The 72089-nt window shown below is 41.7% G+C and overlaps 1 protein-coding gene across 1 annotated transcript; it reads left to right on the top strand.

Moving 5' to 3' along the window:
- Positions 1-16000: 16000 nt before the first annotated feature.
- LOC126213389 (uncharacterized) lies at positions 16001-66707 on the top strand. Its single transcript, XM_049941093.1, has 6 exons — positions 16001-16066; positions 26862-26991; positions 27114-27161; positions 36780-37029; positions 44548-44646; positions 66171-66707. The coding sequence occupies exons 2-6, from the start codon at positions 26904-26906 to the stop codon at positions 66649-66651; spliced, it is 966 nt and encodes a 321-aa protein (XP_049797050.1). The 5' UTR covers positions 16001-16066; positions 26862-26903; the 3' UTR covers positions 66652-66707.
- Positions 66708-72089: the final 5382 nt, after the last annotated feature.

Raw genomic sequence — 72089 nt, 5'->3', positions numbered from 1 at the left:
CACTATTGGTTTTGTGCATGGGTAGGCTCTTAACTAAACAGGACATGGGAGATAAGAGATATTGTGAGGTCCCTGTTAATATTTAATGTCTTTTAACAAGATTTTGGCATGCATGATTTATACTCACTCCTCTTAGAATTCCGATTGCCCCTTTCGGAGTGACAAATACTTTATTTGCCATTAGTTGATTTTTCCAAAACTTTATACCATATGACAACAATGAATAAAAATAGCCAAGATAAGCACCCGTTGCAGCGTCTGTATTTTTCATCGCCGCTATAGAGCATAAGCCCTGAATTAAATCTTTTTCTCAAGTCCAGAATGTGGCATAAGCAATTTATTTTATTGTGGGAGGCCTAAAAATTTAGAACAATATACTTGATGTATATCTTGATCATTACAGCATAGGTGTATGCCCTCCTGCACTTTCTGAGACCCAAGGAAATGATTGTACTGTTTTCTTTCTTTATTTTATTTAAAGTCAGGCCATTGCAGGAGAACCATTTACAGAGATCAACACGAAGTTGACAGTTGATACAATGTCTCTGTCAGAAATTTTTTCAGCTAAAAGAGCTGTATCATTTCCAAAGAGAGTATAACGATCAAAAGGACCCTACGATGCCGTGTGACAACAGATGAGACAGTAACATAATGACGCCTTGGCTGTTTGAACATGCCTCTGACCACACTTTGATTGAAATTACTTAATTTCTCGGTGTATCCGCGTGGGCTGTCCAATGTGTCAACAAGGAATAGTACGAGGGTGGTTTGAGAAGTTCTCGGAATCACCTCCAGAGGTCAGTGCTAGCGCCATGAGTTGTTCACGTGACACTTACCGGGCTGTTGCCCGTAAACACGTGCCACGTCAGTGCTCTCGGAAGAGAGCTGTGGCGGTGACGTGGCTCTGTTGTTTGCAAAGATGGAAAAAATGGAGATTCGAGCAGTGATTAGGTACTTCGTAAAGAAAGGTATGAGAGCAAAGGGCATTCATGGTGATTAGCAGAATACACTGGGGGACTCTGCTCCTTCATATTCAACTATTGCCAAGTGGGCAAATGAATTTAAATTTGGTCGGGAGAGCTTACACGAAGATCCGCGACGTTGTCAGCCAAAACATGTCACTACTTCATAAATCATTTCAAAAGTGCACCAAATGGTAACGGGGGATCGCCGATTGAAAGTGCTTGTAATTGCTCACACTTACCATATGTCATCTGAAAGGTTATATCACATTTCAACTGAAGAGTTAGAAATGAAAAAAATTATCTGCAAGATGGGTGTCGCGACTCTTGACGCTGGATGAAATACGCATGAGAATGGAAATATCAGAACAAAGTTTTGCCCGTTTGACGAGAAACGATTTTTTGCGTCGGTCTGTGACCACAGATGAAACTTGGTTGCACTGCTATACCCCAGAGACGAAACAACAGTCAAAGTGGTGGAAACATCCTGATTCCCTGCACGAAAGAAAGCAAAGACAATTTCTTCGGCGAGAGAGGATTCTAAGAGGATTCTAAGGGGATTCTGTTTGTAGGTTATCTTCCGACGGCTAAAACAATTAATGGAGAATACTATGCTAACCTCCTGGGCAAATTGCAACAAAAGATACGCGAAGAGAGGCCAAGTTCAGCGAGGAAGAAAGTCAACTTCCATCAAGGTGACGCATATCCGTCGCCATGGCCAAATTATACGAACTAAAGAATGAATTGTTGCCACACCCGCCTTATTCACCTGATATGGCTCCGACAGACTTGCATCTGTTCCCAAAACAAAATTTTTCTTGGTGGACGATGATTCACTTTAAACGAAGTTTTAATAGTCGGAGTGGACAACTACGAGTATTTTGCAGCCCTGGAGGGAACTCAATTTCGGGATGGGATCAAGGCACTCTAACATCGATGGAGCAAGTGCTTTAATTTACAACCAGAGTACATTGAAAAATTAAAAAAGTTTCAATGATGTGAGTACTTTTTTTCTATTCCGTTCCGAGAACTTTTCATACCACCGTTGTGTACCACCGGCAGGCATATAAGGTGACGTAAGACCAGTGGTTTTTAAACGAGCCTCACTACAGGGACTGAAGACGAGAACCATACCTTGCCAATGACAGTCGATTTCCAACCAAATATGAATTTCTCCTGTCGGAGAATACAGAGCAGTAAGTTTCCGAGAGAATATATCGGGTACCTCGTGAAAGGACATTTCTCACAGGAAGACCTAAACCTGCGGATCTTCAGCCCGCCAAACAACACAGAAAGTGTAGAACAACAGGCAGGAAGCTGTATGCGTGCCACGGTTTCACCTTTTATCAAATGATGCGAGGCGCCTAGTGCAGCGACCAACTCGTCAAGTATGGAGCAAGTAGCACAGGGCCGAGGTGTTTCTGTGATATTTCGCTTATGTTTTTTCGTACTATTATTATAGCCTTTTCATTCAGGTTAAAGTTGACATGCACCAAGATGTTGCCCAGGAATTTCTCATTCTTTTGAATATTCGTGATGAGTATGTTGTGGACACTCGGTCTTCCAAGATGACAGCCGTGTTCGCAGTGCTGCGTGGAACGTCCCTTGTTTGATGCACACTCGGATATCCAATTCTACATCGACTGGCCCGCTAAATCGACAGATCTTAGTCCCATAATCTTTGGGATAATTTATGACAGTAAAAATGTAGCAATTAGGAAACCTTCAATTTTGTAGGTATTCAAATATACACTCAGGTGACGGAAGTCGTGACATACCTCCTACTATCGTGTAGGACCTTCTGTTGCCGGCATAGTGCGGCTACTCGACGTGGTATGGGCCCAACAAATCAATGGACATCTCCTGCAGCAATATTAAGCCATGCTGTCTCTACAGCAATCCATGGTTCCGAAAGTGTTGCCAGTGTAAGATTTTGTGCATCAATTGACATCCGCATTACAGGACATAATTTTTCAATGGTATTCATGTCGGGAGATATGGAGGGCCAAATAATTCGCTTGAATTGTGCAGAATGTTATTCAAACCAGTGACATGACGCATTGTCACCCATAAAAATTCCATTTTTGTTTGGTGACAGGAAGCCGTGAATGGCTGCAAATGGTCTTCAGATTTCTTTCTTGAGTCATCAGTCTTCTGCCTGTTTGTATGCAGCCAGCCACGAATTCATCTGGATTTTGCCCTCTACAGCTCACCCTAGCTCCCTGATGTCTTAACAAATGTCCTGTCACCCTGCCCGTTTTCCACATATTTGTTTTCTCTCCGGTTGTGCGCAGAACCTCCTCATTCCTTATCTTACCAATCCACCTAATTTTCAACGTTCATCTGTAGTACCACATTTCAAATGCTTCGATTCTCTTGTGTTCCGGTTTTTCCACAGTCCATGTTTCACTTCTGTACAATACTGTGCTCCAAACGCACATTCTCAGAAATTTCTTCCTCAAATTAAGGCCTATGTTTGATACTAGTAGAATTTCCTTCTCGTTCTTCTCATTTCTGCTACTTCTCACTACTTCCGCCTTTCTTCTATTTACTCTCAATCCATATTCTGTACTAATTGTTCATTCCATTCAACACATCATCTAAGTCTTCCTCGCTTTCACTCACGATAGCAATGTCATCAGCGAACCGTATCACTGATATCCATTCACCTTGAATTTTAATTCCACTCCTGAACCTTTCTTATATTTCCATCATTGCTTCTTCGATGTAGAGATTGAAATATAGGGGCGAAAGACTACATCCATGTCTTACACCCATTTACATCCGAGCACTTCGTTCTCGGTCGTCCACTTATTATTCCCTCTTGGCTCTTGGACATATTGTGTATTACCCGTCTCTCCCTATAGATGGCCGTATTTTTTTCGGAATATCGGACATCTTGCACCATTTTACATTGTCGAACACTTTTTCCAGGACGAGAAATCCTATTAACGCGTCCTGATTTGTCTTTAGTCTATCTTCCATCATCTAACACATCTTCAATTTTCTTTTCTATTTTTCTATTTATTATTATTTACAGCAACTTGGATGCATGAGGTCCTAGCTGACTGTGCGATAATTCTCGTACTTGTTATCTGTTGCAGTCTTCGGAATTGTGTGGATGATATTTTTCCGAAAGTCAGATGGTTTGTCGCCAGACTTATACATTATACACACAACGTGAATAGCCGTATGGTTGCCACGTCCACCAACGATTTTAGAAATACAGAGGGAGTATTATCTATCCCTTCTCCCTTATTTGATCTTAGGTCCTCGAAAGCTCTCTTAAGTTGTAATTCTAATACTGGATCCACTATCTCTTCTAAATGAACTCCGGTTACTTCTTCTATCACATCAGTCAAATCTTTCCCCCAGTAGAGGCCTTCACTGTACTCTTTCCACCTATACGCTTTCTCGCCTGCATTTAAGAAATTGCCGTGACACTCAAAATGTTACCACCCTTGCTGTTAGTTTCATCTAAGGCTACTTTCATTTTCCTATATTTCAAGTCAGTCCTTCCGATAGTAGTTTCTTTATCGATTTCTGCACGTTTTTCATGCAGCCATTTCGTCTTACCTTCCTTGGACCTCATCTTTACTTCATTCCTCAGCCACTTGTATTTCTATACTCCTGAATATCTCTGAACATTTTTGTACTTTCTTCTTTCATCGATCAACTGAAGTATTTCTTCCGTTACCCATGGTTTCTTCGCATTTACTTTCTTTGTATCAATGCTTTTCTTCTTAACTTTTGTGATTGCCATTTTTAGAGATGCCCTTTCTTCTTCAGCTGTAGTGCCTACTGAGCTACTCCTTATTGCTGTATCTGTAGCCTTAGAGATCATCAAGCAGATCCCATTATTTCTTAGTATTTCTGTATTGCACTTCTTTCCGTACTGATTCTTCCTGACTAATCTCTTAAACTTCAGCCTACTCTTCATCACTACTACATTATCTCAGTGTATATCTATTCCTGGATACGCCTTACAACCCAGAATCTGATTTCGGCATCTCTGTCTGACCATGATGTACTCTAACGGAAATCCTCCTGTATCACCCGACCTTTTCCAATTATACCTCCACGTCTTGTGAGTCTTGAACAGAGTATTTGCTGTTGCTAGCTGAAATTTATTACAGACCTGAATTAGTCTTTCTCCTCTCTCATTCCTTGTCTCAAGCCCATATTCTCCTATAATATTTTCTTCTACTCCTTCCCCTACAACTGCGTTCCAGTCCCTTATGACTACTAGATTTTCATCTCCCCTTACGTACCATATTACCCTTTCAATATACGCATACTTTCTCCATCTCTTCATCTTCGGCTATCGACGTCGGCACGTAAACCTGAATTATCGTTGTTGGTGTTCGTTTACTCTCCATTCTGATAAGAACAACCCTGTCTCTGAACTGTTTACATTGGCACACTCTCTGTCCTGCCTTCCTATTCATGACTAATCCTAGTCCCATTCTACCATTTTCTGCTACTGTTGATATTATCCTATTCTCACCTTACCAGAAATCCTTATCGCCTTTTTATTTCGCTTCATCGAGCCCTACTTTATGTAGATTCAGCGTTTATATTTCCCTTTTCAGATTTTCTTGCATCCCTACCACGTTCAAGCTTCTGAGATTAGACGCCGCAACTCGTAGAAGATTATTTAGTTGGTTATTGAATCTTTTTCTCATGGTCACCTCCCCTTTGGCAGTCGCCTCTTGGAGAGCCAAATGAGGAACTATTACGGAATCGTTTAGCGATAGAGAGATCATCATGACACTTTTTCAGTTATAAGCTACATGTATTGTGGATACCCATTATGTGTCTCTAATGGAGTAGTTTCCATTGTCTTCTGCGTCTTCATGCCGTTGATAATTGCTGATTCTTCCACCTGCAGGGGCAGTTTCCGACCCCAAGAGCAAGAGGGTGCCCAGAACGTCTGTCTGCTGCTCCGCTCTCTTTGACAAGGTCGTTGGCAGAATGAGGGTTACTTCCTATTCCAGAAGTTTACGGCCGCCAATGCTGATTATTGACCAAAATTTGAACAGTGAAGTGTTTAGAACCAGAGATCAAACCCGTTTTGATTACTGATCAAAGGAGCTACCCCTACAACGGCCTTCAGGTAGCTGAACATAGCGATGATCGGTTCAGTTGGACTAGAGAACCCAGTCCGTTCCGTGTAAACATAGATCACATGGTAATGGAGCCACCACCAACTTGCACAGCGCCTTGTTGACAATTTGTGTCCATGGTTTCGTGGGGTCTGCGCCACACACAAACGCTACCATCAGCTGTTATCAGTTGAGTCCGGAATTCATCCGACCAGACCACGGTTTTCCAGTCATCTAGGATCACGAGCCGAGGAGAGCCGCTGTAGGCGATGTCACGCTGTTACCAAAGGCACTCACGTCCGACGTCTGATGCCATAGCCCATTAACTACTGACTTCACCCCACTGTCCTAGTGGAAACGTTCGTTGTACGCCCCACATTGATTTATGCGGTTATTTCGTGAAGTGTTGCTTGTCTGGTGGCACTGACAACTCTACTCCAACACTGATGTTCTTGGTCGTTAAGTGAAGGCCGTCGGCTACTGCCTTGCCAGTGGTGAAAGGGAATGTCTGAACTGTGGTATTCTCAGCAGACTCTTGAGACTGTGGACTTTGGAATATTGGATTCCCTAACGATTTCCAAAAAGGAATGTCCCGTGCGCCTGTCTCCAACTTCCATTCCTAATTCAATGTCTGTTGACTCCCGTTCTCCGACTATAACCTCGTCGGGAAGTTTTTCGTATGAATCGCCAGAGTACAATGACTGCTGCGCAAATGCACTACCGTTTTATACCTTGTGTACGTAAAAGTACTGCCATCTGTACATAGTCGTATCCCCAGTCCACGACTTTTGTCATGTCTCGTGTAATCGTGAGTTACCGGTTGACAATTATTGAACAATAGCAAAAAATCGTATATTAGTTAGAAACAACGGTCTGCAATCACTATATTCAACATGTAAACGTCACCATAGATATTCGAATTTACCTTATGACATGCTCTTTATGCTGCGAGAATTTGCGATGATGTGGCGTAGACAAATAGCTAAATTCTGCATGACCCGCTGAAGTGTCGGAACATCGATGCTGTCGATCACCTACTGTATGGCTCTTTTCAGCTCAGCAATGCTTTTGGGGTTATTGGTGTACAGCTTGGCTTTAGTCCTTCAGTAGGATGCGGTGTTTCTCGCAACGAGGTCGGCGCCGTGTATCAAATTGACCATATCGCTCATTCACGTGGTTAATTATTGAATTTAACTAACAAAACACACAATAAATTAAAAAATCTTCAAAGAAAGACGAAGAAGACATAAGAGCATAACAGCAATATAAATATTATTAATTAAGATTTTTTTTCGTCAGTTTTGGATTGTGGCACCAAATGATAACATTCCCTTTTTTTCACTTGCTTCTTTATTACAATTCACTAGTTAAACTCATTATAAATGACAACTATGTCTACAGAAAGGCAAAGATGACGTTATAGCACAATGAGAATGGTAACATTACTTATTCAGTTGTATCATCGTAACTTTTGGACTGCGGTAGCACAAGAGGAATTTTACCAGTCAGAACGAAAAGGTTCAATGTGCATCAAGCAGATTGGCTTTTGACGCATTTTGCAACGCTATTTTGTCGTGTTTACTTCACTGCGCAGGAATTACACCTTTTCCTCTTGGTTGCAGTGGTTTTATTCTCCTTTTCTGCTTCCGTCTTCTGCTTCCCCTTCACACGTTGGCCTAAATGTTGTAGCCTCAGTTGCAGATCCCTGTGGTGTCCAGACTTCTTCGAGCCAAGTGAGGTAGAACTAATGCATGAGACTGTTGTTTCGGGAATCCTTTTCTTATGATACAATTCTCATTGCTGCCATAGTAGATTACTTTTGCATTGATTCCATTCACATTGATCACTGAAAAAAATATAACCATCGGCCAGCGGCGCATGTTTCTTGCAACACTGTACGAAGTGGTCAGCTTATCAATAGTGTCAACTCCACCTTTGGCGCCATTAATGAATGTTACAATCGATGCCTTTAGTTTATCTCCAGTGTCAGCACTTACTGATTTATCGTTATGCAAACTTGATCCTAGGATCAGATATTTCCCTTTTCTAGGAACGTAGGAAACTAGAGTACATCCATTCTGGAAGCCAAAACGTGAACTGTTGGCAACCGTTTGTTTACTAGTAGCAAACGGCGGAGGAATCTCACGCTTGTTTTCCTTCATAGTTCCAACAAAAGAAACAGTTTTCCTCCATAACTCTTCTGTCAAGCAAATACTAGTAAGTCAGTTTTCTGAGGTCACATTTCGACCTGACTGATAAATAGGTTCACATAGTCGCAGAACATCATCGGAATGTTTATTGCTTACGTGATATAATCCTTATGGTCGTAACCCAGAGTATATTTCCAAATTATACAGGTAAAATACTTGGGAATCCACAAAATGATATATCTTATTCCCATATTTATTTGGTTTGCTAGATATCACAGAATCCTTCCAGTTTCTCATGTACTGTAACATTTTCTCCGATAGGATCACTGTCAGTTCGATACAAATATAGAAAATATTTCCCAAATCGTTGCTATCTTGTCTAATCGTCTCCCTTCATCGAGAGTTGCACGATTGTCAAATCTAAGACACCGCATAAAGAATTTGAAATGTTTTATGTTCATTACGAGGCAAAATTTCTCAGTGACATCCCCATTACTTCTCCACAGATTTTCTAAACTTTCTCTGTTGCTTTTGTTTACTCCAGCTAGAAACAAGAGACCGATGAAGGCTTTCAATTCAATTATGTCTATTTTTTTAGGTCTCTTTCACGCTGAAATGAAGCTTTGACGCTCCCAATATACTGATTTGTACACAAAAATATAAGAGACAAAATTTTGTCATCTATAAGGCAATTCGAGAATTCCAAAGGTGTTCTCGCTGCATTTGCTACACCTATATGTCCAGTAATTTCCGAATAATATTGAGAGCCCTGCGATGGTGGAGCTTCATTCCATTTTGTCTCCTTGTCCCTTCCAATATAGTAATGGCCGTTTTCCTCAAGTACTTCCTCATCTTCTTCACTGTCGTCTCCTTCTGTTTCTGAATCTTCCAGCCAGACTTCTATTACGTCATCACCATCTGTGTCCACTTCAAAATCCTCTTGAAATTCGTTAATATCCTCTTCGAATAGCATCTATTGGATTTGTGCAACATGATTTAGGTCCAGGAGTTTATATGTCTTACTGTAGCCTGAACTCACGAAACATATCCCACCTAAAATCATAACGTTCTATAAAAAACGCAATCGGGAGGGTCTTATCAACTTGAAACGTGATTATCAGACAACTTAAAATACGACTAAACGCTCCAAAAAGAATATAAGTGCATTTTACATTCTCAATTAGCTTTCTACTACTTACCTAGTTAGGTTGATAATCAAAGAAACTACCTGTTGAAATGTAATGGGAATGGGCGTGGTGTATCAAATTAAGCAATGAGCAAATATCTCGACAACACAGCAGTCACGTTGATACTGAAGCGTACAACAACGGATAACGTCTGGGGAAGGGAAGCCACTAGCGAGAAGGTGCCGGTGCTGCCAAATGCTGACAAATAATTTACAGAAACTATCGACGTGTATCAATTTTAACGGCCCGCCCGACGGAAGGTTAATGTAGCCACACGAAAAGAAGATGCATGTGTTCACACCCGGAGAATATGGCGGTCAGTCGATGACCATGCCAGTGGTCTCCAGGTACCCCAGAACCAAAATGCGGTCCCCAAAGTGCTCCTCCAGGACATCACGCTCCTGCTTCCATGACGCCGAGATGGGTCTTACACGAACCACGTCTTGTCGAAATTAGGGTCACTTTGAACAATGGCGATGGAATCATCTTCGAGAACCTTCACTACCGTTCGTTACTAACGATACCAGCAAGCAGTATCGCCTCGATCATTCCGTGACTGGACATTGCACACCACACAGCCACCCGTTTAGGGTGAAGAGACTTCTCGATCGCGAAACGCGGATTCTCAATCCCTCAAATGCGCCAATTTTGCTTATTGACGAACTCTTCCAAATGAAAGTGGGCTTCGTCGCTAAACGAAACCAAAATGCGCATACTAATTCCCATCATGCCCTGCGGCTAACCGTGCATATTAAACGTCCTAACACAAACCGTTCAGAAGTTATGAAGATTTTTATCTCACACAGTGCAATGATTGCCACCCTGCATATGGCTAATGTGAAGGACGTTGTTGTCTGTATGTTCCACGGAACAGAAGCCACGGACACGGGCAGAGACAGTGTCGACATTATAATGACCCTCCCTGGGCCACTAGAAAAATGAGCAAAAAGAACAGACAGTCAGGCAGCCTCGAAACTTTCCGCTGCGAAATTGATTGCTCTCGCTATTCCCTACTCTTACCGGGTCATCTTTCCTTCCTAGTATTAAATGATTCAATTAAATCAGTCCTTCGGTGTTACTTTTGAATATGAAAATTGAAACTGGTTTTTTCAAGAAAAATAATATGTTTAGTGCTGTGGATCTTCATTACTGTCTTCTTGGCTGGAAAAGAGTGCAATGAAGTAAACTCAAGATTAAAGTTCTTCCTAACAGCTAGCGTAAGAAACAGTTTGTCAAGATCTGCGTCGTGATATAGGTCTGAAAATTTCTTGACGCTGTTATTGAAGAGCAAGTTAGACGGATACGATTCTGAACAACTGTGACAGTCTGTGTCGTTAGGGCAAGTTCCACGAATTTTCGCTTTTCATTATAGTGAATCTGTTCATTCCAAAAGATCGTGTTATTAAACAGGAATCGCACAGTAGTACCAAGCACTGAAAATCCTAAGTCTTCTGCTTGCATGCACTTTGTATCGTAATTACTATGAGAGGAAAGAGAGCATAGTATTCGGTTCGGAAAAGAGAAAAATTTATCTTTTAAGATAATAATTATTATTTAATACACTACTGGCCATTAAAATTGCTACACCAAGAAGAAATGCAGATGATAAACGGGTATCACTGGAAAAATATATTATACTAGAACTGACATGTGATTACATTTTCACGGAATTTGGGTGCATAGATCCTGAGAAATCAGTACCCAGAACAACCACATCTGGCCGTAATAACGGCCTTGATACGCCGGGGCATTGAGTCAAACAGTGCTTGGATGGCGTGTAGAGCTGCCGATGCAGCTTCAACACAATACCACAGCTCATCAAGAGTAGTGACTGGCGTATTGTTACGAGTCAGTTGCTCGGCAACCATTGACCAGACGTTTTCAATTGGTGAGAGATCTAGAGAATGTGCTGGCCAGGGCAGCAATCGAACATTTTATGTATCCAGAAAGGCCTGTCCAGGACCTGCATTATCCTGCTGAAATGTAGGGTTTCGCAGGGATCGAATGAAGGGTAGAGCCACGGGTCCTAACACATCTGAAATGTAACGTCCACTGTTCAAAGTGCCGTCAATGCGAACAAGAAGTGACCGAGACGTGTAACCAATGGCACCCCATACCATCACGCCGGGTGATACGCCAGTATGGCGATGACGAATACACGCTTCCAATGTTCGTTCACCGCGATGTCGCCAAACACGGATGTGACCATCATCATGCTGTAAACAGAACCTGGATTCATCCGAAAAAATTACGTTTTGCTATTCGTGCATCCAGGTTCGTCGTTGAGTACACCATCGCAGGCGCATCTGTCTGTGATGCAGCGTCAAGGGTAACCGCAGCCACGGTCTCCGAGTTGATAGTCCATTCTGCTGCAAACGTCGTCGAACTGTTCGTGCAGATGGTTGTTGTCTTGCAAACGTCCCCATCTGTTGACTCAGGGACCGAGACGTGGCTGCACGATCCGTTACACCAGTGTGGATAACATGCCTGTCATCTCGACTGCTAGTAATACGAGGCTGTTGGGATGCAGCACAGCGTTCCGAATTACCCTCCTGAACCCACCAATTCCATATTCTGCGAACAGTCATTGGATCTCGACCAACGCGAGCAGGAATGTCGCGATACGATAAACCACAGTTGCGATAGGCTACAATCCGACCTTTATCAAAGTCGGAAACGGTACGCGTTTCTCCTCCTTACACGAGGCATCACAACAACCTTTCACCAGGCAACGCCGGTCAACTGCTATTTGTGTATGAGAAATCGTTTGGAAACCTTCGTCAAGTCAGCAAGTTGTAGGTGTCGCCACCGGCGCCAACCTTGTGTGAATGCTCTGAAAAGCTAATCATTTGCATATCACAGCATCTTCTTCCTGTCGGTTATATGTCGCGTCTGTAGCACGTCCTCTTCATGGTGTAACAGTTTTAATGGCCAGTAGTGTAGGAACGTTCTTCTCAGTGCTCAACTATTACAATATATATTCAGCTTCTTACAAGAGCGTATATTGACAAAAATTAATATTTTCTGATATCTCGCATCAATGGTGGCTGTCGTTTCTTTTTCTAACAGTAGAGGTACACCTGATTTGAAAATACGTCCTTCGTTGTCAATCCCACTATCAGGAAACAAAAATTGTTAGTTAAGTCACGCAGTCCACAAATTTGTTTAAAGTCACAGAACGCTAACAAGCCAACGATTTTATTTACAATCTGCGCTCTCGCAGGTGAAAGCGATAATACTGGTTATTTATAACTAGCGCAGAAAAATGTTGTTCTGTGAAATAGGTTCCTACAGTGTTGCCATTGTAATAATAAGTATAATAAAATTCATTTCTGTTCAGCAACGTCTAATATTTCGAAATGTTAACTCGCAGTCAAATTATTACCACATGCAGAATGGCAACTCAATAACAATTCGGTGGCGGTATCTCAGACATTATTACATATTAAACAATGTACAACAGGACTGATATTGAGTTACCGCGTGAGTAGATTGTTTCATGACCTCTAGTTCTCGCAGTCAAATTATTACCACATGCAGAATGGCAACCCAATAACAATTCGGTGGCGGTATCTCAGACATTATTACATTTTAAACAATGTACAACAGGACTGATATTGAGTTACCGCGTGAGTAGATTGTTTCATGACCTCTAGTTCACCTGAGTTTTAATGTATTTTCAGTGATTATAAATTGGTGAAACTTATGTTGTGATGGATTACATAATGGATTTACCACAGAAGAAGAAGAAGCAGTACGCTCAAAAATATCGGTATGCATGGGAAGCAGAACCTGAATTCGTTGGAGACTTATCCAAGGCAAGGTGTCAAGTATGTGCAACAGAGTTTTATGCTAAATTGTGTTGTATTAGAAAGCATTCGAAAACTATTAAGCATAAACCAAAAATTGATTTAAAAAAAAACATAAACCACCTTACCTGTGAAAATTGTTCCGAAAACTACAGTTAGAATAGCAAGCAGAGCGGAAGACGCCCTTTATTTATTGCTGAACATTGTTCTATTTTAGCTGTAGATCATTTAGGAATACTGTGCAAGAAAGTGTTTTCCGGTGATGAGGGCGCTAAAAACACGCAATTACATCGTACAAAGTGCACTAACATTATAACTGAAGTTTTGGCTCCATATTTTACACAATCATTGGTTGAAGATCTAGGTAACCAAAAATACAGTGTACTAATAGATGAATCCACAGACGTATCAATTTCTAAAATGCTAGATATCATTATACGGTAGTATAGTGTAAACAACCAAACCATTAGATCAGCATTTCTCAAACTCACTGTAGTAGAAGCCGCAGATGCAAGAAATCGGGCTGCTGTTCTTGTGAATTCTATGAAAGATCTCCAACTTCCAATCGCTAATATGGTAGGAATTGGCAAAGATAATGCTTCTGCAATGGTTGGAATAAATAAAGGGCTTTTGCTAATATGGTAGGAATTGGCACAGATAATGCTTCTGCAATGGTTGGAATAAACAATGGGCTTTTCGAACAACTCAAGAGAGAATATGGTTTGAAGCATTTGGTATTGATCCGTTGCATTTGTCACTCTCTTCAGCTTGCAGTTTCGCACGCCTCAGTGAATACCATACCTAGAAACGTAGAGTTCCTTGTACGGGAAACCTACAATTGTTTCTCCATTTCACCCAAAAGACAAGAGGAATAAAAAAAGGTTTATAAGATAGTAAATTGTGGAAAACAGACACTAAAAATTTTGAAGGTTTGTGCAACACGTTGGCTTTCAATTGAACCAGCAATACGAAGAATTCTGGAGCAGTGGAAAGAACTAAAGCTACATTTTTCACTTGCCGTGGTTCAAGACAATTGTTACACTGCCGATCTTTTGTACAAGATGTATCCTGACGACTCAAATCATCTTTACATGTTTTAGCTTAAACATGCTTTAAAAGACGTACAAATTGCAATAAAAGCTTTTGAAGGAGAATACAATGACCCAACTAAATTACTAGATACACTTGTATTTCTCATGCAGTCAGTCGGACAAAACAGAGTTTTTCCAACTGTTGATTTGTTGACAACACCAGTTCCAAGCGAATGTATGTACACAAATGCGAACCTTGGCTTTATGTTTGAACAGAAATTGTCTGGCTGAAGTTTGTCTGAAGAAAATAAAATGTAGTTGAAGAAGAGATGCATTCAGTTTAGTCTGAAACTCATAAAAGAAATTCAACAAAGACTGCCAAGTAACGTTAGGATCCTGAAAAAAATGTCAATGCTGAATGTTGATGAAACACTAAAAGTGAATGAAAATAATGCTGTAACGGATGCAGCCAAAGAATTGGGTTTTAGTGGCGATTTCATAGACGGTATTCTGCAAGAATGGCATAATATCAACTTCATTAGGTGGAATAACACTACTAACACTGTTCGATTTTGGAGTGAGGTTTTGCAGTATAAAAATGCCGCAGGGGAGAATCCTTTTTCTTTGATTTCACAGCTAGCAATGACTGCTCTATGCCTACCACATTCAAATGCATAAATGGAAAGAATATTCAGTTCTATGAACATTATAAAAACTAAACAACGTAGCAGATTATCGTTAAAGACAATTAACGCTTAGATCATATTGAGAGACCAGCTGAAGAAACAAAATAAATATTGTGCATCTTTTGACATACCGTCAGACGTATTGGAGCTTATTGGAACGAACAAAAGTTACTCTTTTGCGACAAAACCAGTCGAACTGCATCATCTTTTGAGCGACGTTCAACCCTCTACATCAACTACACTTATGTCAGAGCATGAAACAGAAGAGCTGTAACCTAATTTGAGTTCTTGCTTTATTTGTTACAACTATAGTTGTATATTTCTAGTATATTTGACTACTGTGATTGAAGCAACAATTTATGTGTTGCGTCAATTATGATAACATGTTTAATTAAACGTTAGCGTATTTTATATGTATGTTGTTGCAAGCGATGCGTCATTTAATTAAGACAATATAGCAATTACATGTGAGAATTTTTATTAATATTTTATTACCCTGTCCCCTCCCCACTGGCTTGATGCACCGTTCACAGCACGAAATTTTCAGTACACCCCTAGTGAAATCAGTTTTAGCGACTTTCTACCGACTTTTGATATTGAATCTAGCGACTTGGGATTTTTAGAGTTGGCAACACTGGGTTCCTATACGATTTGGTAAATGTGTATCTAGCTGTCTTACCTCTGAGCAAATTTACATTCATATCGCAGTTTGCTTTACACCGTATGAAGTGATACTGTAACTTTATGTACATGACTTCTCCTATGAGTATTCCTCAGCCTGGCGTATGTATTTCAGAAGAGAGGACTGAAATGCACTAAAAATAAGTTGGTGGTGGCAAGTCTGTGGCCGCCACGGAGTCGCATCGGCAGAGCCCGCCGGTTCACAATGCGGAGGAGAGCAATTGTAGTAATCATCAGCATGGCCTTGGCGGCTGTGGTGTGAGGTGTTGCTCAAACGCCCGATGATGGAGTGGTTGCAGTGGTGGTGGGGGGGGGGGGGGGGGGGCGACGGCTGGAGCAGGGGGCAGGCAGCGGACGAAGGAGGCGGGGGGCGGCCCAGCCAGGGTACGGGGACAAAAGGCGGGAGTCGTGACCGACCGCCACTGCGCTGGTTGCTGCATCGCGGGACGTGTCTGGTGAGTGGCCACGTACTTCTCTCACCACCGTGCGCTGTGACCGGCTCTCACTTTACTCGACTTAGTAGCCTCCTGTTTCCTGTTCTCTGTGTTACACACACTTAAAAGCGGTGACAGTGGAACTGAGGGAATCCAAAGAAAGAATGGAGATTTTTTTTCTGTTTTTCTTAACTTCTCTCCACGACCTGTAGCACTACAGCACTTGTGATTGATCCCTGTATCCTTTCACTTCTGGTCGTGCACTTTTAAAGCACAGTTTAAGTAATAGCACCATTAGCAATATTCACGTGTCGCATGTTTTTCGAACAGGTTTCTAGGAGAATGTTATTTTTGATGTAAGATTGTGAGATATGTAACGCTCTTGCGATGGCTAAATGTACCAGTCACGAACCTTGCTGCTCTTCTTTCGACCTTCTCAATCTCTTGAATCAGACACAACTGGTAAGGGTCCCATACAGACGAACAATAAGACCGGACGAACTAACGTATTGTATGCTATTTCCTTTATTGAAATACTGCATCGCTTCAGGATTCTACCAATAAACCGCAATCTAGTGTTCGCGTTGCCAGTTACTTGTGTAATCTGATCATTTCATTTAAGATCATTTCGAATAGTCACACCCAGATACTTGATGGATGTCACCGCTTCCAAAGACTGGACATTTATTTTGTACATTAATGAGGAATTTCGCCTTGTTATACACAGTAGGTTACACTTACTAATATTGAGAGATAACTGCCAGTCATTAAACCAAGCATTTATTTTCTGCAAATCCTCATTGGTTTGTTCACAACTTTCGTATGACACTATTTTTCTGTAGATTAAAGCAACATCGGCAAACAGTCTAATTCCGCTGTCAATACCATCAACCAGATCCTTTATGTAAAGCGTAAAAAGCAGCGGACCTATTACGCTGCCCTGGGGCACACCTGATGTTATACATGTTTCTGTTGAGGTCACCCGTTCAGGACGACATACTGCTACCAATCCGTTAGAAAACTATCTATCCAACCGTATATGTCATCGGATAGGCCGTAAGCGCTCACTTTTTGGAGCAAGCGACAGTGCGGAACTGAGTCGAACGCCTTTCGAAAGTCGAGAAATACGGTATCAACCTGAGAGCCGACATCTAGAGCCTGTTGTATATCATGCACAAAGAGTGCCAGCTGTGTCTCGCATGACCGCTGTTTCCTAAAACCGTGCTGGTTTCTGCAGATGAGCTTCTCAGAGTCTAGAAAGTACATTATGTCTGAACGCAAAATATGTTCATGATGCTACAACAAATCGATGTCAGTGAAATTGGTCGGTAATTATGTGTATCCGGTTTTCTACCCTTTTTATTGATTGCTATACCTGGGCCTTCTTTCAGTCCTGTGGAATGTTCCTCTGTTTCAATTATCTCTGATAGATGATGGATAAGAATGGTACTACTTTTGTAGTATAGTCAACATATAATCTTACTTGGGTACCGTCTGGGCCAGATGCCTTCCTCGTATCTAAGGATCTTAACTGTTTTACAATCCCAGATACACTAAACTCTATGTCAGCCATCCTTACGTTTGTTCGAGTATTGAAAGGGGCAATGGTGCTGCAGTCCTCTGCTGTAAATGAGTTTTTGAAAGCTAGGTTTATAATTTCGGCCTTCCGTTTATCATCATCAGTTACACTACCCGCACTGTCAGCAAGACAAGGTATTGAATTATTTGTAGCGCTCATAGATTTTACGCACGACCTAAATTTTTAGTTTTTTTTTAGAATTTCCAGTTAAAATATTGCTTTCAAATTCGTTAAAAGAATCCCTCATTGACCTTTAGACAGCTGCTTTCATTTCGCATAATTTCTGTTTTTCAGCAGGGCAGTGACTACGTTTAAAACGACTGTGCAAAATTCTCTTCTTTCTCAGCAACTTCCTAACTTGTTTGTTGTACCGAGGTGGTTCCCAGTCAATGGATGCCAGATTAAAGTCTCCACCTATAACTAATGGATACTTTGGATATTTCTTTCCTATGAACTCAAGACAACCAACTCAAAATTTATAGTACAATATTTATAGTAAATATTCCTTCATCATTCATTAAATATCCATGATTACTATGTTCACAAATACAAAGTTTCAAACCATTTAATAATCGGACCCTACTTGTTGCTGTATATAACAGACCATACATAAAAATTGCTTGTCTTAATAAACTCCCAACTACTTCGATTGCTTGTCCTTGTAATTTATTAACAGTAATATCAAATGCAGGAATAATTCAGAATCATGTTCTTTGAAAAGGTGAAATAGTACCTGAATAGCCATAGATACACGTGGATCAAAATTTGTTTATTTTCTGTGATTCCAAATAAAACTTGTCAGTCAATAGCATTATTATACATATAAACATTTGGCAAGCATTTTTCATCCCTCAATTACTCATTATTTTGTATTTAGTTCAAATGAGAAGAGCAATGTACTTAACTTTAACTGTAATTTGCGTCATAGCAAACCACTTAAAGAGGGAAAATTCAAAAACTGTACTGGTTAGTAGTTATTAATTTTGTATTCATTATCAGAAATCTTTATCATAGATGTGATAAATCTTTGCTTCACCTAGCATAGCACTGAGTATATCGTTATTTACTATGGGACAGTATTAATTTTTTGTGGTAGAATTACTGTATTTAAGATGGATTGCAATATTGCCATAAACATCATCAATGAAATTATATTTATCACCGACTAATGACTGTGGTATACCAGTAATATTGTCATATAACTCTGGAAATTTCCTTACTTGGTCCTTATTAGTTTGTTTCAAAAAGTCCAGAAACTGTAGATGTAGCATAGCCCTGATTACAGGTAAACCATCTGGAACACCTGGAAAAATTTATCGAAAATCACCACGTAAGACACAGTTCAATCCCGCATCCGGCCATCCAGATTTAGGTTTTCCTTGATTTCCCTAAATCGCTCCAGGCAAATGCTGGGATGGTTCCTTTGAAAGGGCATGGCCGACTTCCTTCCCCGTCCGTCCCTAATCCGATGATACCAATGACCTTGCTGTTTGGTCTCTTCCCCCAAACTACCCAACCCAACGACATAAGACAATTGTTTTACCTCCAAAAGCTGTATGCTTATTACATACATCTGTACCACATCTCTAAACAATGCATTATAAGGTTCAATACTTGAAGTCAACACATGGAAACTTTACAATAAACATGAATTAATGTGTTGTCACAGTTACTGTTTGATATTGGATTGGGCACTGAATTTTCCGAAATTGTAGTAGATAGTTTAAATACATTGTACTAGGTTCTACCTCCAGTTAGGAGAGCTGACGCTATGCTACTTAAGGCTGTTGTGGTGCAAGGAAGATTCAGCAAATTCAATTTAGGAATAATTTCAATTAGTGTGATAATTTTACCACAACCTGCAAGAGCTGTAGGCAAAACAAATTTGATCCCGTGCCATGGAACTAAACTTCACAAATAACATGTTCAATTATAAAATGCTACTAACAGTTAGCTCTTTTGTATAGTTCACTGAATTGTAACTTTTTAAGGATCGGATCTCAAATATGTACATAAGGAAATTCTGGTATTAAAGTACTAAAGCATTTGCTGCTACTTTCAGTGCACAAATTACACCAAATAAGTGATGTGTTTGCTTTGGTGATTTCAATTCCTTTTGCTTCATTTAAACATTCATGACAGTTTCCTGCAAGTTATTGGATATACTACATACATTAGAATATTTAAACTTAACTCACGCCATCCACAAACCACAAGTGGCTCTGATAGTTTTCGATGACTGGAGCCGCTTATATTCGGTCTAGTAGCTCCTTAATTGTGGTCACAAGGCTGAGTGCACCCCCAAAAAATGGCATCAGCGCATTTCAACCTAGATGGTCACCCATCCAAGTACTGGCCACCCCTGACAGCGCTTAACTGCGGTGATCTGACGGGAACCGGTGTATCCACTGCAGTAAGGCCGTAGCCATGCTTCATACATGCAGGCAATAATTTTATCACCCCCATGTACTTTCTCCTTTCATTTCTTCTATATGAAACTGAACATAGTGCATAGGAATGTCAGTAAAACAGTGAACATTCGCTGGTGAATCAGTTTCATTAAATGCAAGGAATTATAATAATCTTTTTTCACATTTCAAGTGCATCCCGTTCATGTCCTACTCTCAGATAAACATTTTGTCCATGTGGTAAATAAATAGCAAGCCTAATGATAGGGTGCAACTGAAAATGGAATGGAAATTCACAAATACTCTATACCACTTCAGTTAATCTGACATTCCAGCAGTTCACAAAATCGCTCACTTCACCAATCTGAACTTCTTCATTTCTGTGTGTTCTTTCACTGCCTAATTCTATAGCTGCACTATCATACACTTTATGTACATATTTATAAATATATTTAACAATTTTACTTTAGTGCAAACTTCAGAATTCACATTCCAAACAAATTTGGCTAGTGAACATGAATTACATGATACAATGTCACGATTATCAAGAGATTACCCTCGAAAATTAACGCTAACACCATTAGCACACCATCTGTGCAGTGGATATCCATTAACTGATTGTCAAGTGATATCACAGAAATATTTAGGAATTTTTTTTGTCCATTTAACCACCTCTCAAACAAATAGAACCTTTATTAAGTGCACCATATGGTCCATGCACCATATGTTTTGCAATATGTTTATATAGTTTACAGTGTGTTTGAATATCTGGAATTTCTGCAGGTATAACTTTATCAATATCGCCAAAGTGTACTATTTTATCAGTTTCATTAAAATACAGGCATGTGACAACCATCTATTTTTAATTCGCTTGTGTAAATGATGGTCTAAACTTTACAGAAAATATGTTGCATTAGTATTGTATCAATTAATTTTTAATTTAGCCTTAAATAATTGCACAACTTTTTAAAGAAAATGATATAAACAATTTCTGACCATTTAGGAAGACAAGTCATTTTAGCAAATAATGAAAGTTTACCGAAATTTTGAACAATGGACATTGCACCAAAATAGTTGTGATAGGTATTTTTTGGAGAACCATTAAATAGAAAAGGCAAAATAACTCTTCTACTACTATTTATTGTCATTCGGATTTAGTTACATGTAATCACATAACTTATTATAAATTTTTGACCTTAAAACACTCATTTTGCTTTATGAAATGGAGTCTCTTACCTTCAATATATACTTACATATCAACAATTCACTATTAAATAATTCTTGTGAGTGATGTGAAAGACAACATAGTAACTTCATTTCTAGGCTGTCTCACAGTGGACATATTTGGGGTATTATGGAGCTAATTAGTATACCATTCAGTGCCCTCATTACGAAATAATAATGGATGTACTAATGGATCCAGTGTGGCATCTAGAAATGAGATTGTTCAGACTCTACCAGTAGTGTTTTTTCTCTTTTTTTTCTTTTTTTTTTTTGCAGTACACACAGTATTTCTTTTGAACAGTGGCTCACCATTTACTGTGGTAAAAACAGCAGTCACTTCAGTCTGAACTATGGCATTGCTACACCAGAGGTCCAAATTCTTATTAACTGTAATATTTACATCCACTGTTTCACCCCCTTTTGAGTCGTATTTCGAACAACCACTTACTACAATATGAGATCTATACACTTTCCAAATTTAAAGTTTCTATCCTTAGTGGTTTGGGCTGGGCAATGATGGGTCAGTGACTCACCCTATTTCACCCCCTTGTAGGTTAATTTCCAAAAAGAGTGAAACACGAATATTTGTGACTTCTGACTGAGAAGTCAAATACAACTTTTCATAGACTTAGCTTCGAAAATGACTGCATGGTGAGATATTTCCATAAAAACTTCCATCCTCTCTGTAGCCCCCTATGGGTTGTTTCCTAGAACAGTAAAAAGGTTTATTTGTTTCTAGCTGAGCATCTAAATTCATGTTTTCGTAGATTTATCTTGAAAAAATTAATTGTAAAACACACCCTGCCGCCGTTGGATTAGCAGCAGCCAGCAGCAAGTCGTACACTTTTTGCTCAGTTCTATCATAGTTTAATTCTTAATTTATTTTCGTGTTTTTGGGTAGCTGCATAGTTTAATTCACATATTGCGGGCGTATTATAGTATTTGAGAGTTCTAGCATAGCATTTTAGTACCTGTATAGTGTAAATTCGCGTAGTCGTCAGTCGTCTATTTGTTCTGAACGGCTTGTGAGGTAAAAGAGAGGAGAAAATTGATAGAGACTGCGCCTGTTGTGTACGGATTCAGTGAGAATTGGCCACCGTCCGTAAACAGCTGGTAGCTGTGTTGGCCATGGTCGACAGGCTCCAGGCTGTTGCCCTGGGCCGCGGTGACATTGAGACACACGAGGTGAGAGCTTTGGCGCCTCTGGAACCTGTAGCATCCCCTGGGATCTCTGATGCCACTGCTCCCTCGGATTCGGAAGTCCCTGCCGGTCGACACTTGCCTGACGGTATTTGGCGAACCGTGGCGGGGTCACGAATTCCTGGGCGGAAGGCAAAAATTGGTGCTGGCCGCAAAGCTGTACCCTTACGCCTCTGTAACAGGTTTGAGATACTGCCCACTGCTGAAAGTACTTCTGAGCCAGCAAGGGCGGCCTCCCCTGTTGTAGCAGTGGGGGTCCGGACAGGCGCAGAGGGTGGGACTGCTTCTCATTGGGAGCTCCAATGTTAGGCAGGTGATGGATCCCCTTAGGGATATGGCAGCTAAGGATGGGAAGACAGCCAATGTGCACTCCGTGTGCATACCGGGGGGAGTCATCCAAGATGTGGAAAGGGGCGTTCAGGATGCCATGAAGGGTAAAAGGTGCAGCCAACTGCAAGTGGTGGCTGACATTGTCACTAATGACGTGTGTTGCTATGGATTGGAAGAGATTCTCTCTGGTTTCCGGCGGCTATCTGAGTTGGTGAAGACTGCCAGTCTTGGAAGCGAAATGAAGGTAGAGCTCTCCATCTGTAGCATCGTCGACCGACTGCGGACCTTTGGTACAGAGCCGAGTGGAGGGTCTGAATCAGAGGCTCAGGTGGTTCTGCGACCGTGTAGCCTGCAGATTCCTCAACTTGCGCCATAGGGTGGTGGGGTTTAGGGTTCCGTTAAATAGTTCAGGTGTCCACTACACACAGGAGGCGGCTACACTGGTAGCAGGGGCGCTTTTTAGGTTAGCCAGACTCGGGAAAGATCAGAAAGGGCTCCAGTCTCAAAGGGTACAGGGCAAAGAAACGACAAGAATCGACCAAGCAACAGTCGGTATTGTAGTTGTAAATAGTCGTAGCTGTTTTGGAAAAGTACCAGAGCTTCAAGCGCTGAAAGAAAGCACTGAAAGCGTTATAGGAACAGAAAGCTGGCTAAAACCGGGGACAAATTCTGCCGAAATTTTTACAGAGGCGCAAACCGTGTTCAGAAAGGATTGATTAAATAAAGTAGGTGGTGGTGTGTTTGTGTCTGTTGGTAGTTGATTTATATAAATGATATAGGTAATAATCTGAGCAGCTCCCTTAGATTGTTTGTACATGACGCTATAATTTACCGTCTAGTAAAATCATCAGACGATCAATTCTAATTACAAAATGATCTAGAGAGGATTTCTGTATGGTGCGAAAAGTGGCAATTGGCACTAAACAGAGAAAAGTGCGATGTTATCCACATGGGTAGTAAAAGAGATCCGATAAATTTTGGGTATACGATAAATCGCACAAACCTATGGACTGTCAATTCTACTAAATACCTAGGAATTACAATTACGAGCAACTTAAGTTAGAAAGACCAGACGGATAATACTGTGGGGAAGGCGAAACAACGACTAAGCTTTGTTGGCAGAACACTTAAAAGATGCGACAAACCCACTGAAGAGACAGCCTACATTACACTTGTCTTACCTGTCCCCTGCTGGAGCGTTGCTGCGGGCTGTGGGATCCTTAGCAGATAGGATTGACGGAGGACATCGAAAAAGTGCAAAGAAGGGCAGCCCATTTCGTGTTATCGCGCAATAGGGGTGAGAGTGTCACTGATATGACACGCGAGATGGGGTGGCAGTCACTGAAACAAAGGAGGAGCTATCTATTTACGAAATTTTAATCAAAAAAAATGGCTCTGAGCACTATGGGACTCAACTGCTGTGGTCATAAGTCCCCTAGAACTTAGAACTACTTAAACCTAACTAACCTAAGGACATCACACACATCCATGCCCGAGGCAGGATTCGAACCTGCGACCGTAGCAGTCGCACGGTTCCGGACTGCGCGCCTAGAACCGCGAGACCACCGCGGCCGGCCCGAAATTTTAATCACCGACATTCTCTTCCGAATGCGAAATATTTTGTTGACACACACATACGTAGGGAGGAATGATCATCATAATAAAATGAGAGAAATCAGAGCTCGAACGGAAAGATTTAGCTGTTCCTTTTTCCCACACGCCATTCGAGAGTGGAATGGTAGAGAAGTAGTATGAAAATTGTTCGATGAGTCCTCTGCTAGGCACTTAAGTGTGAATCGCAGAGTAACCATGTAGATGTATATGTAGATGTTTATGCCCTGTATTTCCTAAAATACTGAAACACTTTTTTTTATTTGTAACTAAGATGTCAAACACCAATTTTCATAGATGTAACTTTAAAAGTACCTTAGCAGTTCTTCAATAATGATTTATTGTCAACAAATTATTCTCCCCACTTTTTCATCACTATAGGGGCTACATTTCCAAAATGCTCATACACACATTTCTTTATTTCTGTTTGAGACACCAGGTCTAGTTTCAATAGTGCCTTCGTAGCCACACATTTTCCAAAAACCATTCATCCTCTATTTCACACCCTTAGGCCCGGAATTTCGAAAAATTCCATCTTATTCGACGCCTACAGTATAGGATGAACACCTTCATAGAATTTGAAGTATCTACTTTTAGTGGTTTGTGCTGGGCGACTATGAGTCTGTGAGTGAGTCAGTCAGTTCCTACATTGATTGTGTGCATACAGGGTGGTCATAAAGTCCGAGAACACTTTCAATTATTTATTGCACAACAACTAAACATTGTACAGATGTCACACATATTGCATTTTGAAGAGAAATTCTGAAAGTGTTTTTTACGAGCATTCGATATGCGAATCATGAGTGACCCAGCAGAAGTCAATATATCCCAATTCCTGCCATACCCGTCCCAGCATGGCGTCGTCGACTGTGGCAGTCGCTTCCCGTATTCTCTCCCGGAGCTCTGTTACATCAAGTGATAGAGGCGGTTCATACATCAGATTTTCATCGCGAAGTCCTTGGGTACCTGAACACAGAGCTGCCCACATCAAAGGATCTTCCGTGCTAGAGCAGGGGACAGCTGTTTCATGAAATGACCTCCATGATCACCAGATCTCACACCGTGTGACTTTTTTCTGTGGGAACACATTACAGATCTGGTGTATGTACAGCCTCTACCAAGTGATGTAGCAGAGCTCCGGGAGAGAATACGGGAAGCGACTGCCACAGTCGACGATGCCATCTATGCTGGGACGGGTGTGGCAAGAATTCGATTACCGTATTGACGTCTGCCAGGTCACTCACGGTTCGCATATCGAATGTTTGTAAAAAACACTTTCAGAGTTTCTCTTCAAAATGCAATATGTATGACATCTGTACAATGTTTAGTTGTTGTGCAATAAATAATTCAAAATACGACCACACCATAGCACCACCGCCTCCTAATCTTACTCTTGGCTCTACATAGGCTGGCAGAGGTTCACTGGGCATTCGCCATACCCACACCTTGTCTTCGGATCACCACATTGTGTACCGTGATTCGTCACTTCACACAACGTTTTTCCACTGTCCAATCGTCCAATGTCCACGCTCCTTACACCAAGCGAGGCGTCGTTTGACATTTACCTGCGTGATGTGTGGCCTACGAGCAGCCGCTCGACCGTGAAATCCAAGTTTTCCCACCTCCCGCGTAACTGTCATAGAACTTGCAGTGGATCCTGATTTTGGATTTTCTGTGTGATGGCCCACATAGATGTCTGCCTATTACACGTTACGAACCTCTTCAAGGTCGGTGGTCTCTGACAGTCAATAGACGAGGTCGGCCTGTACGCTTTTGTCTTCACCTGACCACGTTCGAAGTCCGTGAGTTCTTCGGAGCGCCACATTCTTCGCTCTCACGATGTCTAATGACTACTGTGGTCTCTATGAAGTACCTGGCTGTAGGTGGTAGCACAATGCACCTCATATCAAAAACGAAAAACGTATGCTGTGTTTAGAAGATTGCAACAGTCATATTCGAGTTAGCACTCAGTAGTCGCTGTTTGTTATATTCCTAAAACCATAGTTTCCGCCGTCACCAGTGTTGGAGGTACCCACTGACCCGTCTTTGCCTGCCTCAGGCTCGTTCAGCCAGTAAAAGCCGACGTCTAGGGCACATACTCACACCCCTCTCCCGCTTTACACGACACATCACCTCTTAGTGCCATACACTACAATTTCGTTCGTTAATGTGAAGTTGATACTGATCCCTCTAAAATCAAATAGACGGCACGTTCTCGTACTTGATCAGATGTAAACAGAATTACGATATCGTAGCGGTTTTTGAAATATTTGAAGAAATTAACTTAGCTGAATGAGCCAGTATATATATTTAACAGAACGAAGTGATATCAAGATGATGCTATGCACGATAGATTGAAACATTAATTTACACATTATAGATTGGAGCAACAAAATTAGTTTTGTGTTATATTTATTTACAAAATCTCAGATTGTACAAGTGTCTGAAATTTTATGATTTTTAGGAGGAAGTTCTTTACCTCGCCAAATTACTGCATCCTAGCATTATGTCGTGCAGAATCTGCAGCTGGTTTATCTGCTTCTTTGTGGCGGTGGTCTTAGCTGCTGGCTCCAGTGACACAGATTCCATTACAGGTACAAATTTTACAATTTTTAACTAAAGTACGTATGGTATCATCATGAATAACAATTTTATAATCCGTAATGAAATACGTGTTTTATTTTTCCATTGAGATTTGAATCAATTGCTTTTTCAGAACCCGATCCTGAAGTCACAGTTTACAGTTCAGAAAATGACAATCAAGGTAATATTTTATTCCATTAATCCTAGATACATGGAGAGAGGGTATATTAATTTGGGGTCGAATTCTGCTCTGTATTTCCATTTAAAATTCCTGACACTCTAGGTACCGGGAAGGAGAGCTCTATTCAGGTTAGCACCGTGGATTAGGTATCACTGGTTTCGCCTGGTGGGAGGATAAGTCGTTCGCAGCATGTACACGGGTTGCACAGGATACTGGTTTACTGAAGCAGCACGTCAAGGCCGTACATTTGGTACATGATGTGAGCCAAACATAAAAAAAATAACAAGGCTCAGTTAACTGGAGTAGGACGTGAAACGGGCCGATTTGGAGCAGGAGAGGCACCTCTGGACATTTTATTTTCCACTGTCTGTACGTTTACAAATACGTTCATTAAAGTTTGTCAGCATGACCTGGAAGGATTCAGGACTTACATTCATAGCAGCGGAAGTTCAAAAACATAATAAAAAAAACTTCTTTGCATGTGAAATTTCACCATTTTCTCACTTTCTATTGGCTGCATTTGTTGCTATAGGTACACTTTTCTTCATAAGTTAGAGATCCTTCGATAAATTTTGCACAGCATACAAACCATATTTACAGGTGCATGAAACTCTAGAATTTTCCAAATCTGTTAAAAACTGTGGTAAAATATTAGGTAATTAACTATAAAATTTGAGTTTTTTTCTAAACATGAAGTTTAAAATGTAACGCCTCACTCATTTTTTCATAAATTAAGGAAGTTCTAGGGTTTCGTTTACCTCTAAGTATAGTTTGTATGCCGTCCAAATTTCATCAAAGAATCTCTCCTAGTTCTGAGGAAAAGTGTACCTATAACAACAAATGCAGCCAATAGTAAGTGAAGCAATGATGAAATATCACATGGCAAAAAAAAATATTTTGTTATGTTTTTGAACTTCCACTGGAATGAGCGCGAATCCTGAATCTTTCCAGGTTATGCTGACAGAGTTGTATGAATTTATTTGTAAAAGTATAGACAGTTGAAATTAAAACGTCCTGTGGTGCCTCTCCTGTTCCAAGTCAGCCCGTTTGACGTCCTGCCCCACTTAATGGATACATCTATACCTACATACCTACACTGCAGACCACATTACGGTGAATGGCGGAGGGTAGTTTATGCCACTACTAGTCACTACCACTTGCAAATAGAGCGAGGTAAAAACGACCGTGTAAAGACCTCCCTATGAACCCAATTTCTCACATTTTATCTTCATCGTCTTTACGCGAAATTTACGGTCGCGTCACTACAGTCGTTCTCTAAATTTGTGCAACAGTGCCTTGCAGAAAGCGCGTCGCCGTCCCTGTCGCTCCTAAAATATGTATCTTCTCTTATATAAACCAATTTTGTCAAAATCAAATGTTAGAACATTTCTGTAATCGGCTAATTTACTGGCAGTTAACATGACTCATTCACTTGATTTCGTTGTGGAACGAAATGGATGACCAAATCGCAGATTTCAAAGTTCACTACTCTCTGTCTAAGCAACCACTGAAACAAACACAAGTCAAAGGCTCGTCAGAGACCATCATAAAAACATCCCAGTCTCCATCATGCGATCTGTGGTATGTGATGTGAACATGTTGGGGGACTTTTTATTATGCCAACTGGTTACAATATCTTTGAAATGAGCAAACGATGCCGGTGCTTACATTATATGGCGTGAAGAGCTAACTTCGTAGTGCGCATGCAAAATTTCAGCTTAAATAAGAAGACATAAAATGGAATCTTTCAAGATACCGTAGTTAAATATTTGATACATAGTCAATTATAAAAGAGAAGTTATACATTATTATGAATCACTATCATATTTAAAAATTAGTCAGTTATATAAAATAAATTGTGTCACACATCGTTGGAATTTAAAACACTTTACATAACAGCATCATTGATTGTATAATGTTACTTAAAATCCGTCACATGTGACGTAGCATGTGAAAATTGCTGGATTTGGACGGGTTACTCCTGTAACTGAAATATCAGATCTGAAGATGGTTCTGAATGAACCGAAACCGGTCATATGAATAATATAAAAAAAATTGCAATCAAGACGGATTTTAAGTAACATTATAAAATCACTGATTGCGGTTATCCCGTAAGACATTATGTCTGTTTTTGCAAAATCATTGATTGTTATAAAAGACCAAGTGTAGAATCATACAAAAGTAGGGGGAGGACTGGGCGAGTGCATAGTGAATATCTGAGTTCAGGAAGCATCTGTGTAATGCTGGCATGCTGCTCGCACCTGCCGGAAGAAAATCTAGCAGACCGCCTCTCAGCTGCGTCGGTGTCTCCCCCCACTTTGACCAGGTGGAGATCACAATCACTCAATCGGTATTCAAGAGTAGGTTGCACTAGCGTTCTATATGCCGTCTCCTTTATGGACGAGCTTTACTTTCCCAAAATTATCCTAGTAGGAAGATCATAGAACTAACATAAATTACTCGAAAAACCTGGGAAGAAGAGCAGCTTTCAGAAGGGTAGACATCGGCACTAATACATCCTATACACAAGAAAGGCGATAAGACAGGAACTGCAGGGAAATTTCTTTAATACCTGTGACCTATAAGGTATTCTCAAAAGCTCTGCTAAATAGAGTGGACGATCAACTAAATCCACTAATTGATGAGTACCAAGGAGGCTTCAGAAAGGGGAGATCATGTGTGGAGCAGATCCTGAATCTAAAACTGACAATCGTTTATCAAAAACAGTGGATCAAAATTTTCATGCTTACAATCATATTCAAGAAAGCCTACGATTCTGTAGAGAGGTACACATTGTTCCAAATTTTAGGGGAGATGAATCTGGATAGAAAATCCAGTGAATTGGTGAAACAGACACTAATCAAACCAACACCCAAAGTCAAGTTCAGAGGAAAGCTGTCAGAGGTCTTTAAGATGAAAGCCAGGGTAAGACAGGGGGACAGACTCTCCCCTTTGCTCACTAAATGTGTCCTCGATAAGGTGATCAGAGAGTGGCGACAAGGAATGAAACGACTGGGTGGAATACAGTTGGGGTGTAAGAGTAAATATGTACAGGAAGATTGTCTAGCATTCACAGATGACATTCTGATCTTGTCCAAGTCACTAGAAGAGGCAGTTAACCAAACCACAGAACTGCAGAGACAGACAACTAAAGCAGGACTACAGATCTCTATCGAGAAAACACAATCTATGAAAAACATCACGACAGCTCCTACATGGATGACAGTATGAGGAGGGAAAATTGAGAAGGTGGAGAGGCCAAATACCTTGGAGAATGGATTGACATTGGACTGACTGAGAAAGAAGCAGTGGGAGCACGAATAAACTATCAACACCTACAATGAGAAGAATATTTCGATAAAAGCAAAACTGAAACATTACCAAACAAGGATCCGCGCTGGAGCTCTCTATGCAGCAGAAATTCTCAGCAAGAACCGGATTGATCAAGAGGCTAGAATTGATAGAATGAAAGATTCTCAGGAGAATACTAGGATCCCGAAGAACAGAAGACGGTCAGTTTAGAAATAGAGCCAACCAGAAACTGTATAAAAAGGGAGAAAAAATTTCTGACGTCATCAGGAAAAGAAGGAGCATGTTCTGTGTCCACAGTTCAAACCAGTAGCAGATAAACTATACATTGAAGCGAACAGCAGCGGTGCACAGAGCCTGATTGGTTTCTGCTCATCCACTATATTCTCACTTTGTCTATGCAGTAACAATTGACTTTTCTGTGATGGCGCATTAAGTGGGGTCCAGTACTGACCATGTCATGCAGTTTAGGATCGCTTGTGCACTTCTGAGAGTCAAGGCCTGACTGGGTGTCTTCAGCCATCAATGGCAGCTCATTCTCCTGCTCCAACTAGCTGACCAGCTGCATGGCAAGATCCCAGGGTGTTGCCACTGTTGCGGGTCCCGACACACCGGATGGCGCCACTGCTGCAGGTCCTGACAGCCTGGAGGACGCCACATCCATTAATGGGCAAAGAAGAAAACCCATTAATAGCGACAATAGCAGAACCAACACTTCATCTTTCTCACAATGACACTTACCACAAACATTAAGAAAATGTCACTTACCCTTCCGCAGGTTCTTCATGTTCTGCTGCTGCTGCAGCTGGACAGCGCTGCACGTTCTCAGCTGGTGCTTCATGCTGCCTGAGTGAATGCAACTGATGCTGCAGAGCTGCTGGGCCCAGCTTTTATCCATGATATGATCTGTTGTGCGTTCCTATTGGCTACTGCCAAATTCAAGCCCATTTTGTGGCATAGTTGTGAACTAGACCAGTTGCTTGATCCTCTGGATCAGAGGCAGACATCTTGAGTGAGGTGGAAACTGCTGACTGTGATTTTCAAAAATGGCAAGCAGTTATAACAACATAAACGGTCTGCATGACTTGCAGAACGCATCTTGGCACCATTCTGCAGCACAGCCACTATCTGCTGGACAGTACTCCTCTTCTTCTTCAGGCATTCATCCAGTACAACTCTTTTCCATGCTGCATGTAGCAGGCTATGGGCGCAATCCTTGGCTGCGTGCTTTCCTGGAACATGGCTGTTAAACTCCTCCTGCTCAGACACCAGCAGCTCTTCGATAGAACACACAGCACACAGCACCGAGGATGGCGAGTGAGCGATGATCAGATGACAGAATGTGTTGGTGTAGGGGGTAATGAACGGGGATAAGCAGTTGATGCTCATTGATATTAAATATTTCACACCCGGATACGCTTCCACTGATACAACTGAGCCTGCCTCCTCCATTTTGGATCACTGAATGCTTCATTTGCAATATCTAGACAGTTTCCTCGTTCTAATGAGCATGTATCAATTGCAACATGCACCTTGGCTCCATCCTGTTGTGTTGCAACATTCAGCTGAAGAGAATTTTTTTGCTCCTTTCTTCTACAGCCTTCCATTACCATAGTCTCCTCTCCCCTATGTAGTGTAGCTACAGTCCTACCTCGAATGCATACATATAATACAGCTATTGAAAGCCACTCTGTCCTTTACATTGATCATATCGGTCAACCACATCATGATGCTTCCATAATGACAGCTCAGCATACTAACTTGTCCCACCAATTCTGTTCACGTGAATAGAGAGAAAATATTCACACACAGATTCGAATTTCCCACCAATTTATGGAGGAGGGGTGGGGGTGTGACTTAAGCACAGCCTTAGGACAAGGATATTCCCGCCATTTTTTTTTTATTTTTACGCCAACATCCGAAGTTTTCAAAGAAAGGGCAAGTGGGGATGTGTAACCATGTATGGAAGTGAAACAGGGATGATAAACAGTTTAGACAAGAAGAGTACAGAAGGTGGTAAGGAGGTAAGTGTGGAGGGTAAAAATCGTAGAGGGAGACCAAGAAGTCAATACACTAAGCAGATTCAGAGGAATGTACAGGTAGGTCGCAGTAGTTGTTCAGACATGAAGAGACTTGCACAGTATGGGGTAGCACGGAGAGCTGCAAAACCAGTCTCTGGACTGAAGACCAATACAACAGCAACGAGTATTCATGACAATATTCCTCCTCTGATTCATTTGTCTGTAGGAAATGCAAATTAATTTTCTAATGACTTGCAGCCAGTTGTTCGAGGTAACTGGGTGTTGCATTCAATGAAAGTTTCAGAACTAAGCTATGAGTTCGATAGTTTTCGCATTTCGAGACATTTCCGTGTTTTAGGGTGAACATTATAAGATTGGAACAGTACTCCACAAATGTTGAATAGGTCCCTTACTTAAACGTCATCAAATGGTGAACGAATAACTTTATTATTATGCGTTTTACGATAACCCATCATCAGGTATCAGATACATCGAGTTGTACAGGTGAACAGAAATTACATGTTACATACGTTAACTGTCAGAAGCAGTCTGCCTCCGACAGTTATGTATTGTAATTTTCATACAATCTCACTTCTTCTGTACAACTCGATGTATGTGAATTATCGAGAAACGCGTAATGTTAATGTCATTCACGCACCACGTGATGACGTTTTACTAACAAGGGGAGGCCAGGACTTTGGTATCACAGATTTACTTCAAACTTTGTACACGTTTAGTGGGCCATTAAAACAACGCAATGTGCGAATAGTGAGATGCACTACTTTGGCAAGTCCGAGAAAATCTCAGTCGAAGTTTTACGCGTCAGTTATGTAACTGATGTATCTGTGCGTAGGTACTGAAAATTTTTTTGCGGACGGCACTGCGGACAACATTTTCCACCCTCTTGGTGGCAAATCTCGTCATCAGCGCAAAACTGACGTCGTCTTTCTAGATGCATTTTTTTGGCACTATATTTTATACATCAGAGTATATACCTTAGCAGAACGAGATTTTCACTCTGCAGCGGAGTGTGCGCTGATATGAAACTTCCTGGCAGATTAAAACTGTGTGCCAGACCGCGACTCGAACTCGGGACATTTGCCTTTCGCGGGCAAGTGCTCTACCATCTGAGCTACCGAACGACTGACGCCCGGTACTCACAGCTTTACTTCTGCCAGCATCTCGTCTCCTGCCTTCCAAACTTTACAGAGTTCGAGTCTCGGTCGGGCACACACTTTTAATCCGCCAGGAAGTTTCATATCAGCGCACACTCCGCTGCAGAGTGAAAATCTCGTTCTGGAAACATCCCCCAGGCTGTGGCTAATCCATGTCTCCGCAATATCCTTTCTTTCAGGAGTGCTAGTTCTGCAAGGTTCGCAGGAGAGCTTCTGTAAAGTTTGGAAGGTAGGAGACGAGATACTGGCAGAAGTAAAGCTGTGAGTACCGGACGTGAGTCGTGCTTCGGTAGCTCAGATGGTAGAGCACTTGCCCACGAAAGCCAAAGGCCCCGAGTTCGAGTCTCGGTCGGGCACACGGTTTTAATCTGCCAGAAAGTTTTATATAACTTATCTTTGTATTCCAATTTCCTCAGTTAAGAGAAGTTTGGCTTTATATTCTCTTTGCCAGGGCTTTGTTACTTCTCAGGATTTTCAGATTTAGTTGCAGTATTAAACAGTGGTGTAACATGTCATTTAAGGGATCAAACTGACCGTCTAATGTAGGCATTGTAGACACTGAGTATAAAAGGAACTGGGAATACCTTCAGTAAAAACTGGACCTTGTAACTGAGATATTACATCAATGAGAATCGTGGAAATTAAAACTATGTGCCGGACCAAGACTCGAACTCAGAACTTTGCCTTTCGCGGGCTAATGCTCTACCATCTGAGCTACCCAAGCACGACTCATGACCCGTTCTCATAGCTTTACATCCGCCACTACCTCGTCCCAATTTCCAAACTTCACAGAAGCTCTTCTTGCGAACCTTGCAGAACTAGCGCTCCTGGAATAAAGGATATTGCGGCGACATGGCTTTGCCAAAGCCTGGGGGATGTTTCCAGAATGTAGCGGTAGAGCACTTGCCCGCTTAAAGTCAAAGTTCCCGAGTTCGAGTCTCGTCCAGCTCACAGTTTTAATCTGCCATTCTCAGTACTGTGCTGAATTTGAAATTTTAGGTGACTTCCTTTGCAAATACACTGATGCACCAAAGAAACAGGTATAGGCATGCGTATTCAAATACAGAGATACATAAACAAGCAGGATATGGGCTGCAGTCAACAACGCCTATATAAGACAAGTTCCTGGCGCTGTTCTTAGATCGGTTACTGCTGCCACAGTTGTAGGTTCATCAAGATTTATGTGAGTTTCAGCGTCGTGGTATAGCCGGAGCACGAGCAATGGGACACAGCATCTCCGAGGCAGTGATGAAATGGGGATTTTCCCCAACGACCATTTCACGAGTGTATCGGGAATATCATGAATCCGTAAAACATCATATCTCTGACATCGCTGCAGCCCCATCAAGATCCTGCAAAAACGGGAGCAACGACGAAAAAAGAATTGATGAGTGTGACAGAAGTGCAGACCTTCCGGAAACTACAGCAGATTTCAAAGCTGGGCGATCAACAAGCATCAGTGTATGAACCATTCAACGAAACATCATCAATATGGGCTTTCGGAGCCAAAGGCCCACTCGCGTACCCATGATGACTGCATGACGCAAAGCATCAGACCTCGCCTGGGCACGGCAGCACCGACAATGCACTTTTGATGACTGTAAACGTGTTGCTTGGTCGGAGTAGTCTGATTTCTAATTGTCTCCCGCAGACGTACATGTCCAGTTATGGAGACAAGCTCATGAATTCATGGACCCTGCATGTCAACAGGGAACTGCTCCAGCTGATTGTGGCTGTGTAATGGTGTGGGGTGTCTGCAGTTGCAGTAATGTAGGACCCCTGATACGTCTAGATACAACTATGGTGATAGTACGTAAGCATCCTGTCTGATCACCTGCATTCATTCGTGTCCATTGCGCATTCCGATGGACTTGAGCAGTTCGTGTGGTAGCGTTCTCGCTTGCCGCGAACGGGTTCCCGGGTTCGATTCCCGGCGGGGTCAGGGATTTTCTCTGCCTCGTGATGACTGGGTGTTGTGTGATGTCCTTAGGTTAGTTAGGTTTAAGTAGTTCTAAGTTCTAGGGGACTGATGACCATAGATGTTAAGTCCCATAGTGCTCAGAGCCATTTGAAACTTGAGCAGTTCCAGCAGCACCATGCAATACCCCACACGTCCAGAATTGCTACAGAGCGGCTCCAGGAACACTCTTATGTGTTTAAACACATCCGCCGACAATCAGATGTTAACTTTATTGAGCATATCTGGTATGCCTTGAAACATACTGTTCAGAAGAGATCTCCACCCCGTCGTACTCTTACGAATTTACGGACAGCCTTTCAGGGATCATGGTGTCAAGTTTTCTGCAGTACTACTAGAGACATTAGTCGAGTCCATGCCACGTCGTGTTGCTGCACTTTTGCCGGGGCCATACGCGATAATAGGCAGGTGTACCAGTTTCTTTGTATCTGTTGTGTCTAGACCATACAGCCTAGACACAATGAGGTAGCTAGGTGCACGCTAAACTAACGCAGACGGGCGTGAAGTACTGGAACATGAGACTTATTAATGAATAAGAAGAAAAGTACTTATATGTTTGTTACTTAACTTTTAATGAGTCCTTGGAATACATCTCTCTTGAATATTAGTACGCTATAAGCACTGATACAAATGGCGCCTTGCCAGGTAGTAGCTATGGACTAGCTGAAGGCTATTCAATCTGTCTCTCGGCAAATGAGAGGAAGACTTGGTAGGTCTGGTCGCAAGCAATGTCGTCCGTACAACTGGGGCGAGGTCATGTCCGTGTCTTGTGACCTGCCATGTGGTGGCGCTAGGTTTGCGATTACACAGTGGCGACACGCGGGTCCGACATGTACTACAGGACCGCGGCCGATTTAAGTTACCACCTAGCAAGTGTGGTGTCTGGCGGTGACACCACAGTATCGTCTCGATTTGGTCCCTTTTTGTGCAGATTAAGAAGAAATTCCTTAAGTGATAGCATTAAAGATACGGACTTACTCAACCTTGGCATGAATTCTACACAGTGAGGATATGGTTTTGTTGCGGCAGACGTATGATGGACAAACATTTCCCAGCCGTTGCTTGACACAAACCTACTTGTGGCTGATACAAGTATGGGGGCCGCAGAGGCTTGCTGAGTGGGGCCGTGTTCCAGAGCTGTCCACAGTGGAGCCGGTGTGCGAGCAGCTCGCGGCTGCGCAGCTGTCCGTTGAGACGGCGGCCGTCACCGCCGTGTCCGCCATTCGGCACTCCTGCACCGACCTCACGAGGGCCGCTGTCGCCTTCATAAGCGCCCGCTTCCTCAGGGTGATGGCCACGGAGGGCTGGGTTGACGCTGCACTCAACTACCCGCGCACTTCTGTGGAGTTAGTTCGCCTGCTTGCAGAGGCACAAGCAGACACCAGGTAAGCACGAGAGAGGCAACTCGTCTGTGTTGCACAGGTGTACATGTGTGTGATTAGCCAACTGTATAATTTCTGGCATTCAGGCATTCAGTTTCATTAGATATACCCATGTGAGGAAATACTCTATCATTCACGATCGCTTTCTGATTTTCAAACAACTTACAGGTAATATTTACAGCGACCACCGATATTTCGGCGGGCCCACCATTTTTTAGATACAAACTGTAACAAACAATTTTAAACACTCGTTCTTGGAGTAATTCAGGAAAGATAACACACACTAGTGCCCTAAAAGATGACAGAAGTCAGAGGTATCGATAGTGAAATACTACGAGTTAGAAGGTGAGGTAATGTTGACTCTGTTCCTCTGTTTTTTGACAAGGGAGAGAGCAGGATTACAAGCAAATTTTAAACAAAAAACCGCAGTCTCTGTTTACAATGTTGCTCGCTAAGTCAATCTCAACAGCCTCCTGAATAACACCGTCCCAATAGTTGGACGTGTATGCCAATACCTCGGTATTGTTATATAACATAGGGTGACCAAACAATGTTCGGCAATAGCTGATCTACTTGGCTGCTGTAATCGTGTGTGGCGTTTATGCTCAGTACATATGTCCTCCACGCTCCTGATAGCCGGTCCAATATATGTCATGCCACAGCTACAAGGAATGCGATATACACCCGCCTTGTGCTAACCAAGTCAGCCGTAACAGAACCTAATTTTTTTTTTGTCATCAGTCTACTGACTGGTTTGATGCGACCCGCCACGAATTCCTTTCCTGTGCTAACCTCTTCATCTCAGAGTAGCACTTGCAACCTACGTCCTCAATTATTTGCTTGACGTATTCCAATCTCTGTCTTCCTCTACAATTTTTGCCCTCTACAGCTCCCTCTAGTACCATGGAAGTCATTCCCTCATGTCTTAGCAGATGTCCTATCATCCTGTCCCTTCTCCTTATCAGTGTTTTCCACATATTCCTTTCCTCTCCGATTCTGCGTAGAACCTCCTCATTCCTTACCTTATCAGTCCATCTAATTTTCAACATTCGTCTGTAGCACCATATCTCAAATGCTTCGATTCTCTTCCGTTCCGGTTTTCCCACAGTCCATGTTTCACTACCATACAATGCTGTACTCCAGACGTACATCCTCAGAAATTTCTTCCTCAAATTAAGGCTGGTATTTGATATTAGTAGACTTCTCTTGGCCAGAAATGCCTTTTTTGCCATAGCGAGTCTGCTTTTGATATCCTCCTTGCTCCGTCCGTCATTGGTTATTTTACTGCTAGGTAGCAGAATTCCTTAACTTCATTGACTTCGTGACCATCAATCCTGATGTTAAGTTTCTCGCTGTTCTCATTTCTAATACTTCTCATTACCTTCGTCTTTCTCCGATTTACTCTCAAACCATACTGTGTACTCATTAGACTGTTCATTCCGTTCAGCTGATCATTTAATTCTTCTTCACATTCACTCAGGATAGCAATGTCATCAGCGAATCGTATCATTGATATCCTTTCACCTTGTATTTTAATTCCACTCCTGAATCTTTCTATTATTTCCATCATTGCTTCCTCGATGTACAGATTGAAGAGTAGGGGCGAAAGGCTACAGCCTTGTCTTACACTCTTCTTAATACGAGCACTTCGATCTTGATCTTCCACTCTTATTATTCCCTCTTGGTTGTTGTACATATTGTATATGACCCGTCTCTCCCTATAGCTTACCCCTACTTTTTTCAGAATCTCGAACAGCTTGCACCATTTTATATTATCGAACGCTTTTTCCAAGTCGACAAATCCTATGAAAGTGTCTTGATTTTTCTTTAGCCTTGCTTCCATTATTAGCCGTAATGTCAGAATTGGCTCTCTCGTCCCTTTACTTTTCCTAAATCCAAACTGATCGTCACCTAGCGCATTCTCAATTTTCTTTTCCATTCTTCTGTATATTATTCTTGTAAGCAGCTTCGATGCATGAGCTGTTAAGCTGACTGTGCGATAATTCTCGCACTTGTCAGCTCTTGCCGTCTTCGGAATTGTGTGGATGATGCTTTTCCGAAAGTCAGACGGTATGTCGCCAGACTCATATTTTCTACACACCAACGTGAATAGTCGTTTTGCCACTTCCCCCAATGATTTTAGAAATTCTGATGGAATGTTATCTATCCCTTCTGCCTTATTTGACCGTAAGTGCTCCAAAGCTCTTTTAAATTACGATTCTAATACTGGATCCGCTATCTCTTCTAAATCGACTCCTGTTTCTTCTTCTATCACATCAAACAAATCTTCACCCTCATAGAGTCTCCTCTGCATTTAACAGTGGAATTCCCGTTGCACTCTTAATGTTACCACCGTTGCTTTTTTTAATGTCACCAAAGGTTGTTTTGACTTTCCTGTATGCTGAGTCTGTCCTTCCGACAATCATATCTTTTTCGATGTCTTCACATTTTTCCTGCAGCCATTTCGTCTTAGCTTCCCTGCACTTCCTATTTATTTCATTCCTCACCGACTTGTATTTTTGTATTCCTGATTTTCCCGGAACATGTTTGTACTTCCTCCTTTCATCAATCAACTGAAGTATTTCTTCTGTTACCCATGGTTTCTTCGCAGCTACTTTCTTTGTATATATGTTTTCCTTCCCAACTTCTGTGATGGCCCTTTTTAGAGATGTCCCTTCCTCTTCAACTGTACTGCGTACTGCGCTATTCCTTATTGCTGTATCTATAGCGTTAGAGAACTTCAAACGTATCTCGTCATTCCTTATTACTTCCGTATCCCACTTCTTTGCGTATTGATCCTTCCTGACTAATGTCTTGAACTTCAGCCTACTCTTCATCACTACTATATTGTGATCTGAGTCTATATCAGCTCCTGGGTACGCCTTACAGTCCAGTATCTGATTTCGGAATCTCTGTCTGACCATGATGTAATCTAATTGAAATCTTCCCGTATCTCCCGGCCTTTTCCAAGTATACCTCCTCCTCTTGTGATTCTTGAACAGGGTATTCGCTATTACTAACTAAAACTTGTTACAGAACTCAATTAGTCTTTCTCCTCTTTCATTCCTTGTCCCAAGCCCTACTCCTTCCCCTACAACTGCATTCCAGTCGCCCATGACTATTAGATTTTCGTTCCCCTTTACATACTGCATTACCCTTTCAATATCCTCATACACTTTCTCTATCTGTTCATCTTCAGCTTGCGACGTCGGCATGTATACCTGAGCTATCGTTGTCGGTGTTGGTCTGCTGTCGATTCTGATTAGAACAACCCGGTCACTGAATTGTTCACAGTAACACACCCTCTGCCCTACCTTCCTATTCATAACGAATCCTACACCTGTTATACCATTTTCTGCTGCTGTTGATATTACCCGATACGCAGCTGACCAAAAATCCTTGTCTTCCTTCCACTTCACTTCACTGACCCCTACTATATCTAGATTGAGCCTTTGCATTTCCCTTCGTAAGTAAGGCAAAAAGGCAGTAGACTTAGGTGTCACACAGTATTATCGTCAGTCACCCGATGCACAGTTGGTCGATAGCACAACGCACCTTCAATCTGTCTTGCACTATAAGCAATTCGACGAAATGTAGATTCATGATGGGCCAGCTCAGCTGGCAAAGTCTCAGTGTCGGAAATAACATGTGTCCTGTGTACCAAGGTACGGAGTACCCCTTCACGCTGAGCAGTATGGTGAGGACTATCAGCCTATAAATACAAGTCAGTGTGAGTACGTTTCCGGTAAACTGCATGTCGCAGTGGTCCATTAACCTTCTTCCTAACCAAAACGTCAAGAAAGGGAAGGCAATTACCATCTTCCACCTCCATAGGAAAACGAATTTTCTGGTGGATCCAGTTCTGTGAAAGATGATCTTGGTTTGCATAAGGTGGATGTATATCGCATTCCTTGTAGCTGTTGTATGGCGTACATTGGTCGGGCTATCGGGAGCATGGAGGACAGATGCACTGAGCATAAACGGCACACACGATTACAGTAGCCAAGTAGATATGCTATTGCCGAACATTGTTTGGATACTGGTCATCCTATAACGAGATATTGAGATGCACGTCCAGCTATTGGGACGATGTTATTCAGGAGGCTGTTGAGATTGAATTAGTGAGGAACCTTGTAAACAGGGGTGGAGGTTTTTGTTTAAACTCTGCTTCGAATTCTGCTCTCTCCTTGTCAAAAAACGGAGCGACAGAGTCAATGCTACCTCACTTGCTAGTTCGTAGTCTTTCACTATCGATATCTCTCACTTTGGTGACCTTTGGTGGCACTAGTGTACAGTGTGTGTGTGTTATCTTTCCTGAATTACACCTAGAACGGAGGTTTTAAATTTGTCTGTACACCGCCTGCCCGTTACCAGTTTGTGCCTTGAAAATGGCGGGATGTACTCCCGCCGAAATATCGCTGTAAATATTACCTGCCTTATTTCCCGTAAGGTGTTCGAAAATTGTATACAGTAGAAGAAACTCAAGTCTCACACTTTCTGAGAGTGCGCGATTCTTTCATTCGCTTCTTATGAATGTAATAATTAGCATTAGATTGTGCAACTAATAATGTGAATTTTAAATATGCCAGAAATTTCGTAATTTCAAATATTTTTAAAAGAAAAGTAATTTTAACTGTTAGTACATATCCATTATAAAACATTAATTTGTTTTTATACAATTTAGTATGAAATGTAATACATCGCATAAATATCGTATGAATTCTTTTACTAGAAAAGCTGAGATAATTTTAAGCTATGCAAGAATCAATAGAATACGTGGCATCGAATATCTCTATAAAAAAAGGCAATTTTGGAGGAGGCTGACTCGTTATAGGCAGCAGCATGAAAGTAAGGTAATTCTAAATGTAAATAATAGTTTCTAGGTATGGCAAGGTCATGAGCTTACGAACATTAATCTATTGAAATTGAGAAGTATTGCAATCGAGATAATCTTGTCAATACTGCATCTAATAGTCTGCATGTTACAATACTAATCTACTTCAGACCAGTAATTTGCAAGTGAAATAGATTTAGAATTAGTAGAATAAAAAATCAGTTACAAGTGACAACAATTTGGAATAGAAACTTACAAAAATTTTGATTATATCAAAGTCTGAAAGAACAGACACGTTGGATTCATATAACCGATGCGCCTAGTTGGGCAATGAATCCACCTTCTTCAGTGCAGATGCATGAATACATCCAATCTCCTGTGGGAGTCTCAGAGTAGCGAACACGGAGTCAGTGGACAGGGAACGCAGGTAGGCGGCGCTGTGGGAACCTGTATCGGCTGTGAGGTGTGCCGAGGTAAACAGCGCAGCCGTGCTGACTGTGACCCGGATGGCGCAGTGGTTGACGCACCTGCCTAGTAAGCAGTAGGTCACGGGTTCGAATCCCAGTCCTGTACACTTTTTCTCTTTTCGCCACTCATTCCGCATAACGTATTGCTTCAACTGGCACCAGTGATCCCTTCACTTACATAAAAACTTCCTGTTTCAAGATCGCAAAAACTGTTAAGAGATTAAACAAACTGACTTCATTTGGAAATATCCCATGTGCCACCTAAGAAGAACATCTTTTACAAGGTACAATATGGTGCATGATAGATTAGGTGTACCGTAACTGCCCATACGTTACGTAACTCTGTTTGAAAATGTACTGAATTTAATACGCCATAAAACTCTGTAAATGAGGAATTCACAAAATTCCCCCAAAACTTTACTAGCACTAAAATGTACAGAACTGCTGTAATTTACAAACATTGTACAAAACACAATCTCACGTCTCACTAAATGAAAAAGAGTAGAAGATGCTGGGACCAGCTTAGGTTTATAGAGTGCGTCGCGTCACGTGAATGAAAATCTTTCACTAGATTGAAACGCCCGATCAGGAAATGATGTGCATTTCTAAGTACGAGGATCATTCAATAATTAAAGAGACAGATTGGTCTAGGGAAGAAACTGTTGGTGGGGCAAGTTTGTTACTTTTATGGTTTGTTGGCATCCCTGGAACGAGCCCTTTTCAGCTGATGTATCACCATTGTTTTGTTTATAGCATCAAAAATACACTTCAAGATTGCGAGTGCGTTTGAAACGTCCCCACTAGTTGAACAATGTTCTCTTATTCGATTTTTACTTGCTGAAGGCGAGAAACCAGTATATATACACTGTAGAATGTCTAAAGTTCATGGTGAAGGTTGCATGAATGTTGCAAAGTTTTACAAGAGGGTAGAGCAGTTCAAAAATGGTCACAACTCAGTGACTGACGAACACTGTTCTGGCCGACAAGATGCAGTTTCAACTCCGTCACTTGAAAGTCGAATTTATGACATTATTCGTGCCGACCGCCGTGTGACTGTGGAAATGGTGGTTCATAAGGTTCAAGTTAGTACTGGTATAGTTGATAACATTATCTGTAACTAGGTGTTAGTACCTCGAAACATGTGCAACATGAGTCCCAGAGCACTTGACGTGGCTACACAAGGAAACAACACTGAGTGTGTGCACAGAGTTAAAGGAACGTTGTGAAAGAGAAGGTGAGCACTTCCTCAACGAAATTTTAACTTGTGATGAAACTTGGGTTCAGTTATTATGAGCCAGAATCAAAAAGACAAAGCATGGACTGGAAGCACACCAACTCACCTGTCAAGAAAAAATTCAAAACCCAAGCATCAGCAGGAAAAGTCATGTTGACAGTGTTTTGCGATGCTGAAGGTCCAGTTTTTTGTCATTATCTCGAAGAGCAGCGTACAATGAACAGAAAATACTGCTCTGATTTGCTTTTAAACAAGGTGTAGCACGCCTTGAGAGAGAGAGATGTCGTGGATCTCAGACGAGAGGTGTGATTCTCCAGCAAGACAACGCACGTCCCCATATTGCTCCACTAACCCGTGAAACCATCGACAAAATGGACTGAGAAGTACTGTCTCATCCCCCTTACAGTCCTCATTTAGCACCTCGTGTTTTGCATTTGTTTCCTGCACTGAAGGACGTATTGCGTGGGAACAGGTTCCAGGACAATGAGGATGTGAATGCGTTTGTGAGAAATTGGTTCAAACGTCAAGATAAACAGTTCTTTGCAGCCGGAATAGAAAAGCTTGCACCCCCTTGGAACAAGGACTCAAATGTTGAAAAGCAGAAACAGTGTTGTTTTGTAAGAAGAAACGCTATTTTCTCCAGACCAGTTTGTCTTTTAAGTACTGAATGACCCTTGAGCATTGTCCTCCAGGTACAACAGGTACAGTTACCTTCCATTTGCGCTGTATTTTATACAGACTGCTGTTAGGCATACTTCAGCTACAGGTCTGGGAAACTCAGGATAAGCAATGCATAAAGCGATTAACTCATTGGCGACTCATTCATCTTAGTGAACCAACTATTTGTCGTTGGGAGTGAATGCTCTATTTATTGTGTGTCGACAATACCTCAGTAGAACTGGCTGTAGTAAGCCGCCATCCGCCCTCCGTGTGGTCACACATTCCCCACACTGTCTCTCTCTCTCTCTGTCTCTGTCTCTGTGTAGTGTGCCAGCCGCTGCAGACAACGGGAACACCTCTGCTGCACCACACACTGGTCTTCACTCCAATGGCCCACCTCATGGCGCCAATGTTTCCTGCGTTTGGTAAGTTGCACCTTCACATTTGCACATCTCTCCACGTTCACACACTACAAATTGTGATAAAAAATCGTATGGCTCCTAATTTTATTTTTATAAAACGCTGCGGCTCTGGTGGTTAACGGTAACTATATTTCATTCAGGCTCTACATGTTTCTCGGGGTACACACGTATAATAAAGCTCACTCTCCATATTTAATGTCTTACATCAGATTTTACACATATTTATATGGCATGACAATGTGGATCATGTTCAGTCCAGAGCACATAGCACATGTATTTCACTCAATTCAGTAATATTTGTATGTCAAAATTCTTTCCCAAGAGTTCTTTTACATATTGATGTGCTGGATACAGTTTGTACTTTCATTGCTGGTTATACAGGACGATTCTCCAACATATGCAAATATTTAAATATGTTATTCTACAAGTAAAACTAAAGGAAAAAGTTTAGATAGACATAGGTCCGCAAATGTTTAGTTACAGAGCTACGGCTAATAAAAGATTTTACCTGAAATGTAGCAACTTCGCTAATCTGAAGCCATCGCAGAACTGTATGAGGTTAAAATAAACCACAATTTCCTTTTTTTGTTATTATTGATCTGTTGAATCTAATAAAACATGCCCCAGACGTGTATCTGCAGTAGTTTCCCAGAAGACCATTAGAAGCAATGACATAATTTCATAAAATTTTAAATTTATTCATTACTTGACCCAATTTGTTTTTTAAATTCCAGACAATTGCACAAAGTTTTAAAGAGAAGTTGTAGAGAATTTAATTTTGAGAAAATGATGGCAATAACGTTAATGAAACTGTATGAACATGTCAGGTAATATGATTTAATTAGTGCCATAGCAGACGTGAATTCTGGTTTCACTTAAACACACTGTTGTAATTATGCTCTTTCACACAATAATACAGAAAACTAATTCATTTCAAGGTTAGGAAACGACTGAAACAACTCACTAACGGTTGCCAACAATGACGTAACTTTTCTACATTCTTAATGTAAAGTAAACAAATTTACCTGTATAATAATCTTTGCTTCTCTGGATGTTCTGGAAAACTACTGCAGATACACATCTGGGACATGTTTTATTAGATTCCCCAGATCAATAAAAAAAATAGAAATCGTGATTTACTTCAGCCTCATACAGTTTTCCCATGGTGTCATATTAGTGAAGTTGCTAAAGAGTTTTATTAGCCGTAACTCTGTAATTAAACATTTGCGGACTTATGTTTATATAAACTTTCTTCTTTAGTTTTACTTGTAGAATAACATATTAAAATATTTGCATATGTTCGTGAATCACCCTGTGTGTGTTCCAGTTTCATTCTCAAGGGACTGGATGTGGGAGTAGGGTTTCGGTGTATTGCAGTCGTACAAAACCTTGCTGCAGTGCGAATAACATGTACGAATTTGAATTTATGGTGGTCTTCAGCAGGAAAAGAAGGCAGAGTCAAGAGCAAGGAAAGCAAGTAGAATTAGAAAAAGAATTTCCATCTAAAATTCTGGGCAGCACTTATTCTGGAGTTTAGAGTGTATGCTTAGACATTAACTGGGTGACACAGAAAGAGATGCATCCTGAAGAGGTGGTGGACGGAACGAAATGAAACTTCATGGCATGAGACAATGTGTGATGTTATTTCAGTCATTAGAAAATAGAGTCAAATTTCCTCAAAACTTAGCTGTTTGAAACCACTTATTAGTATCATGTTGTACCCATACTTGCCTTGATGTATGAAGTAATTCTGTTACGAAGGACGTCGTAAAGCCATTGTAACTTCTTGTGAGTAAGCTGTTCCTAAACTGTTGTAGCTCTACCTAGCCATCCTGGATACTGGCATGGGGATGGAGTGCCATGCATGTCTCACCACAGCCAGACCTGGGTATTGACTATCTTTCTGACCGAGGGAGTGTTTCAACATCACACAGACAATTCATTGACATGTCCTGTGTGTGATCAAGCATTGTCATATTGGTAAATTTTGTAATGTCAATGTTACATGAGAGGTAACACGTGAGGCAACAGGATGTCTGTGGCTATGATTTCGTCAGTAGGGTTCACTCTAGAACATTATTTGTTTACAGATCATTTAAATTTTTATACTTCCTTTTTGCTTTAAAATTTTCGCATATTGTTACTATATTTTATGTATATATGTATATTAGTGTAGCCATCAGATAGTGTAGCCACCAGATAAGATTTTCTGTATTTTTACTTTTGTACAGCGTGAACCATTAATTTAAACAGTGTTTTTAATAATCATTCTTGAACTTTAAAGAAACTGGTTCACCCTGTTATTTCATCCTAATCATACACCTTCCTTCCTGGTGTTTGATTAATTTGAGTATCCTGTTTTACAGACTTATGAAGTGCCAAGTTAATATCAAGAGGCACCATTTAAATTGTATATAATGAAAAAGTTTTCTTAAATATTGCAAAGTGTTATAGTGAAAGTCTGTTTGTGTAAAATTCAATCAGAGTGAATCTAAGTTACTAGCATCTCTTATATGATATACAGAGTTTGTTCAAAGAATAATAGCTTTTGAAAGTAAATTCCAGTAAGAAAGAGTTATTCTGAGGTGAAATGTTAAGTATAAAAAGTATGTGCTTTACTATCTAAGTATTTTAGTATTTAAGTTTGTTGATTATGAAAAATGCTTTTCTAAAGTCCCCCCCCCCCAGCCCATTTTTTTATCGTCCTTCATGTTATCTACAGGGCTTTCTCCCCTTTAAAAACGTTATGTATAAGGATTATTTACGTGGAGTAATATTTATTTGAAGAAGCAAGAAAGTAGGCAAATTTCATACTTCTGCTTTTCCAATACTTCACTGTTTCATTGCCTGTATAATTTGGCAACCACTACCACATGTTTTAAACCACTAAATGATATTGGAACTGAGTTGTCCTGGCTTAAGTATAATATTTTTCATGCTGCGTTTCTATCGAACAACTGGGTAAGATCTTAGGAAAAGAATTGAATAGTCTGATTTACTTTTCCATTAGTACAACACACGGTAAAGTCCTGTAAAAGTGGTAACTCTATTGATTAGCTTTTCCTGTTAACTGAACTACTCTCCCCCAGTGGACTTTATTTGGAAACTAATCTACATTTTAGTAAGAGCATTGTACGTGGCTTTTCCTGTGACAGGACTATTTGTTCTGTTGGGGTATAGTATATGTGGCAACAGAGAGACAGAGCTTTGTGTTATTCATGTAAAAGCATACTAAATTATAATAGTACTGGTAAGGTTAAAACGCCAACACTATCTGCTAAAGCAGGATGTCCGTGGCTTACCGTTTTGCCAATGAGGTTCACTCCACCACTACCTGCTGTGACCTGATATCAAAACAGATGGCTCCCATACGATGTCAGCAGAAGTGACACCGCTGTGCCTGTTGAAAACGTGCAAATGCTGCCCACCTTGCTGCCATGCTCGATGACAATGGTCTTCTGTGTAACTGAACAATGGCATCGACTGTTGTGGCACCAGCAGCCTATGCTTCAGGTCACAGCACCACTTCAGTTGGAGTCCTTTGTACAGCGCCATTAGATGGGGCCACACTTTGCTCATGGTTCCCCCAAGGTAGCAAAATTTGGCTGAACACATTTCAATGGTCGATCCGCTAGGAAACCTAGAGAGATAATATAAACAGCCCATTAGAAGTAAACTGTTTGTGTATATGTGTCCATCACACATTACAGAAAAGAGAAATGCCAAACATACTCTATGGATCATGCTAGTTCTCTGTCCTCTGAATGTTACTAACCCTAACTTTATCATGTGTAATCATGGTAGAAATCAAACATTAGTATTAGTATTAGTAATACAACTGTCAGTAATTATATTAAGTTAGATTCGATTAGATTAGTACTGCTTCCACAGATCATGAATACGGCACTTTGTAATTATGTGGTATGTGTCAGGTTAATAAAAGGTGTCTATACAAGATATTACATTACACAAAATATTACATGACATTTAATATTTTTAATTTTTTGTGGGGTTTGGGGAAATTACCCACTTACTGTATCAAAAAATTCGTGTAATGAGTAGAAGAAGTTGCCATTAAGATATTCTTTTAATTTCCTTTTAAATGCTATATGGCTATCTGTCAGACTTTTGATGCTGTTAGGTAAGTGACCAGACGTTTGTGGCAGCATAATTTACCCCCTTCTTAGCCAAAGTTAGATTTAACCTTCAGTAGTGAAGATCATCCTTTTTCCTAGTGTTGTAGCCATGTACACTGCTATTACTTTTGAATTCGTTGGGATTGTTAATAACAAATTTCATAAGAGAATAAATATATTGTGAGGCTACAGTGAAGATCTCTAGCTCTTTAACTAAGTGCCTGCAGGATGATCGTCGATGAGCTCCAGCAATTATTCTGATTGCACGCTTTTGTGCAATGAACACTCCTTTACTCAATGGTGAGTTACCACGGAATATGATGCCATACGAAAGCAGGGAATGAAAATAGGCGTGGTAAGCTAATTTACTCAGATGTATATCGCCAAAATTTGCAATGACCCTAATAGCATAAGTAGCTGAACTCAAACGTTTCAGCAGATCCTCAGTATGTTTTCCGCAGTTCAACCCCTCATCAATGCATACACCTAGAAATTTTGAATATTCTACCTTAGTTACCGATTTCTGATCGAAGTCTATATTTATTAATGGTGTCATTCCATTTATTGTGTGGAACTGTATATACTGTGTTTTGTCAAAGTTTAATGAGACTCCATTTGCAGAGAACCACTTAATGATTTTCTGAAAAACATCGTTTACAATGTCACCAGTTAATTCGTGTCTGTTGGGTGTAATAGCTATACTTGTATCATCGGCAAAAAGTACCAGCTTTGCATCTTCGTGAATATAGAATGGCAAGTCATTAATATATATTAAGAACAGCAGAGGACCCAAGACCTAATCTTTATTGTTCCCCAGTTTGAGAAATCACCAGTTTTTTGCATAATATGTGAACTGCTTATTTCAACTTTCTCCACTCTTCCAGTTAGGTATGATTTAAACCATTTGAGCACTGTTCCATTATACCACAGTACTTGAGCTTATCTAGAAGTATTCCATGATTTACACAATCAAAAACCTTTGATAGACCACAAAAAATCCCAATGAGTGACTTCAGGTTGCACAGAGCATTCAATATTTCATTAGTGAAAGTATATATAGCATTTTCCGTTGAGAAACCCTTCTGGAAACCAAACTGACATTTTGTTAAAACTTTATTTTTACAAAGGTGTGAAGGTACTCTACAATACATCACTTTTTCAAAAATTTTAGATAATGCAGTCAGAAGAGAGATTGGGCGATAGTTTTTGACAATAGACGTGTGCCCCTTTTTTATGCAGTGGTTTTACAATGGCATACTTCAGTCTATCTGGGAAAATACCCTGCTTCAGAGAGCTATTACATATGTGGCCAAGAATCACACTTATTTCTTGGGAATAAGCTTTTATTATCCTGCTGGAAATGACATCAATTCCATGTGAGCTTTTATTCTTGAGAGAGTTTATTATCTTCCTAATTACAGAAGGAGAGGTGGAATTTCAATTGTATCAAATTGTGTGGATAAGGCCACTTCCATTAACTGCCTTCCTTCTTCTATTGAACATTTAGATCCTATTTTCTCTACAACATTTAAAAATGATTATTCAAAATGTTTTCGATTTCCGTCTTGTTATTTATCAAGTTTCCATTCGCTTTGATGGTGATGCCATCATCCTGTACTCTTGGTTGCCCTGTCTTCCTCGTAATAATATTCCAAATTGTTTTGATTTTGTTATCAGAGGTATTAATCTCAGACATGATGCACATGCTTCTGGACTTTTTAATAACCTTCCTTAATGTAGCACAGTAGTTTTTATAATATTTGGCTGTTTCTGGGTCATTACTCTTTCTTGTAGTTAGATACAGTTCCGTTTCGTGGTTAGAAGATATTTTTATTCCTTTAGTAAGCCAAGATTTTTTGATGGTTTCTTATAATTAGATTTAACTACTTTCTTGGGGAAGGAGTTTTCAAATTCTCTTACAAGTGTATCATGAAATGAGTTATATTTTAAATTAGCATCAGGTTCCTTGTACACCTCATCCCAGTCTAACTGCTGAAGATTTTCTCTGAAATTTCTAATTGTTGAGTCATTAATTGAACACAACTTTGGAGGGTACTTTTGAATTACTGAATGGAGCTATGTCATATACTGTAACTAGCTGAGCATCATAATCAGAAAGGCCATTCACAACAGGACAAGAATTTATGTTTTTAAAACTATCTTGATCTATAAAAGCGTTATCTATCAATGTGCTGCTGTCCTTTACCACCCGAGTAGGAAAATTAATGACAGATGTCAAATTTAAAGAACCGAGCAGGACTTCCAGGTCATTCTTCCTATTACACTCTTTCAGTGAATCAACATTGAAGTCCCCACAAATAATAATTTGCTTTCCCCTATCTGACAGATAGCATAACAAGGCATCCAAATTTTCCAGGTATAAATGAAAGTTTCCTAAAGGAGACCTATATACTGTTACAATTATAAAAGAGCCCTCCTTCAGTTTAAGTTGATGTGCACGTGCTTCTATATATTGCTCTAGACAAAACTTTTTTGTATCTAAGCTTTCTACACTGTGATAACGTTTGACATATATGGCAACTTCTCCTCTCACCTTATTCTCTCTACTCATATGTGCAGCTAGTTTATAACCACTGGTATCTATCTTTTCCATATCAGACACAATGTGATGCTCAGACAGGCATAGTACATCTATTACATTACCAGATTGAATGTCATCTAAACAAACCAGGAGCTCATCTGCTTTACTCTTCAATCTCGGAATATTTTGGTTAAATATGGGAATATTATTATTTACTTTCCTATTGTGAGAATTTTATGAGTTTTGGACCTCTTTAGCACGTGCCTGCCTGAAGTTCTCATTGCACACTGATATTAGTCTAAAAAAGAGGTACATCCATGAGTACTAGTGTCCCCCCTAATGGATTTCGCTAACAACCCTGCCAGTTTACCCTCCATTTCCTATTGAGAGTAGGCCATGCCTTGTGAAATCCCCCCTATCAATAGCCTCGACAGGAACCAATCCAATGTCTGCCAGAGTGGCCGCCCTACGCAACTGATCCAACTCCATATTTACCTTCATGACAGAGCTGCTCAACAGGGGCTGATCATGCCGCATGAAAGCAGGCACCAGCCCAACGTTGGTATGGGTCGTTACCGAGGCTATTTTCACCAGGTCACACTCAATACTGTAGCCCTGATCCCTATCGATGCTGTTTCCCACTCCACCCACTGTCATCACATGATCCTGCTTTGTGAATGGTAGTGGTAGTAGCAGTAGAAGCAGCAGCCGCAGCAGTAGTATTAGTTACTGAAGAAAATTCAAGATGGTGGTAACAGCAATAGGGTCTTTTTATAGTAAGATGGTAACATCGTTTACTATTTCAGTAGTAGTATAGCCAGTCGTTACAGTGCTGATAGCAGTAGGTATAAATATAACCGTAAAATTAGGTAAGATAATTCGAAATAACGAAAAGCTATTAACTTTTAACTCCAAAGGAATACAATAGTGTGAGAGGAAATACAGGCCATAGAAAAACCCCATGTCAAGCAGCAGATGTGTAGCATCTAAATGTTGCATACATAATGGCACAAGGAAGTAAGAATAATAAAAAAGTAGTATTATTGATATTCTGAACTCATTTTAATGCTCAGAGTAGAAAAAGAGTGAGGAAACATGAAAGATTGTCATGAAAAGTTACATACATGAAGTACTCCGTTATTGGCTTTAAGAAAGTGGAATATGATACATATACACTGAACCATCAAAGAAACTGGTATAGGCATGTGTAATCAAATACAGAGATATGTTAACGGGCAACATACATCACAGCAGTTGGCAACGCCTATATGAGACACAAGTGCCTGGCGCAATTGTTAGATCGGTTACTACTGCTACAAGGGCAGGTTATCGAGATTTAAGAGAGTTTGAACGAGATGTTGTAGTTGGTGCGCGAGCGATGTGGCACAGCATCTACGACGTAACGATGAAGGGATTTTTCCATACAACCACTCCACAACTGTGCCATGAATATCATGAGTCCAGCAAAATATGAAATCTCTGACATAGCTGCGGCTGGAAAAGATCCTGCAAGAACGGGGCCAACGACAACTGAGGAGAATCGTTCAAGATGACAGAAGTGCAACCCTTGCGCAAATTGCTCAGATTTCAATAAGTGTCAGAGTGTGATCCATCCAACGAAACATCATCGATATGGGCTTTCAGACCCGAAGGCCCATTAATGCACTCTCGATGACTGCAGGACACAAAGCTTTACACCTCACCTTGGCCGATATTGGACTGTTGATTACTGAAATACACTCCTGGAAATGGAAAAAAGAACACATTGACACCGGTGTGTCAGACCAACCATACTTGCTCCGGACACTGCGAGAGGGCTGTACAAGCAATGATCACACGCACGGCACAGCGGACACACCAGGAACCGCGGTGTTGGCCGTCGAATGGCGCTAGCTGCGCAGCATTTGTGCACCGCCGCCGTCAGTGTCAGCCAGTTTGCCGTGGCATACGGAGCTCCATCGCAGTCTTTAACACTGGTAGCATGCCGCGACAGCGTGGACGTGAACCGTATGTGCAGTTGACGGACTTTGAGCGAGGGCGTATAGTGGGCATGCGGGAGGCCGGGTGGACGTACCGCCGAATTGCTCAACACGTGGGGCGTGAGGTCTCCACAGTACATCGATGTTGTCGCCAGTGGTCGGCGGAAGGTGCACGTGCCCGTCGACCTGGGACCGGACCGCAGCGACGCACGGATGCACGCCAAGACCGTAGGATCCTACGCAGTGCCGTAGGGGTCCGCACCGCCACTTCCCAGCAAATTAGGGACACTGTTGCTCCTGGGGTATCGGCGAGGACCATTCGCAACCGTCTCCATGAAGCTGGGCTACGGTCCCGCACACCGTTAGGCCGTCTTCCGCTCACGCCCCAACATCGTGCAGCCCGCCTCCAGTGGTGTCGCGACAGGCGTGAATGGAGGGACGAATGGAGACGTGTCGTCTTCAGCGATGAGAGTCGCTTCTGCCTTGGTGCCAATGATGGTCGTATGCGTGTTTGGCGCCGTGCAGGTGAGCGCCACAATCAGGACTGCATACGACCGAGGCACACAGGGCCAACACCCGGCATCATGGTGTGGGGAGCGATCTCCTACACTGGCCGTACACCACTGGTGATCGTCGAGGGGACACTGAATAGTGCACGGTACATCCAAACCGTCATCGAACCCATCGTTCTACCATTCCTAGACCGGCAAGGGAACTTGCTGTTCCAACAGGACAATGCACGTCCGCATGTATCCCGTGCCACCCAACGTGCTCTAGAAGGTGTAAGTCAACTACCCTGGCCAGCAAGATCTCCGGATCTATCCCCCATTGAGCATGTTTGGGATTGGATGAAGTGTCGTCTCACGCGGTCTGCACGTCCAGCACGAACGCTGGTCCAACTGAGGCGCCAGGTGGAAATGGCATGGTAAGCCGTTCCACAGGACTACATCCAGCATCTCTACGATCGTCTCCATGGGAGAATAGCAGCCTGCATTGCTGCGAAAGGTGGATATACACTGTACTAGTGCCGACATTGTGCATGTTCTGTTGCCTGTGTCTATGTGCCTGTGGTTCTGTCAGCGTGATCATGTGATGTATCTGACCCCAGGAATGTGTCAATAAAGTTTCCCCTTCCTGGGACAATGAATTCACGGTGTTCTTATTTCAATTTCCAGGAGTGTATGTTGTCTGCTCGGACGAGAGTCGTTTCAAATTGTATCAAGTGGATGGACGTGAAGGGTATGGAGACAATCTCATAAATCCATGGACCCTGAATATGAGCCAGGGGACTGTTCGAGCTGTTGGAGGCTCTCTAATGGTGTGTGCAGTGGGTAGTTGGAGGGAAATGGGACCTCAGATACATCTAGATAAGACTCTGTCAGGTGATCCTGTCTGATCACCTGCATCTTGTCCATTGTTCATTCCAACGGACTTGGGCAAATCCAGCAGGACAATGCAACAACTTGCACGTCTAGAATTGCTACAGATTGGCTTCAGAAACACTCTTCGCAGTTTAAACACTTCCGCTGGCCACCAACTCGCCAGACACGAAGTTTATTGAGCATATCCGTTCTGCCTTTCAACGAGCTGTTCAGAAGAGATCACCCCTCGTACTCTTACGAATTTATGTACATCCCTGCAGGATTCATGTTGTCAGTTCCCTCCAACACGACGTCAGGCATTAGTCGAGTCCATGTAACGTCATTTTGAGAAATTTGTGCGTGCTCGCTGGGGCCCTAGACGATCTTAGGCAGGTGTATCTGTTTCTTTGGCTCTTCAGTGTATAAATAAATAGATAACCCTCTGAACAATGGTACGGATAAGAGAGGCAGCTGATTTAAGTCCATCACTCGGTCTTGGCTAGGAGGCATAAATATAAATGGATTACGACGAGGTTGGCTGATTATATGGTGATCTTCCATTGGGTTGTTCAGATGTGGTCTACAGGATCTTCAATATTCATTATGTTCCCATGCCACTAAACATTTGGCCACTGCCTGGTAACAATACTCAATACGACCAACACTAATGGGCTTTGCTCTCCCAGTCACAGAGAATCAGTTGTGCTCGAATGAGGTGTACTTTAACAGAGCTACAATGACATCAGGCGGTGTCATCTGCGTGTATCACTCTAGAAGTAAGTCCGAAATTCTGACTTGTAAGAACTAACTGACTATTGCAGTCGATCTCTACATCGTTCTTTGGCTCCATGGGAAGAATAGCATTTAGTTTCTAAATTGAATGTCACACCTTTGATTCCCCATTTATTTCTCTCTATTCGCTATGAAAACATATAGAAACTGTGCTTATCCATTTGCAAAATCAGTAATTGTCTTCTATTATTACCACATTTGCTTTATATTATGGAACAATTAAAACCATGTTGCAATTTGAAAAGATCATAAGTATTCGCTGTTTGCCCACCTAATCGTATAATGGAAAACATCTTACTGGAGACAGTTGTTACTTGACAGTGCCCGAAAGGCATTTGGTCTAAAACTCATGGAACTGTAACGCTTCGATACAGCTGTGAGCTCATAAAATTTAATTGCTAAGTTTTGTATATCAATTTCTAGTATGCAATGATCAATATTTGCACTGTAGCATACGTAAATTACGACTCAGATAAGTAGCAGCAACTGGTAAAACGGAAACGTTGTCTTAGCTAGCTCTAGTCTGACTCTGTGCTGGAGTGGTGTGTAGCCTTCAGGTGGCCCCACTGTGGACGGACACAGAGGTCGCTTCCTTTTGTGTTGCGGCATCCGCATGGCCCGGTGGTGGCTCCCACACAGCTACTGGGCTGTTTGTCGTGTAGCCACTGGCCGACGTGACACACAGGACGTGTGGAAACTGACGCTGTCGACGTTATGGTCCCAGGGCGGAACCAGCTCCAGCCCCTGTGTGCTCTCATGGCACGGGAGCGTGGCTGGCCATGTCTTGGGCAAGCAAAAGTTTCACGAAGAGACATTGCAAATGCTAACAACTATGCATAACTTAGTGTCACTGCTGTAATTCAACCTTTCCTATATTTATATCCAGTTTTTCGTATTTTGCGTTTATTTCGATGTCATTCTTCGAGACAACAGGCACTAAATAACACGAAGACACTTTTGGCACTGCTGTTTACCATCTATGCCTCCTAAAGTCTGGTCCCTGATCCCGGACACACGATCTACAGAAATCTGATGATCGTTGAACCACGTTAAGTCCACGAGATGGTTTTTTCCATTCCAATATCTGTGTAATCTACCTCGTTATATATTGAAACCATGTGGTCCAATAGTTTTGGTATCGCTCCAGCACAGCAGCTGACCCTTGTATGCACCTTTCACATGTGATTTACTTTGTACAGACTGTTGTTTCCTGTGCTGAGCTACTGGTAAGGGGAACACATGAAACTGTGTAAACTGATCAGCTCAATGGTAAGTCAATGATCTTAGTGAACCCCCTACTATCGTTGTCACTGTGTGTTCTACTATTCATTTGTGGAGGAATCGTCTCCAGTAAGCTGCCCTCTATTCTCCAAGTAAACACAGATTCCCAGGCAGAGACGGCAGCGCCACCCCCACCTCTCAGCCCCACAGCGACCACGTCTGGCCTCCTGTCACAGGTGGTCTCCCCACGACCCCCCCCCCTCCCCCGACCAGTCCCCAATCCGATGGCACCGCCGTCTCTCCCTTGCAGTGACTCCCGTCAAACCATGTGCACGTTGTCAGCATTCACAGTGCGACATGTGGGGCGATAACCAAGAGTTATTCTCACAAAATCGAATGCCACTTTGTCGCGTTTTTGATAAAGCAGAAATTATGATTCTCATCGTTCGAGTAGGCAAGGAGCAAAGTGATTATGCACATCCTTCTTTCCTTTCGGTGTGTCTTACATTCACTTCAGAACACAAGTGAGTCAATCAGTGCAGTTACACAGGAAAGCTGCTATAAAACTAAATTTCCTCTCCAATGATAGTGAAAGTATTTGTGAGTTAGATGGTATTTTTGTTTTCAATTATAGTTTCCTATCTTCCAAATTAATCTACAGGGAATAGATTTTGAAGAGGGTTTTTATCCATTGCATTTCCACGAAGCTTTGACATTAAGGGAACAAATATATGTTAAAATAAGTCCAACGCTATTCACGAAAGAAAATGTTGAAGGAATAATGAGTGTGGAAATACAAAGAAAGTAACATGCCATAGTGTAATTCGGGTATGCCATATTGTGCTGCGTATGTCTTTATGTGTTTTGCATACTTTCCTTTAAATCACTCTTTCAGACACTTCCATGTTGTGGCGTACATGTATGTAGATTTCCTGCTTATCGCAACCAGTTGCCCCACGGGGAGTGAGACAGCGGCACCAATGGGAGAGCAGAGTCAGTGGATAGCGCTGGCTTGCCCTGCTATAGGAGATGTATATGAGATCCTCTGTTGGTAGTGTTCGGAAATCATTCATTGAGACATCAGACTCAATGAATGCTGGAGTCTGGTTAGTCACGCTCAGAAGGCCTGACAGTTGAGGCAGCTGCTCGTCATAATGAGGAAGTCCAGGCAGTCCTGTTGTGGGTGTGAGTGAGTGGAGACGTGTGCAGCAGTGTGCACCTGACCAGTTGTAAACACCCTGCAGAGCTAAGGGTCTTTCACAGATGTCCTCACTACAGTTTCTATTTTCATTACAGAGCAGTATCTACGTAGATACATCCTGATGTTTACTTACCTTTTTTTTTTTTAAATCAATGATGCAGTGGACATTAATATTTGGCTTTATGAGCAATACCGCTATATTACAGTGAATAGATCGATTCACAACAAGACTTCATCGCCAATGCAATTCGTTTTAATGCCTAAGGAAATAGATTAGGTACCTACATGGTACTGTGGCGGCAGCACCGTCCAACGCACGAAGGGCTGAACTACGGCACTGTCGACACAAGTATGGGCAGCTGTACCGTTACGCAGAATTTCGGCAACGGTGCGTCGCACACCGGATCGCACGGGAACAAAGCAGGCGGGCAGTGCGAGCTAGTCGACGCGACGCGACACACGTCTCCCAGTTCTTCCGCCGCGGATCACGTGCGTCGAGTCAACGTGACTCCGCCGTAAATGCGTACGCGCGGTCGTAAACGCAGTCGCCGTTAAAGTGTCTTTCGCTTCTTCGCGGACGTTACGGCGCCTCCGGTCGCGCCAAGAGCAGAACGTTCTGTGACGCGGCCTTTTGTCTCGCTCGGGCCACGCGGTCGCGCCACGGCTCGTCACTGGAGTGTACACCCTCCGGGATCGGTGACCGAGCCGTGCCGCCAGTGCAACGCGCCTCTATAGACGGACATTAGCGAGGTATATTATTTGTCATTTATTGTAACGGTAGGAAAAATAAATGTGTCCTGTCCAGAAACCGCTTTAGTCGTTTATTGCCACAAGCCTCTCCCTTGAGCATAGTGCGTGGGCGCGGCGATGAAGCCGGTTCACTGCACATGAGTGACTGTAGGCGGAGATACAACACGTTCCCGCTTCAGTACTTATGCAGGCCCAGGACTAACAACACTCACGGTAATCAACATGCCTAGTGAAATCAACAACTCAGTATTGCATTACGCTGTACTCTCTCACACAACTCAGGAGAGGGGGAAATATGGGAGCTAAATAAGTATTTTACATTGATAAGTGGGTAAGAAATGCTTGAGTGTATTCGAAAAAACTTGTTGTCTCCTGTAAAGTGATTCAAGAAATTGTGGCCTTGATTACATAGTATCGTCATTCATGCATGACCTGCCGATTCCATGTACATTTAAAAGCCTCATGAGCGTAGACAGGCAACAAAAGTTCACACACCACAACAGACTTTCGTGGAAGGCGCAGATCGGGACAGGACGCTGTTTGTTAAATTGGGCACATAGTGTGAGTTATTTGACACAGAAAGAGGTGCATGATACAACAAACAAGAAGGAAATATTATCGAAGAGATTAAAGAGATACAACAAAGCGAGGAATACCTACTAAAAAGTCGTGAATCCGGTCAATAAAAGAAAACAAGGAGCCATATATCCCCAAAACACGGTGATCAATGTTAAACTGACGACTTCAGTCAGAAATAAAAGATAACAAGGAGCCACATATCCCCAAAACACGGTGGTCAATGTTAAACTGAGGACTTCAGTCAGAAATAAGACATGACAACGGAAGAACTTTACACCGCAAGAACACCAATACAATAAATGAAGAAAACTTCCAGGAAGCAACCACAACAGGCTACCAAAATGCGAAAAAAGCCTGAACCGATTAACCAGAGAAGATTGTATGAGTTATATGAGAAAATAGAACCGACTAGTACAGTGGCTTAAAAAGGAAGGGACAAAATTGTTGGCAAAGAGGCTAAGAAAACCATATTTGGAAACAGAGAAATGTAGTTTATAAATGGAAAGAAACATTTTTTGGTAATGAGACTTTGAAAACCAGAAAATAGGAAATAGGTTGGGGAAGAGTATGTGGGAATGATACCAAGAAGAAAAACTTTGTACAGCGATAATAATGTGAAGATTTTCGTCTGTGGTGGGCTACAGATGTTTGTGTGGACTAATAGAAGAACTTACAGATCAAAATACAGACACTGGAAGACTAAAATCTATACAATCTTAAGTAAAATTACAAACACTGGAAGACTGTTCGCACAAAAAGCGAATCTCCGCGTTATGACCTTGATTGACTGCCCACCTTATCTATTTCTGCCAATGGTGTCGTTCAGATGTGGTATGGAGCAGCGCGGTATCACCACATCAGTCTCCAGCTGTTTTTGGCTCCCTTGACGTCAGAGCCAGTATGTGTCACTCAGTCAGTCAGCTGCCGCGCAGAGTGGCCGTGTGGTTTGAGACGCCATGTCGTGGATAGTGTGGAGGTTCGAGTCCACCTTTGGGCATGGGTGTGTGTTTTGTTCTTAGTATAAGTTATTTTAAGTAGAGTGTAAGTAGGGACCGATGACCGCAGCAGTTTGATTCCTTACGAATTCACACACACACACACAGTTAGTCAGCTGGCATCATGAGGCTGCCTGCATGTCGTCCCAGGGCTCCCAGCAAGGAAATATTCTGGACAGTACCAGATATCCACCCCGTGTCTTCTGCATACCTCCAGATATATTGATCACTCAACTATGTAGGCAGACATATTTGTACACAAACATTATATACAATTTCCTTACAAGAAGAAGAAGCCAATAAGAACTAAATACTTGGTCATTGCACAGTAGGTAACCTAGCTGATGTGGTTGAGAATGAAATTTCATTTAGAGATGGAATAAACTGTAAAACATCTACAGCTCTGAAAGATGGAACAGGCTTAGTGGCATGGCTGCGAGATCTGTTATTAGTTAATAGAAAATAGAATAAGTGGCAATACGCAGCTAATATCTCTGATCCAGCTCTGGCATTAGGACGGAAATTAAATGGCGTGATACTCAAAAAGATACAGATGCTGAACCTTATTATTAGTAAAGGGATAAAAACTTTGGATGTACACAATGTTTGCATTGCACTGTACTTACACAAGAGCCCATGGCGGGAGTACATGGAAAAAAATGAAAATGGGCGTATGGCATTGTTGGCCAGGAGGCCCCGTCCAGGGAAGTTCGGCCTTCAAATGCAAGTCTTACTTCAGTACACGCCATATTGGGCAACTTGCGCGCCGATGGTGAGGATGAAATGATGATGAGGACAACACAACAGTCTGTCCATGAGTGGAGAAAATCTCCAACCCAGCCGGGAATCTAACCCGGGACAGCTGGATGGGGGGCAAGCACGTTACCACCCAGCTAAGCAGGAGGACTTGTAGAGAAAATATACACGTACTGATGAGACCGCGAAGTTGAATGCTTCCTGGTGGCATTGCAGAGACGTCATGTGGCAAAGTAAGTAAATTATCAGAGGAGAGACGAATTGGGAATAATTTAGTGACAGTGCGGCCACAAGTTGGTATTGCGATCTATATGAGTGACTCTGACAAAGGGCAGTTTGAGATGGCCCAGCATCTGGAATGAGCGTTTCGGAACTGGCGAAGCTTGTTGCGCCCTACTATCGACAGTACTTATAGGGATTGATTCAAGTATTGTAGAGTAAGTGACAATGTGTTGGGCGTCCATGCCTCATCTTAGAAAGTGAAGGTACCAGGCTTGCCCACTCTGTGAGGTTGGATAGGCATCGACCTGTGGCAGATCTGGCAAAAAGAGTTCAATGCTGTTGTGGGGAAAAGTGGTTTGGAGCTCACCTTTCTGCACACATTGTTCAACTTGAGGCTGCATAGCAGACGAATCCTGGATGTTCGCACGTTCACACAGTGCACACAGTGTCACTAAGATGGGGCCACAGATCAATGGACACGTGTCGTCTGGTCGGTGGATCCCGTTTCACGTTACACTAGGTCGATAGTCGTGTCCAGATGCGCCGTCATACAGGTAAACGTTTGTATGAAACAACACCACACCATGAATTCGGCATGGTGGGGGCAATATTAGGTTATGGTGGACATTCACTTAGGCTTTCGTGGCACCAATGGCAGTAATCAAAGGCTACATACCAGCTGTAGGCTACGTCAACACTGTTGCAGGGCAGATGCATCTTTGATGCTTTATGTTTTTCGCAATGGCGATTGAATCTCGCAGTAGAACAACAGTCCGTATCACAATTGTGGTGCAGTTATTTGAGGAGCATGATAGTGCACTGACATTGATGTACTGACCGCCAAATTAATCAATGTGAACCTGGTGGAACACATCTGGGATACTACTGCACGCCAGCTCCATATTGACAAACCGCTAGCCCATAGATGAAGCGAATTCTGTAATCTGCACATAGACATGGCTGCTCTCATCACGTCTTGATCGACCTCCAACGACGGAAAAGATACCATGGCACAAGTATGTACTAGATGAAAACCTCTGTGTTTCACGAGAGCGTTTTAAAGCAGCATTGTGCAAATGATGACCAATTGTTAACACAGAAACCACATTGTCACGAAATGATGGCAGAATAACACCAATGAATGTTATTCTACGTGTCCCCATGACATGTACGAACAATGAAATAACACACAACGTATTTTTAAAGGCTAAGCAGAGAAAGCCTATTACCAATATATGACCACTAATACTAGAAACGAGGCAAGCACTTGTGAGACTGAATGACAGCGAAGACCAAAGATCAGCATTACGGATTACATTGGAGACTACAATGGTAGTGCAAGCACTAACAGAACAGTTAACGGGCGAGGACAGAGTGCAACACCAGATCCAGGGAGAAATTATGTACAAATTTTTTTTAGGCACCCACCATCCCAAATGTGAATCCAGAGACAAGTAGTGTGCTGGCGTTAGCTGGCGCCAGCACTCCAGGTGGCACAGAGGTTGCAAGAAGATGGATAATATACACCGTAGCAAGTGTGCGTATGAGGAGAGAGGCCACAGACAAACTCGCAAGAAACGCACTGCTTACTCCGTCCAGACCATCAGTATTTAGATCGCCGCCATGGACCGGAGAGCCGGTCAGTCAGTTGTCCTGTGAGCCAACGAATCGACCCTTCAGTCACAGCCAAGTACCACAGTATTATACATAATGGACTAGTACTTCACTATCAGTGTGGCTCATGTGATCTGTTACAGAAGAGCTTGTACCACAACACCTATCTCAAGTTAACTAACTTCTTGTTCCCGTGAATATAGAACCCCATTAATACATGTATGCAGTTTGTGTTATAGAAGGAGGATATTGGCCAGCAAACAAGGTCCTCTGCTTGCTTCCCATGGTACAAGCATACAGCGAAAACGAGGCGACACAAAAAGTAGAGCATCTGGAGGGTATCCTTACAGATGGAATTACTGTGGCGGATAACGAGAGTGACCACTCGATTTTGCCAAATATCATCAACGATAAACAAGAGAACATGACAGAATTCTTTTGGAGTTTTGTGAGCAGTTATTCGTGAAAATTGGCACAAAGTTTTTTTCACGTTCATATAACGAGCTTTTAATCAAACCAGTAATTCTTACGATTTTATTCACAGACTGATGGTGCTCTCCCAAAAGAATTAAAAAAGATCACCACTTCGATATTGTATATTGATACTATTACTCAATTCTGATTACAAAATCGACATTCTTACTAAACAGTGCACTAAAATTGCTTCTGAAAGGGAATCTAACCCCATAGAAACACTGTGCTATAGCAGTTAAAAGCAGGTCATATCCACTGCGGAATGTACAAATACATTCTGAATCTCACCTCAACCTACAAATCACAACTAGGATATTTTGCTTGGATTTTGACAATGTGAATGACTTATTTAATGTTTTAGTTACTATGGCTATGAGAAAAATGAGATTAAGTGAACAGGTGACAAACATGATGTAGGTTGCTATAATGCTGCAAATTAAAAGCCTGATTCGTCAAGTATGGCTGCTGTCAGCAACATCACACGCAAAAGACGTGGAAACACTTCTCTAAACACTTAAAACACTTGAGATTTCGAACATGAGGACGATATCTCAGGAATCAAATCGGTTTGGTGACCTACAAGTAGGAAGATCTGTGTGAAATGAAATAAGTTTTAAGTACATACGTCTAAGTGACAGAAGGAGGGGGGGGGAGGGAAGTAATTGTAAATAAAACATGAAGTTGAATAAATTGAGGAGAACATCCTAATGGGACTTCCATACGTTCTCAAGCTGAGAAACAGGGTCTCAGTGAATTGGGAGCAAAAACATAAGGTATTGCTTGGCACGATCGAGGACTACGACACGATAATTTCTGATAATGCAAATCAGCTACCTTTATAAATCCAAACACCATGCGTAAAATAAATTTAGCAGCAGTCCCTCCTTGCCCACGACATTTGCTAACAGAAGAAAGGCTGTGGTGTTTCAGTTCCTATGACGTGGCCACATCTCGAAGGCTGCATTTAATACCACATCGATACTGAGCACACAAATGCTGGTGGCAGTCACAATCGCTGAACATCACTGAGGTGAAGAAAACACAGCAAAACAACCACAGTGCTACACAGAAATATCTTTCATTTTAACTGTAACTCCCCAACAAAGATAATACAGTCTTTCAGAAACTCGTCCACCCAGAACATCTGTTGAATTGGAGCATGGGGAACTCGTGATGGTGAGGCAGCCAACTCATCAGGTTCCAGCAACTGCAGAGTGATAATGAGAGCACATTGTAGACTAAATCTGATCATAGTCATTTTGCATCTTGTTACCATTCCAACAGCAGGAGTCTTAGATAAAACGGCTGCACGTGAACCATACTAGTTGCTCCGTTTTACAATGCCTGGTTGGACAGCTTGGGGTTTATGTCACATTTGTAGGTATTTTTTTGTTGAATTTATGGAGATGACTTTGACCTCTAACAGTGGTATTTCAGAAATAAGGAGCACCATTGCTATCATACCATCTTACACCGTGGGTCCCTTGAACCGCTGCACACACCATAGGCAGGCACACAGCCTCCACTGGGGGCACGCCTAGTAAAGGACTCTGGAGATCAAAACCACTTCCAGGCTGTTGGCCACTGTAGTCGTTCACAAATAACTTTCCCTGTATCGTCATTCGACAGGAAAGAGTCAAGAAGCGTTACACAGATTTCTCACAATATTAACAGCCATTCCAAGTATATGAACTGTCAGTTTTTCTATCGAAACAGCTACATCAGGAACATCACGAAAATGTAGTATTCATAGAACAGGAAAGTGGGTGGACTGATTGATGGATACTGGATTTGTCAGCTGTAATATGTCATGTGATAGGCTAATAACATGAATTTGTACTTTATCACCTTTAGATTAAAAACCAATTGCTACATCTTATTCAAAAGGAGATGCAAGACAAAGTTTGCAGTATTAGAATGTGGTTATTATCTGTTAGGCTCATTATGGTGAATCTGATACGCGCAAATGGAATGGTCCATTTCTGAGGACATAGATCAATGGTGAGAAGTCTACAGTGTGTTCAGGAAGCCAAGATTTCTTTGGAGTAGAGCTTCGAATCGTAATCTAGGCAAGTGCTAGAGACATTAATTTGCTCTTATAACCTGCAGGTTTTCTTGTTGCCTACAGACATATGCAGCTGCAAGATTTTATATTCAAATTGTGTGTGTGTGTGTGTGTTTGTGTGTGTGTGTGTGTATCTAATAGATTGTATCTGTGAGTGCTCTTATTTTGCAAGCACATTTTTTTGTTAAGTGACCACTTGTGCATAAGTATGTGTCAACAAATTCTTTCTTTATAGGGGCAGAGCAGATGAGTTACTTTCACTGTTGTATCTGAAATATTTCGACCATTAGGGTTTCTCATAAAAAGTAGCTTTCTCTGTTTGATTAAACTGTTTCAGGATATTTGGGAATAACTCTGCTGATTTTTTCTCCATAACAGGAAATATTCCATAAATATCAAGGGATGTGATTAGCTTTTTGTGCTGCGTTTCCTTATGTCAGAAGGTATTAGTGCACACAGGGCACTACTAGTGGCTGCATGAAGCTTGCTCTTTCAGTCAAGGGCAGTGACTCTTTAACACTAGCATCTGGTTTTTGAAGTACGTTAGTGTAGGGAATGAATGTGAGAAAATGTATCGACTGAATTTCTTGAGAGATGCGGTGTGGGAAATATAATTAGGAGTGAATCAAGGATTTGAGAAGACGATACTGCTGGGGTTACGTATCTTAAACTACCAAGACTTTAGGTTACTCTGTGCCGTAGAAGTGAGAGAATTGTAGATTCATTGGTTGTCACTGCAAGGATGTGTTTTCAGAGGTCACAGTCCTGCTTTTGCGATAGTTTTCTACATGATGTCTTCGTGTTTCTCGTAATGTGTGAGAATTTCTTTGTTTTTTGCAGGAGCCTTCGTGGAGAGGAGAAGGACCAGAGACTGATCCAGGCAGCTAAGGAGGGGGCAGTGGAGGAGCTGCTGATGCTGCTCAGGGCTAAAGCAGATCTGGGGGCGACGGACGAGAACAACAAAACAGCGCTCCACTGGGCAGCTGCTGAGGGCCACATAGTGGCAGCAAGGTGTCTGCTCATGGAAGGTGCTGACGTGGGTGCAAGGGACATCTCGCTGCAGACTCCCCTGCATGGGGCTGCCCTGAATGGCCACGCAGCTCTTGTGCGGCTGCTGGTGGCGTCCTCTGCAGACCCCAACGCCAGTGATGAGGATGGGTGGACGCCTCTGCACTCTGCAGCATTCGCAGGCCAGGCAGAGGCGGTGACAGCACTGCTGGAGGCAGGGGCCAACAAGAGGGCCGTGGATAACACCGGCAAAACCCCGCAGGACATTGCCAGACAGTACAACCACCAGCAGCTGATAGACGTGCTATCATAAAGCTACCAGTCTCACAAACGTCTGTGAAATAAAATAAATGAAGATTTTTTACAATACCCATTATTTCTTTTAGAATAATGCAACTAAAGAAACTGCAGTCGTCCTCTGTATCCATATTTATGCAACGTTTATAACTACTGTCGGAAGACCAAAAGAATAGCGATAGAGGGAGATGTACACTGATCAACCAGAACACTCTGACCACCAACCTACTACCAATGTAAATACATCAAAGCGGCAGCAGCGCCACTTGGCGACGGATGGCTGCCAGTCATACACTTGCACAGTGCTCCTAGTGTCAGTGTGCGCGCTGTCTGCATGATGAATCAGTCTGAGTTTGATCGAGGGTAGTTTGTGTTTGCCCAGAGGTTCAGCTCGAGCATTTCCGAAACTGCACGACTTGTCTGAGGAGTACTGAGGCGAGTGTCTTCATTATGTGATGAAACGAGTGTGAACCCACGTCCAGGTGGCCTGGGGTTGGGCAGCCACCCCTCATCATGGATGAACGTCGTAGGCTGGGTAGACTGGTAAACCATGACAAGCAGCGATCTGTGGGCAGAGTACAAGTGGGTCTGAACACACAGTACACCGAACATTGCTAACAATGAGCGTCTGTAGCCTACAATCCATGCATGTGCCAATGTCAACACCGCAAAATAGGCAACTGTGACGGAAATGAGCATGTGACCATTGGCACTGGACGTTGTTGCAGTGGCAGAGCGTTGCATTGTCTGATGAATCCCAATACCTTCTTCGCCATGCCAATGGGAGGTCCTGAATCCTTCTTCTTCCAGGGAAACAGCTTCTTGACACACGTACTGCAGGAGGGAGACATGCTGGCAGTGGCTCCATTATGTTCTGTGGAACATTCACGTGGGTGTCCATGGTCTAGTGGTAGCACGATGATCAAGGAGTATTGTACACTCGTGGCAGACCATGTATACCCCTTCATGATCATCATATTACCTAATGGGAGTGGTATTTTTCATCAATATAATGCGCCATGTCGCAAGGACAAGGGTGGGATGGTTAGAAGAACACAGTGGCGATTTCCAGTTGATGTGCTGGCTTCCCAAGTCACCAGATCTTAACCAGATCGACCAAATCTGTGATGTGATTTTGTGGGGCTTCAGAGCTCATCGCACCCACCATCGACCCCACCACTGAATTTATGGGAAGGTGGATTGTATGTGCAGATTTAGTGCCAGCTCCCTCCTGTGACCTAGCAAGTCCGCACTGCTTCCATGCCAGACGCGTCGCTGCTGCTATACGTGTCGAAGGTCGACATACTGGCTATTAGGTAGGTGGTCACATTGTTCTGGCTGATCAGTGTATAATGGAAAGCAAAAATAAGCGCGCTTCCTTTTGTGAAAATTCAACAGAAATCGAAAAATACACTACTAATCCTCTAAAATATTTAATTACTGAAAATTTCTTGGCATGCACATGTTTGGTGCGATGTATAACTACCATAAATTTGTCCATAACAAAGCATCCGCATAAAAGTTCTGTAGTTGGAATGCATATTTAGTTCAGAGCTAAGAAGAATTTACTTATATCTGCCACGCGGGTGGTCCAGGAACTTGCACCTGTAGTTAAGATGTGAAATTATGACGAATATTCACACCACTTTCGCTCTGATTCTAGACTGAATTTACACGTTTCAATAACTACTTCAATTACATTCAGACGTTGGTACTAATATGCACGCTCTGTTACCTGCTTATCAGCTGAAATCACGTTATGAGTGTATTCTCAATTCAAAAGAATGGTAGAACAACCTCCAGTGCTGCAGTAAGCAGACGTATTACCACGCATAATCTAACGCAGATCACCACTCTCACATAATGGGGAGCTACAGCAAACTCTCTGACTGGCCATATCTCCCTCCTGTCGATATTTAATGATTTCCTTCAGACTGGCGTCATGTCTGCAGAGGGCCAGGAGGTACCACCATACAACCCGCTGTGTCGCAGCTGGCAGTTTGCCCAACTACAACTTGTAGGGACTGGAGAACTGAATCAGAAATTTCTGTAGCCAGTCCAGTCAGAAAACCAAATGTGATACACGACACATGAATACTACTCCACTCCCAAGGAGTAAAAACCAATAGTGCTTCTAATATTCCAAAAAATAGCTACACAGATGGAAATAACTTTGCAATTTGTCAAAAATAATTAAAAAATTGTGGTGATCAATCTCAGTTATCAAACAATATGTTACCACTGACTACCAAGTAATAGCCCGAGCATATCTTAGCGGATATAATTTAATGACAATGTAATATATTATAACCCTGTTTGAGACGGATTTTCAAGAGCAAAGTGATCTTCCATGAAGCACGTAACTCTACTCCTTACAGTAAAGAAGGCTGAAACCGCTGCAAGGTGCAGTGAGTCTCTGTTTTACTTCGAAACAGAATTTGAACATTGCACGCAGATACAGATCGCTTAAGCCAGGAATCGTCCATCCAGCTCGCAAATGCCGAGAGAGACTGAAAACAGGCGCCTCTCTGGCACTGAGCGCAACCCCTGAGCTTGCTGTGGGCATCAGCAGCCAGCTATTGGACAGTGGAGCCAGCCGCCATCAGCACCCGTTGGGCCAAGCTGTTGTCTCTTTCTCCTTGTGTGAGGTACATACTGAGTGAAAGAGCCACGCAGCCCTCACATTCTGTGTGGTCCACCCCTCCTTCTGCGAATACTTTGGTAACTGCCCTCCAGGAACATCTCACAGTAACGTAAGATGCACATGTAACCCACTGATAAACCAGAGCAACTAGATGCTGATTCTCCAAGTCGTAATCACTGTTAGGTTTAACGTACATCGACACAGTACTGGTAAGCAATGCTGATGATCATAATTAGGAAAGGACAGCAGTCCAACTTGACCTGTCATCTATAATTTCCTCCTGCTCATAGTAATTTTTTGCATAGGGAATGTATCACTTAAATGCAATTAGTGTGGTATGAACAAACTATTTTTCTTTCAGAAGGAATGATAAACCTAATGTATCAGTATTAAAATCGTGGCGAAAGGATTTAACATTGCCAACTTAACACCACCGAACCGACAAACATTCTCGAAGGTATTGACACAGTTGCTCACACACAGTATCACCATTCTGCTGCACACATGGAATCATGCTGTGATGAATGTTGCATACATAAACTGGACCACTTGGTCACTGCAGTCATCGCAGCCTATACTTACAAACAATCAAAATATAAGAAATGTATCCATATCACCCACATTCTGTCCCTAAACTTGATGCTAGAGTGAAAAAGTTGTTTGTGTGACGGTTCAAGTGAATTTCTGTACCTCCTCATACATACCTCTCTGAACAAAGAAATGACTATACATAAGTTGATCTGACGGAGCGTCCTCACATCTGACATTCACCATGAAAAATATTAGACATAGCTGTCACTCATACACCAAACACACACCGGATAACATACGACTGTTAAATACACAACGGTGTGTATAAAAACAGAAATTTAAATAAGATTGTGATCTTTAAAAACCACTAACAATGCTATAAACTGTACTGAACATACACCTACCAATCACTGAGATCGTAACAGTTATGCCCAGTGTTCGTGTTCCTCTCTACTCTCTCAAGAAAATTAATTCTAATAAATTTTATGTTACATTGGAGACAAAGTACTTAGCGTGAAACCAAAGTATCCAATCAAAGAAATGTGTATTACACACAACTATTTTTCGTTTTATCGTAGTGATCTGCCGTTCCTGAATTAGGTGAAGAAAAAGATGATAAACGGGTCAAACAGTTTACCACAAATACACAAGACGTTTCAACGTGTCTTAGTTCTTTGAATCTGCTATACGAAATAGTACTTTATAGCGAGAGACAATGGAGACATATAGTAACTGTGTTGTAGGTTTGCATTCTAAGCTTTGTAAAGGATTATAATGACACTGAAGCAATTATTATATGAATTGTACACAGGAAAATGTAGTCCAGGCATAAGTTGAGACAGAATAACTGGGTGTGAGGTGAATCACTAAACAATAAAGACAATACTACAGAGTAATACAAAACATAGCACGTCAGTTCAAAATACAAGAACAATGGAATGCGGTAGTACAAAAATAAATCACATCGACATGGAACTATTAGCTCTTCAATGGACCTGCCATGTTAAAATAGAATGAGATGTGCTTCACCTAACGTTCATAGTACCAGTAAAGGCCACACTAACAAAGAGAGGCCCCCAGCAGTGAGATCGAGTTTTTTAAACTGTCTATACAGTGACGTACGTAATGATCCCAGGTATCACACAGTGCAGCTATTCACCCTGGTGGGCCCTTGTTTACGAGTAACTGACAAAAAAATAATTCGGTAAATTTGTGCAACACGCAACAGCACTAAGATATTTCCTTAGTGTAGTCTGGTTACGTGGCATAAGGTATACGATTACAGCGTCACATGCAAGAGGTGTTGGGGTCGAACACGTCAGATGCAGTAAGGTTTTTTCTTTATCGAAATGACTCTGATTATTATTTTTATTCAACTAATTGATTTAAATGAAATTTTTAAATTCCATGCCTTTGCCACATTATTTTTATCACCATATGAACTTTTTCATTTGTTCCATATTTTTTCTTTATATCATTCTTTCTCCCCTTGAAATCTTTGGTCGTGTGTTTTTAACTGATTTCATTTATTAATTTCGATTTAATTTTTTGTTTTGTTACCCAGTTTTATCGTCCAAATTATTGCATTCATTGTATGTATTTCCCATTTTGCCGGAATTTTGTTTTACTTATAAATCCTTCTTTCTTTTCAATTCTGATCTCTGATGTTTTGTCCATAGTTGAATAGGCATGTACGCTATACTTTAAATGTTTGCATGACTATTACCATGCAAAACAAATTGCACAACTGGTAACAAAAATGCATTTTTGACACTATTGCAATAGATTATTCCATCTTTTGTTGTTTAACTAATAGATCGGAATGTTCAAATAATTCTACATTATAACAGATAAATACAATTAAATTCACATTCACAAAAATTCCGATTGGAAAAAGAATAGTGCAAACAAAAACATGAAATTAATGGAAAAATTCATATGGTGATTAAAATTATGTGACAGAGGAATAGAACTGAATATTACATTTAAATCATTTACTTGAATAAAAGTGATTTCGATAAAGATTTAAAGGTAAAAGAAATTTATAATACCTGACAGCATTTGAACCCCTGACCTCTAGCATGTGGAGCAGTTGTCCTATCCGCTCTACTATGCCACCAGAGCGTGCAATGTAATTTTCTTAACGCTATTGAGTGACACACAAAATTTTGAATCCTTTTTTTCGACAATTACTCCAAACGAGGGCCCACCAGGGTGAATGGCTGCAGTGTGTGATACCTGGGGAGTTAATCTACACACCTGTATAGGTAGATTCGAAA

The sequence above is a fragment of the Schistocerca nitens genome, chromosome 11 (genome assembly GCF_023898315.1).
Source record: "Schistocerca nitens isolate TAMUIC-IGC-003100 chromosome 11, iqSchNite1.1, whole genome shotgun sequence".
NCBI lineage: Eukaryota > Metazoa > Arthropoda > Insecta > Orthoptera > Acrididae > Schistocerca > Schistocerca nitens.
The sequence above is the reverse complement of the archived record's forward strand: the minus strand, read 5'-3'. Positions and strand labels throughout refer to the sequence as shown.

What these genes read in the sequence shown, in the direction of transcription:
- LOC126213389 (XM_049941093.1), top strand. Translation starts at nt 26,904, where the DNA reads ATGTCGTGCAGAATCTGCAGCTGGTTTATCTGCTTCTTTGTGGCGGTG. An exon ending in TGACACAGATTCCATTACAG is followed by an intron (nt 26,992 to 27,113) that starts GTACAAATTTTA and finishes TTGCTTTTTCAG; the next exon opens with AACCCGATCCTGAAGTCACA. An exon ending in GCCAATGTTTCCTGCGTTTG is followed by an intron (nt 44,647 to 66,170) that starts GTAAGTTGCACC and finishes TGTTTTTTGCAG; the next exon opens with GAGCCTTCGTGGAGAGGAGA.